General features: G+C 46.2%; 1 protein-coding gene across 1 annotated transcript; it reads left to right on the forward strand.

Annotated features, from left to right (window-relative positions):
* The first annotated feature begins 39,852 nt into the window (after positions 1 to 39,852).
* Positions 39,853 to 60,212, forward strand: LOC134936445 (vascular cell adhesion protein 1-like). The gene is made up of 5 exons (XM_063931477.1): positions 39,853 to 40,003; positions 46,152 to 46,409; positions 56,180 to 56,494; positions 56,692 to 56,958; positions 59,056 to 60,212. Exons 1-5 carry the CDS (start codon positions 39,865 to 39,867, stop codon positions 59,124 to 59,126), a joined length of 1,050 nt encoding a protein of 349 aa, XP_063787547.1. The 5' UTR covers positions 39,853 to 39,864; the 3' UTR covers positions 59,127 to 60,212.
* Positions 60,213 to 60,948: the final 736 nt, after the last annotated feature.

Below are 60,948 nucleotides of genomic sequence, written 5' to 3' on the forward strand. Positions count from 1 at the left end.
CGTTTTTTCACACACTCCCATAAAACGGCCAGTTTCCGCCCAGAAACTAGAGATGTGCACCGGAAATTTTTCGGGTTTTGTGTTTTGGTTTTGGGTTCAGTTCCGTGGCCGTGTTTTGGGTTCGAACGCGTTTTGGCAAAACCTCACCGAATTTTTATTGTCGGATTCGGGTGTGTTTTGGATTCGGGTGTTTTTTTTCAAAAAACCCTAAAAAACAGCTTAAATCATAGAATTTGGGGGTCATTTTGATCCCAAAGTATTATTAACCTCAATAACCATAATTTCCACTCATTTTCAGTCTATTCTGAACACCTCACACCTCACAATATTATTTTTAGTCCTAAAATTTGCACCGAGGTCGCTGGATGACTAAGCTCAGCAACCCAAGTGGCCGACACAAACACCTGGCCCATCTAGGAGTGGCACTGCAGTGTCACGCAGGATGGCCCTTCCAAAAAACACTCCCCAAACAGCACATGACGCAAAGAAAAATGAAAGAAAAAAAGAGGTGCAAGATGGAATTGTCCTTGGGCCCTCCCACCCACCCTTATGTTGTATAAACAGGACATGCACACTTTAACCAACCCATCATTTCAGTGACAGGGTCTGCCACACGACTGTGACTGAAATGACTGGTTGGTTTGGACCCCCACCAAAAAAAGAAGCAATTAATCTCTCCATGCACAAACTGGCTCTACAGAGGCAAGATGTCCACCTCATCATCATCCTCCGATTCATCACCGTGTACATCCCCCTCCTCACAGATTATCAATTCGTCCCCACTGGAATCCACCATCACAGCTCCCTGTGTACTTTGTGGAGGCAATTGCTGCTGGTGAATGTCTCCATGGAGGAATTGATTATAATTCATTTTAATGAACATCATCTTCTCCACATTTTCTGGAAGTAACCTCGTACGCCGATTGCTGACAAGGTGAGCGGCGGCACTAAACACTCTTTCGGAGTACACACTTGTGGGAGGGCAACTTAGGTAGAATAAAGCCAGTTTGTGCAAGGGCCTCCAAATTGCCTCTTTTTCCTGCCAGTATACGTACGGACTGTCTGACGTGCCTACTTGGATGCGGTCACTCATATAATCCTCCACCATTCTTTCAATGGAGAGAGAATCATATGCAGTGCCAGTAGACGACATGTCCGTAATCGTTGGCAGGTCCTTCAGTCCGGACCAGATGTCAGCATCAGCAGTCGCTCCAGACTGCCCTGCATCACCGCCAGCGGGTGGGCTCTGAATTCTGAGCCTTTTCCTCGCACCCCCAGTTGCGGGAGAATGTGAAGGAGGAGATGTTGACAGGTCGCGTTCCGCTTGACTTGACAATTTTCTCACCAGCAGTTATTTGAACCCCTGCAGACTTGTGTCTGCCGGAAAGAGAGATCCAAGGTAGGTTTTAAATCTAGGATCGAGCACGGTGGCCAAAATGTAGTGCTCTGATTTCAACTGATTGACCACCCGTGAATCCTTGTTAAGCGAATTAAGGGCTCCATCCACAAGTCCCACATGACTAGCGGAATCGCTCAGTGTTAGCTCCTCCTTCAATGTCTCCAGCTTCTTCTGCAAAAGCCTGATGAGGGGAATGACCTGACTTTAGTTGTGAATATCCCGGCATGTGTTTTTCCTCCATGAGGAATCTCCAGCAATCTCATTCCTGTCAGCATTCTATTTCCAGAAGCGAAGATAACAGATCATATTAGAGGGACACTGGAGGGTAGATTATGGGAAAACATGTTTCTAAACATCAGATAGTAAGATAATGGAGCAGGGTCCTCTTCCCTCCTGTTCCCACAGTCCTCTTCTCTAGCAACGTCAGATACAGCTCTCTCCTACTCAGCGACTGTCCGTTCCTGCTCCTCCTGTTCGTTACTGTTTATCTCTTCCAGTGACTGCCTGCCCCCAGTAGTACACCGATTACTCCTTTACTTCCTTACATCTCAGCTGTAGTGTGTACTGAGAACTGTGCTGCTAATTGTTACCTGTGCTCTGTTTTAGTTTTTCAGTTACTGTAATGTTAAGTGCAGTCTACCCTGCATTGTTCTAATGTGTGTCGCATGTGTGGCACTGCAAATCATTTCTGGCGCCTTATAAATAAAATGTAATAATAATAGTGTCTTGGAGATTGTAGCCTAAAAACTGATTAAGCCACTATAAACTGAGATATTGGATCAGTAATATACAGTATAAATCAATCAATGTCCTTTCTGTGAGAGAGTGTGATGACTTGTCCCACACTGGCGGCAGCAGCAGCGCTGCAGAAACCACTGAAAAAATGTTGCGGTGGCCATTTTCCCATTGTTTACATGCACAGTAGGAAAATCACAGAAAAAATGTTTGCCGCACCATTTTCCCGGAGACCTGCGCATGTTAACTAGATTCTGGGACAGTGCTAGGGTCTCCTAGTAACCCTAGTACCCAGAGTCAATTGCTCTGCTGGCTGGAGAGGAGGGAATCCAGACAGAGACTGCACACAGGCCTCCTCTTTCCTCTCGAAAAATGTAAAAAAAATTAAGCTTGTTAAAGCACAGGAAAAAACAACTGTGCGTTCAGAGATATCACAAATTCCCAAGGAGAGTCCAAGTGTGTCCGCAGTTGCGATGTCTAGGCCTGTGCTTCCCAAGACTGTATGGGAAGAGGCCTCTGCAAGTGCTGGCCAGTCCAATTGCTGATATTGAGATGGAGGATGTCACTGTAGAAGTACACCAGGATGGGGAGGATATTGGTGTAGCTGGCGCTGCGGAGGAAGTTGACGATGAGGATTCTGATGGTGATGTGGATTTTTTGAATAAGGCACCAGTGGAGACAGTTGTTGTCCATGGGATGAAAAACTGTCATGCCTGGGCAAAATACCAAAAAAGCCACTTTTTCAGTGTGGAATTATTTCTCCACAAATCCGGAAAACAGGTGTCAAGCCATATGTTGCCTTTGTCAATCCATAATAGGGGTAAGGATGTTAACCACCTAGGAACAGACTCCCTTATACGTCACCTGCAGCGCATTCATCATAAGTCATTGTCAAGTTCAGAAACTTTGGGTAATAGCGTAAGCAGTCCACTGACACCTAAATCCCTTTTTCCTGTTGTATCCAAGCTCCTGCAATCCACACCACCAACTCCCTCAACATTAATTTCCTCCTCAGTCAGGAACGGAAGTAATCCCGCAGGTCATGTCACTGGCATGACTGACAAGTCCTCTCATATCAGGGATTCCTCCGGAGTATCCTTGAGTAATACACCTACTGCTGCCGCTGCTGTTGTTGCTGCTGGGATTCGATCGTCATCCCAGAGAGGAAGTCGGAATTCCACTTGTACTGCAAGGAAGATGAAATATGACAGCAGTCACCCTGTTGCAAAGCGGATTACTGAGGCCATAACAATTTAGCTGGTGTTAGACGTGCGTCCAGTATCCACCATTAGTGCAGTGGGATTTAGACAGTTGATGGACGTACTGTGTCCCTGGTACCAAATCCCATCTAGATTCCACTTCACTAGGCAAGAGATTCTCAGACTGTATAGGGACATTAAGAAAAGTGTCCTCAAAAATGTGGTTGTACCCATTGTACACTTAAACCACAGACATGTGGACAAGTGGAGCAGCAGCATCTCACAAATGCCAACTTGTTCCTAGGCAGGCTACGCTGTATATCACCAGTTTTCGTAAGAGGCACACCACTGACAACCTCTTACAGAAACTGAGGAACATCATCGCACAATGGCTTACCCCACATAGACTCTCCTGGGGATTTGTGATATCTGACAATTAATTTGATGGTGCAGATTTTTTTTAAAGCGACAGGGGCATGCAGGAGATGCTGTCGGTGGCCCGAAAAATTGTGGGCCACTTTCGACATTCAGCAACTGCGTGCCAAAGACTGGAGCACCAGCAAACACTCTTGAACGTGCCCTGCCATCACCTGAAGCAAGAGGTAGTAACAAGGTGGAATTCAAGCCTCTATATGCCTCAGAGGATTGAGGATTAGCAAAAAGCCTATACATTCACCTATGATATAGGCAAAGGAGGGGGAATGCACCTGACTCAAGTGCAGTGGAAAATGATTTCCGTCTTGTGCAAAGTTCTCCAACCCTTCGAACTTGCCACACGTGAAGTCAGGTCAGACACTGCCAGCTTGAGTCAGGTCATTTCCCTCATCAGGCTTTTGCAGAAGCAGCTGAAAAAAATTGAAGGTGGAGCTAAGACAGAGTGATTCTGCTAAGTATGTGGGACTTGCGGATGGAGCCCTTCATTCATTTTGCCAGGATTCTAGGGTGGTCAATCTGTTGAAATCAGAGCACACATTTTGGCCACCGTGCTCGATCCTAGGTTTAAAGCCTACGTTTTATCTCTCTTTCCGGCAGACAGAAGTCTGCAGAGGTGCAAAGACCTGCTGGTAAGTAAATTGTCAGCTCAAGTGGAACTTGACCCATCAATAGCTCCTCCTTCATTTTCTCCCGCAACTGGGACTGCGAGGAAAAGAATAAAATTTCCTAGCCAACACGCTGGTGGTGATGAAGGGCAGTCAGGAGAAAGTGTTGACAACTTCCAACAATTACTGACATGTCTACTGTCACTGCATATGATGCTGTCACTATTGAAAGAATGGTGGAGGATTGGATGTTTACTGGCAGGAAAAAGAGGCAATTTGGAGACCCTTGCACAAACTGGCTTTATTTTACCTAAGTTGTCCCCCCTCCAGTGTGTACTCCGAAAGAGTGTTTAGTGCAGCCGGTAACCTTGTCAGCGATCGGCGTAGGAGGTTACTTCCACAAAATGTGGAGAGGACGATGTTCATCAAAATTAATTATAAATTCCTCCAGGAAGACCTTGACCAGCAATTGCCTCCAGAGAGTACACAGGGACCTGTGATGGTGGATTCCAGTGGGGACAAATTAATACTCTGTGAGGATGAAACACTGAAAAGGGTGAGGAATCAGAGTATGAGGACATCTTGCCTCTGTAGAGCCAGTTTGTGCAAGGAGAGAATTATTGCTTCTTTTTTGGTGGGGACCCAAACAAACCAATCATTTCAGCCACAGTCGTGTGGCAGACCGTGTCGCTGAAATGATTGGTTTGTTAAAGTGTGCATGTCCTGTTTATACAACATAAGGGTGGGTGGGAGGGCCCAAGGACAATTCCATCTTGCACCTCTTTTTTTTCTTTACAATATGTGCTCTTTAGGGCCTAGTTTTTAAAACTGCCATCCTGTCTGCCACTGCAGTGCCACTCCTGAATAGGCCACGTGTTTGTGCCGCCCACTTGTGTCACTTAGTTTAGTCATCCTTGGTGCAACCTTTTGGCCTAAAAACAATATTGTGAGGTGTTCAGAATAGACTGAAAATGAGTGGAAATTAATGTTAATGAGGTTAATAATACCGTAGGAACAAAAAAAAAAAATTCTGTGATTTTAGCTGTTTTATGTTTTTCCAAAAAAATCCAGATCCAAAACCCAAAACGGTGATTTTGGCAGAACCAATCCAGTTCCAAAACACAAACAGAGGTCCAGATCCAAAACCAAAGCACAGCAAAACGAAAAGTGTCCGGTGCACATCTCTAACTTAAACATATCCAAGTTATATTATAACATTGGGGGTCATTCCGAGTTGTTCGCTCGCAAGCTGCTTTTAGCAGCTTTGCACACGCTAAGCCGCCGCCTACTGGGAGTGAATCTTAGCTTATCAAAATTGCGAACGAAAGATTAGCAAAATTGCGAATAGACACTTCTTAGCAGTTTCTGAGTAGCTCCAGACTTACTCGGCATATGCGATCAGTTCAGTCAGTTTCGTTCCTGGTTTGACGTCACAAACACACCCAGCGTTCGCCCAGACACTCCTCCGTTTCTCCAGCCACTCCCGCGTTTTTCCCAGAAACGGTAGCGTTTTTTCACACACTCCCATAAAACGGCCAGTTTCCGCCCAGAAACTAGAGATGTGCACCGGAAATTTTTCGGGTTTTGTGTTTTGGTTTTGGGTTCAGTTCCGTGGCCGTGTTTTGGGTTCGAACGCGTTTTGGCAAAACCTCACCGAATTTTTATTGTCGGATTCGGGTGTGTTTTGGATTCGGGTGTTTTTTTTCAAAAAACCCTAAAAAACAGCTTAAATCATAGAATTTGGGGGTCATTTTGATCCCAAAGTATTATTAACCTCAATAACCATAATTTCCACTCATTTTCAGTCTATTCTGAACACCTCACACCTCACAATATTATTTTTAGTCCTAAAATTTGCACCGAGGTCGCTGGATGACTAAGCTCAGCAACCCAAGTGGCCGACACAAACACCTGGCCCATCTAGGAGTGGCACTGCAGTGTCACGCAGGATGGCCCTTCCAAAAAACACTCCCCAAACAGCACATGACGCAAAGAAAAATGAAAGAAAAAAGAGGTGCAAGATGGAATTGTCCTTGGGCCCTCCCACCCACCCTTATGTTGTATAAACAGGACATGCACACTTTAACCAACCCATCATTTCAGTGACAGGGTCTGCCACACGACTGTGACTGAAATGACTGGTTGGTTTGGACCCCCACCAAAAAAAGAAGCAATTAATCTCTCCATGCACAAACTGGCTCTACAGAGGCAAGATGTCCACCTCATCATCATCCTCCGATTCATCACCGTGTACATCCCCCTCCTCACAGATTATCAATTCGTCCCCACTGGAATCCACCATCACAGCTCCCTGTGTACTTTGTGGAGGCAATTGCTGCTGGTGAATGTCTCCATGGAGGAATTGATTATAATTCATTTTAATGAACATCATCTTCTCCACATTTTCTGGAAGTAACCTCGTACGCCGATTGCTGACAAGGTGAGCGGCGGCACTAAACACTCTTTCGGAGTACACACTTGTGGGAGGGCAACTTAGGTAGAATAAAGCCAGTTTGTGCAAGGGCCTCCAAATTGCCTCTTTTTCCTGCCAGTATACGTACGGACTGTCTGACGTGCCTACTTGGATGCGGTCACTCATATAATCCTCCACCATTCTTTCAATGGAGAGAGAATCATATGCAGTGTCAGTAGACGACATGTCCGTAATCGTTGGCAGGTCCTTCAGTCCGGACCAGATGTCAGCATCAGCAGTCGCTCCAGACTGCCCTGCATCACCGCCAGCGGGTGGGCTCTGAATTCTGAGCCTTTTCCTCGCACCCCCAGTTGCGGGAGAATGTGAAGGAGGAGATGTTGACAGGTCGCGTTCCGCTTGACTTGACAATTTTCTCACCAGCAGTTATTTGAACCCCTGCAGACTTGTGTCTGCCGGAAAGAGAGATCCAAGGTAGGTTTTAAATCTAGGATCGAGCACGGTGGCCAAAATGTAGTGCTCTGATTTCAACTGATTGACCACCCGTGAATCCTTGTTAAGCGAATTAAGGGCTCCATCCACAAGTCCCACATGACTAGCGGAATCGCTCAGTGTTAGCTCCTCCTTCAATGTCTCCAGCTTCTTCTGCAAAAGCCTGATGAGGGGAATGACCTGACTCAGGCTGGCAGTGTCTGAACTGACTTCACGTGTGGCAAGTTCAAAAGGTTGCAGAACCTTGCACAACGTTGAAATCATTCTCCACTGCGCTTGAGACAGGTGCATTCCACCTCCTATATCGTGGTCAGTTGTATAGGCTTGAATGGCCTTTTGCTGCTCCTCCAACCTCTGAAGCATATAGAGGGTTGAATTCCACCTCGTTACCACTTCTTGCTTCAGATGATGGCAGGGCAGGTTCAGGCATTTTTGGTGTTGCTCCAGTCTTCTGTACGTGGTGCCTGTACGCCGAAAGTGTCCCGCAATTCTTCTGGCCACCGACAGCATCTCTTGCACGCCCCTGTCGTTTTTTAAATAATTCTGCACCACCAAATTCAAGGTATGTGCAAAACATGGGACGTGCTGGAATTTGCCCAGATTTAATGCACACACAATATTGCTGGCGTTGTCCGATGCCACAAATCCACAGGAGAGTCCAATTGGGGTAAGCCATTCTGCGATGATCTTCCTCAGTTGCCGTAAGAGGTTTTCAGCTGTGTGCGTATTCTGGAAAGCGGTGATACAAAGCGTAGCCTGCCTAGGAAAGAGTTGGCGTTTGCGAGATGCTGCTACTGGTGCCGCCGCTGCTGTTCTTGCGGCAGGAGTCAATACATCTACCCAGTGGGCTGTCACAGTCATATAGTCCTGAGTCTGCCCTGCTCCACTTGTCCACATGTCCGTGGTTAAGTGGACATTGGGTACAACTGCATTTTTTAGGACACTGGTGAGTCTTTTTCTGAGGTCTGTGTACATTTTCGGTATCGCCTGCCTAGAGAAATGGAACCTAGATGGTATTTGGTACCGGGGACACAGTACCTCAAACAAGTCTATAGTTGGCTCTGCAGTAATGATGGATACCGGAACCACGTTTCTCACCGCCCAGGATGCCAAGGCCTCAGTTATTCGCTTTGCAGCAGGATGACTGCTGTGATATTTCATCTTCCTCGCAAAGGACTGTTGGACAGTCAATTGCTTGGTGGAAGTAGTAAAAGTCGTCTTACAACTTCCCCTCTGGGATGACCATCGACTCCCAGCAGCAACAACAGCAGCGCCAGCAGCAGTAGGCGTTACACGCAAGGATGCATCGGAGGAATCCCAGGCAGGAGAGGACTCGTCAGAATTGCCAGTGACATGGCCTGCAGGACTATTGGCATTCCTGGGGAAGGAGGAAATTGACACTGAGGGAGTTGGTGGGGTGGTTTGCAGGAGCTTGGTTACAAGAGGAAGGGATTTACTGGTCAGTGGACTGCTTCCGCTGTCGCCCAAAGTTTTTGAACTTGTCACTGACTTATGATGAATGCGCTGCAGATGACGTATAAGGGAGGATGTTCCGAGGTGGTTAACGTCCTTACCCCTACTTATTACTGCTTGACAAAGGCAACACACGGCTTGACACCTGTTGTCCGCATTTCTGTTGAAATACTTCCACACCGAAGAGCTGATTTTTTTGGTATTTTCACCAGGCATGTCAATGGCCATATTCCTCCCACGGACAACAGGTGTCTCCCCGGGTGCCTGACTTAAACAAACCACCTCACCATCAGAATCCTCCTTGTCAATTTCCTCCCCAGCGCCAGCAACACCCATATCCTCCTCATCCTGGTGTACTTCAACACTGACATCTTCAATCTGACTATCAGGAACTGGACTGCGGGTGCTCCTTCCAGCACTTGCAGGGGGCGTGCAAATGGTGGAAGGCGCATGCTCTTCACGTCCAGTGTTGGGAAGGTCAGGCATCGCAACCGACACAATTGGACTCTCCTTGTGGATTTGTGATTTCGAAGAACGCACAGGTCTTTGCTGTGCTTTTGCCAGCTTAAGTCTTTTCATTTTTCTAGCGAGAGGCTGAGTGCTTCCATCCTCATGTGAAGCTGAACCACTAGCCATGAACATAGGCCAGGGCCTCAGCCGTTCCTTGCCACTCCGTGTGGTAAATGGCATATTGGCAAGTTTACGCTTCTCCTCCGACGATTTTATTTTAGATTTTTGAGTCCTTTTTTTACTGATATTTTGTGTTTTGGATTTTACATGCTCTGTACTATGACATTGGGCATCGGCCTTGGCAGACGACTTTGATGGAATTTCATCGTCTCGGCCATGACTAGTGGCAGCAGCTTCAGCACGAGGTGGAAGTGGATCTTGATCTTTCCCTATTTTTGGAACCTCAACATTTTTGTTCTCCATTTTTAATAGGCACAACTAAAAGGCACCTCAGGTAAACAATGGAGATGGATGGATACTAGTATACTTATGGATGACGAGTGACTGACGACACAGAGGTAGCTACAGCCATGGACTACCGTACTGCGTCTGCTAGTATAGAGATGATCATTATATAAAATATATATATATATCACTACTGCAAGTATATATAATATAATGACGGACCTGCTGGACACTGTCAGCAGACTCCTAAACTACTAGTATGAAGAAGATAGAAAAAAAAAACCCACCACAGGTAGGTATACAATTATGGATGAGCACTGATGACACAGAGGTAGCTACAGCCGTGGACTACCGTACTGCGTCTGCTAGTATAGAGATGATAATGATATAAAATATATATATATATCACTACTGCAGGTATATATAATATAATGACGGACCTGCTGGACACTGTCAGCAGACTCCTAAACTACTAGTATGAAGAAGATAGAAAAAAAAAACCCACCACAGGTAGGTATACAATTATGGACGAGCACTGACGACACAGAGGTAGCTACAGCCGTGGACTACCGTACTGCGTCTGCTAATATAGAGATGATAAAGATGATAGAGATGAACAAAAAAAATATAACACTACTGCAGGTAAATATTTATATAATATAATGAATGACGGACCTGCTGGACACTGTCAGCAGAATGCGTTTATAGAATAAAAAAAAAAAACACCACAGGAGTGTTTAACTTTTTCAGGCAGACAATATACTGGTGGTCACTGGTCAGTCACACTGGCAGCAAAAGTGTGCACTGTACTCCTGCTATAACTGCACCCCAGTCTCCCCCACAATTCAGCTGTGTGAGCAGTGAGCACTCAGCACAGTCAGATATACATAGATAATATTATCATGCAGCACACTGAGGCTGAGCACAGATATGGTATGTGACTGTGTATCGTTTTTTTTCAGGCAGAGAACGGATTATATTAAATAATAAATAAAACTGGTGGTGGTTGAAGAAGATAGAAAAAAAAAACCCACCACAGGTAGGTATACAATTATGGACGAGCACTGACGACACAGAGGTAGCTACAGCCGTGGACTACCGTACTGCGTCTGCTAGTATAGAGATGATAATGATATAAAAAAAATATATATATCACTACTGCAGGTATATATAATATAATGACGGACCTGCTGGACACTGTCAGCAGACTCCTAAACTACTAGTATGAAGAAGATAGAAAAATAAACCCCACCACAGGTAGGTATACAATTATGGACGAGCACTGACGACACAGAGGTAGCCACAGCCGTGGACTACCGTACTGCGTCTGCTAATATAGAGATGATAAAGATGATAGAGATGAACAAAAAAAATATAACACTACTGCAGGTAAATATTTATATAATATAATGAATGACGGACCTGCTGGACACTGTCAGCAGAATGCGTTTATAGAATAAAATAAAAAAACACCACAGGAGTGTTTAACTTTTTCAGGCAGACAATATACTGGTGGTCACTGGTCAGTCACACTGGCAGCAAAAGTGTGCACTGTACTCCTGCTATAACTGCACCCCAGTCTCCCCCACAATTCAGCTGTGTGAGCAGTGAGCACTCAGCACGGTCAGATATACATAGATGATATTATCATGCAGCACACTGAGGCTGAGCACAGATATGGTATGTGACTGTGTATCGTTTTTTTTCAGGCAGAGAACGGATTATATTAAATAATAAATAAAACTGGTGGTGGTCACTAGTAACTATCAGCAAAACTCTGCACTCTGAGTACTCCTAATGCTCCCCAAAATTACTAAGTTAGTAGTAAATCAACTCAAGTGTCTCTATCTATTCTAACGGAGAGGACGCCAGCCACGTCCTCTCCCTATCAATCTCAATGCACGTGTGAAAATGGCGGCGACGCGCGGCTCCTTATATAGAATCCGAGTCTCGCGATAGAATACGAGCCTCGCGAGAATCCGACAGCGGGATGATGACGTTCGGGCGCGCTCGGGTTAACCGAGCAAGGCGGGAAGATCCGAGTCTGCCTCGGACCCGTGTAAAAAGGCTGAAGTTCGGGGGGGTTCGGATTCCGAGGAACCGAACCCGCTCATCTCTACCAGAAACACCCACTTCCTGTCAATCACATTACGATCACCAGAACGAAGAAAAAACCTCGTAATGCCGTGAGTAAAAAACCTGACTGCATAGCAAATTTACTTGGCGCAGTCGCACTGCGGACATTGCACATGCGCATTAGCAACTAATCGCTCCGTTGCGAGAAAAAAATAACGAGCGAACAACTCGGAATGACCCCCATTGTTCCAGGAAAAGGGCTTTGTCCGACACTGTGACAGTGACTTATCAGACAAGCTTGTCACCATCTTTTCATATACAGAACCAAATTAATTCTACCTGAAAGGCAGTCTATTCAAGACTTATGTATCAGGTATATGAAAGTGGAAGAAAATAATTGTAAAATAAATAATATAAATACATCAATATATATTGCCGTTACTTTACACTAGCTGTATTAATGTTTTTTTGCTGAGTAAAACTGATCGTATAACCATGTTTATAACTTTATATGGCAATTTTCACAGACAATCCGTCTTGCGTGTACTAAGGCTGACACAGTTGCACAACACAAATCAAGACACTTTTGCATGAAATCCTCATTTACACAATCCCCGGTGTGAAGACATCACTACCGCCCACAAGATTAGCACACTCACTCACTCACTGCTGTATGGGGTTGATGCAGTTCATCATTCCTCACATGTAAGGGTGGAGAGTTGCCGTTGCAAAGGCGTCGACAATCCCAGCAACTGCAGTGGAACTTGCCCTCCATGCAGGCCTATTGTGGGGTCTATGTACTAAGCCTTGGAGAGTGGTACAGTGGTGAGAGGTAAAGTACCAGCCAATCAGCTTCTAACTGTAAAGTTGCAGGCTGTGTTTGAAAAATGATACTTAGGAGCTGATTGGTTGGTACTTTATCTCCGTCCACTTTATCTCTTGCTAAGGCTTAGTACATAGACCCCCTTATCCCAGATCTGTGGATTTTTATACTCATCCCTGTGGGGCTGCGAAAAATAATCTGGTAATCCTGCAGTACCGTAATTGCAGCATATAGTTGTACTTACTCATCGCCGCATGCACATGGCCGCTGGGCAGACATTGCTGAGGTGCTGGAGGAATTCGCTTGCATCCTCGTTCCTCCTTCCCATTACAAGGAGCGCAGCTCTGGGAATCAATGTCATCTGAAGATGGCTTTGGTACCTGCAAGCAGACACCGAATACTTTTCGTCGTTTGCTGAATACTAGGCAGCCCCATTGGGTCCCTTATAATGAATACTAAAAACATGTGGAAACTACCAATTCTACAGTGCAACAAGCCCATTAGTGATTCTGAATAGGCAAATAGTAACTAAAGAATGAAAATACTAACAAGTATTTATTGATAAGTATTTATTACCATTATCAGGAACATTGATTATGCAAATTACAGATGTACAAAGATGCAAAAGTTAATTAGTTGCAGAAGTTGTTTACCCCTAAATTCCCCACCAACAGCAAATTATTCAGAGGTTGTTAATGATTAGTTGTATGATTACTGTAGCGGATGTACGGATCCACATCTGATAGAGGGAAGGGGTGGGGGGGGGGGGGGGGGGGGGCAGGGGAAACAACAACTCTTCATCTGCAGTTTAAAGGTATATGGGGATGAAGTGAGGGGGTTAATAATGCAATGCTGGTTTTTTTTTTCTTTATAGAATTTAAATTGAAGATAAAACAGAGAGGAGTCACGCTGGTATCACGCTTATAGAAGCAGATTTGGTGAAAATTAAAAATATATGTAAAAAAATAAAAATATAATGTTTATAAACAGAAAATATATCTTCTATAGAAGTGAAAGCAGGACAGGAATTGCTGATAGTCGGAATCCCAGCTAAAGCCCCATATTCCCACTTAGTTGGTGGTCCACACCACCACCCGAGGGAGACTATAACAGAGTTGCTCGCCATCAGGCCCGAAGCATGGCGAGCGCAGCGAGCACACGAGGGGACTTGCTGCGCTCGCTGACGGGATTCCGGCTGACGGGATTCCGGCGTTGGCCTCCTGACCGCCGTTATTGCATACCGAATCCTAAAGATTTTCTCTGTACTCTGCATGCTATCATCATAACATTGGAGGTAGGATGGTGGTGCAGGGATTGCCTCTGTCTATCTTACATATGTGCCACCACCAGCAATACCCGGAGGAGCCATCATGTTCGGTGGGCATTGATAAATATTAAGAATTCCTAAATGTGGCAAAAATGGCAGGATTTAGGGATCATCTTCCTTTACATACTACCTTCTGCAGACACTGTGCTAGTTGAAGAGAAATGCATCACCGTCCGGATTTGTGTTTTAGAGATTGGCACTGACATTATCCACTCTACCTGCTAATTCAGCTCTTCTCAAATCCAGTCCTCGAGACACACTAACTGCATGTTTTCCAATTCTAAATTGGGCACACACGCTGCAGCTTGCACAGCCTCCCGGTGCCTACTGAGTCCTGTGGACACTCCGGCCAGTGCCAGACTTCCCATATTGGGATGGACTTACTGAATATGTAAGACTTAAGCTAGGTACAGACTTGTACAATCATACTTCAGATGCAATTTTACATTTGATTACACTTACATTTGGAAGTCCAGACCAAAGTGCTGATTCATGCGTATACACCTCTACAATCTAACTTGCAATCCTGGTCCCTCATCTGTCTAAAATATCTGCTGAAAAGAAGACACAAAGGTGTTGCTGCTGCTGGAGGGAGGCTCCCAACCACCCGGAAAAGTAGGCAAGCCTCCATTATTTTGCTCACCCCCGTCCACAGCCCCCTCTCATCGCCACATCCTCCTCTCACCCCCACTCATGGGGGAAAAAGTAAGCAGGGTGATGATGCGATTCATGCTAAATCACATCATCGTAGCCCAGCCCCCTGCATTACACTGTGCCGGTAATTTGGGAACTGTACAGCAGGGAGCGGACCTACGATTGCATCTCCCCCCATGGATGGCTTCCTGCTCTGGGACCACGCCCCCTGGTGAGCCAGAGCCTGGCTGCTCCATGGAGGGAGCGTGAAATTATATATATATATATATATATATATATATATTTAAAAAACCATGTAATGGGCGGCACTCCAATGGATTTTAAGAAATCATACAGCTCACCAAGCCAGCTTAGTTCAACGTTTCAGGTGCCTTTATTCACACCTTTCGTCAGGATACAGATTAACAAAACAAACATACCTTATATAACACCCAGCGTGTATGACACGCCACGCGCCTCTGGCCTCCGGCACCCGGCGCCGACGTCACAAACGCCGTCCCCTACTGTGACGTAGGGCGTAGGCGGGATGGTTGTCATAGCACCATGTAGAGCTTCAGACGCATAGCTCTACATGCAGGTACCTTGAAGTAGGTCCAGTAGTGCTACATCCGCACTCAGGAAAGAAAATTCCTATCAAGCATGTCTTAACTTGCACGTCTAAATTCGTGATCTACATTATCAAATGTCCCTGCGGTCTTGCCTATATTGGTAAGACCACCTGTACCTTCAGAGAACGAGCAGCGCAACACAGGTCGGCCATAAGGCAGGCTTTGGAAGGGAAGGAGATTGAACAGCCCATTGCTAGACATTTTAGGGAAGCACGACATACGATGGCAGCGCTTCGATATAAACTCATCGATCATGTTCCCCCTATGTCTAGAGGAGGTGATCGCAATAGGAAACTATTGCAGCTGGAGGAACGTTGGATCTTCGAGTTCAATACTGTCGCCCCATTGGGATTGAATGAAAATCTCTCCCTCCTTTGCTTTCTATGAATATTGTGTTCACATTGATCTGCATCTTTGTTCCTTTTCTTTTGCTCCAGTGTGTCTATAGGCCTCTAACGGTTGCCATAAGGATTAGTCATCTAAATTACTTAAATTCCTTACATTGTTGTTTTTAAGTTTAGGCTTCCAGTCCTAGATACCATGCCCATGTGGCTTGGTCTATACAAGTAGTAGATGATAATATAATTATCTTGGTTCTATGTATATGGAATTGATCCTATACCCATTTTTGTAGATTCCATATTTATATCCGAATGGCAACCACCCATTTATGCCATGCCTTGTATGTTGTGGTTAGGCTTGAATATAGTTTGCACAGCTGCATTGAACTTCCATTCTAATCTAATTGTTTCTATTTCTTGTCCCCTCTGGTGCTGGTGTTTGGTATGGGTTTGAGTTTCTCACGTTGTTATTCCCATTGGAGCGACCTGGACTGAGTGTGATGTCACTCAGTTCCATTAGTTCTATATGGGGATTGATTCGCCGCATATAGCGGCGTTTTTCACACTGGGTATGCCACGGGCCCCTTGCTCTGATAGCCCGGCGTGTAGGCGGTTTGTCGAGCGGGTCGCTATGACAACCGCCCCGCCCATGAGGCGTGGTTAGAGCGGCTTGCTGGAGCAGGACGCTATGCGTCTGAAGCTCTACATGGTGCTATGACAACCATCCCGCCTACGCCCTACGTCACAGTAAAGGACGGCGTTTGTGACGTCGGCGCCGGAGGCCAGAGGCGCGTGGCGTGTCATACACGCTGGGTGTTATATAAGGTATGTTTGTTTTGTTAATCTGTATCCTGACGAAAGGTGTGAATAAAGGCACCTGAAACGTTGAACTAAGCTGGCTTGGTGAGCTGTATGATTTCTTAAAATCCATTGGAGTGCCGCCCATTACATGGTTTTTTGTTTGCTGGGCCTTGTGGTTCCACGGAAAGGCACCCGGGTATCCATCTTTTGCTGTAGGAGTGCCGGTCACAGCTGTTGTTATATATATATATATATATATATATATATATATATACAAGGCTGGGTCCAGCACTCCCCTGGATTCGGCTGTACTGTAAAACTCTCTGGTGCCCTCCTGTCAGACTATGCAGTCTGTCTATGCAGCATGCAGTCAGAAAAGGCAGCAAGGTGGTGTAAAAACGGTGCAATGTAATCCAAATAGTTAACGTTTCGGGGCTCTATCACCCCATCATCAGGACAACAACAAAGTGCAGTGCAAAATACAAAATATGGAACAGGTATAAATATTTTGCACTGCACTTAGTTGTCCTGATGACGGGGTGTTAGACCCCCGAAACGTTGACTCCCCCCCGCACAAGTAAAAAAAACATTGCACAGCGGCCATGCTTTTGTACCTATCGAGTAGCTCCCTGCCTGGGCAGCTCCTGCGCTCTGGCAGGGAGCTACCTGCCGCATCCCGGGTCGCAACGGCCACATGTAATGTCACGCAGCCACCACGGCCCGCCCCCACAATGGTCCGGACATGTCTCCATTGTACAGATCGCGCCCCGCCAATGGCGTCCTAACACCGTTGGCATACCCCCTCCTGCCCCGTGACCGCCTCTGCCTGTCAATCAGGCAGAGGCGATCGCACCAGTGAGATGCTGACAGCATCTCACTGGCTGCACATACACAGTGCGCCTGCCGCGCGTGCGCACTGCGCATAGTAATTCAGACTGCGATTGCTGCCGCTGCAGCGATCCAGTCTGAATTACCCCCTGTGATGGGATGCCACCTTTGCAATAAGATGGTTCGTGAAATTTCATCCCTGCTGGATATTCCATGGTCAACTGGAAGTGATATTAGAAAGTGGAAGCGTTTAGGAACAACAGCAACTCAGCCACAAATTGGAAGACCTCGCAAAATCACAGAACGGGGTCAACGACTGCTAAGGCGCATGGTGTATAAAAGTCACCAACACTCTGCTGATTCTATAGCTGAAGAGTTCCAAACTTCACTGGCATTAATGTAAGCACAAAAACTGTTAGACCGGAGCTTAGTGGAATGGGTTTCCATGGCTGAGCAGCATCACCAAGTCCAATGTCAAGCGTCGTATGGGGTGGTTTAAACTAAAGCACGCCAACACTGGACTGTGGACCATATATATATATATATATATATATATATATATATATACACATCGTATAACAGACGAGGCGGCACTACCAGATTCATAAAGTGCAGAAATCTTTATCAATGTTTCGGGGGGTCTCACCCCGTCATCAGGATAATAAGTGTGTATACAAGAACAAACATTTATACTCACGGACCTTCAGCTCTCCCGCCCTCCGCCAGCCGCAGCCCCGGGACACGCTCAAACACCTCCGGCTTCCGGTCCATGACGTCACCAGAAGTGACGGCTCCACGGAACCTGCGTCGGAAGGGGATGAGCAGAGCGTGGAGCACATGAGTTACCATAGCAACAAAACTGTGAAACAGCATCATGTTTAGTGCGGTGCACAATACAATTAAGATGTGGGAAAAAATCCCCACAATAACAATACACACCTTTAGGGGTGGACACCCGGGCCTACAAGGCCGGATCAAGCAGAAATACACAAGAAGGGGGCAACAGGCGCAGAGGCGCAAACAAACTGCCGAAGGGTCCAAGGACCTAATTTTCAATTTGTCTAGTTCTTCTCTCACAGAGAATGAAACTCAGGTCCTAGCCAAAGGCTTGAGTTTTGTTCCTACCCAGTTCCATCATGAGTTCCAGTGGAAAATAGACAACTTTAAATTCCACAGAAAGCTTAAATTAAGAGAATTCTTTGACAAGAATAGATGTAAGAACAAAGATAATATACAGGTTACAACTTCAGTGGATGAAGCAGGGACTACTGACAATAGTGCTCGCAAGAAATTCAGACCTGCTTCCACCTTTGACCCCCAGTCTTTTAATCCATCGGTCAGGACATTCTCCAGACTTTTGGATCTCAGCAGTAAGGACTCCGTACACATAGTTCCTCCTATACACCACAATCTCACTAAGGAAGAACAGTCAGCACTCACTAGTTTGAGTAAACGTCAAGATATCATCATAAGGGGTGCTGACAAGGGAGGAGCAATAGTGGTTATGGACTTAAGTATGTACAAACAGAAATGTGAGAGACTGTTGGATGATATGGATACTTATGTCAAGCTTATGGGAGATCCAACAGAAAGGTTTAAAAAAGAGCTTCATTTGTTGGTGCAAGATGGTGTTGACAAGGGGTATACTGATTCTGATACCAAGGCCTATTGGTGTTGTTCTTTTCCGGTTGTACCTATCTTTTACATCATTCCTAAATTGCACAAGGACCCACAGCGACCTCCTGGCAGACCTATAATCTCTGCCAGGGGTTCGCTGTGTGAGTCGGTAGCCAGTTTTCTTGATTTTTTTTCTACAGCCAGTCATTCAGAGTACAAAGACACATCTTAAAGATACATCTTCGGTGCTTAGATGTTTAGGTGAGATCTCACAATTACCAGACAATTTAGTACTGGCTAGTATAGACATAACTAGTCTGTACACTTGTATACCGCACGATCTGGGACTGGCAGCAGTACACCAGTTAATAGTAGACAACCCTCTGTATACAGGACCTGATGTGTGTTTTTTCATTCAACTTCTTGAGTTCACGCTTAAACATATTTATTTTCTGTATGACGGTAGCTTCTTTCTACAGCAGGCGGGGTGTGCTATGGGGAGCCGAGTAGCCCCCGCTTATGCTAATACATTCATGCATGCTGTGGAAAATTTGCTATTCTTTTCTGATATAGGCATTGGACAGTATGTGTTCAAATACTATCGCTATATAGATGATATTTTACTGTTGTGGACCGGAGAAATCTCTAAGATGGAAGAGATTATTGCACACCATAATGCTTCGTCCTGTCCAACCAAACTAACAGCTAATATTAGTCAGGATACGGTGTGTTTCCTTGATGTTGATATTAGAATAGTTAATCAACAATTACAGACTAGCCTTTTTGTTAAGCCTACGGATCGTAATACGATTCTTAGATATAACAGTTTCCATCCGCAAGCGACGATTGACAGCTTGCCTTTTTCACAATTTCTGAGGGCTTGTCATATATCAAGTGACCCCAAAGACAGAGAAATTCAAGTGGACAAGATTGCAAGTAAATTTTTGGTTACACTCCCAGGCTACACGTAAAGCATTGTCATTTGATCGTCAGGATCTTATTCAGGAGAAAGTGAACAAGCCATCAGCCCAACAGATGATTCCCTGGGTTAATAGATATACCCATAAAAGTAAAATTACGAGTAAAAAAGCTAAGCAACTATGGCCGATTATAAAAACAGAGCCAGAGCTACCTTCATTACGCAATTCATGTCTGCTATTTAGTTACACCATGGGTCCTAATATTAAGGATTTAGTGGTCCGTACAGATATCACAGGGATGGGGCAGTCGACTCCCCATCATTTTCTAACAAAAAATAAGAATTTACTTACCGATAATTCTATTTCTCGTAGTCCGTAGTGGATGCTGGGGACTCCGTAAGGACCATGGGGAATAGCGGCTCCGCAGGAGACTGGGCACAAAAGTAAAGCTTTAGAACTACCTGGTGTGCACTGGCTCCTCCCCCTATGACCCTCCTCCAAGCCTCAGTTAGGATACTGTGCCCGGACGAGCGTACACAATAAGGAAGGATTTTGAATCCCGGGTAAGACTCATACCAGCCACACCAATCACACCATATAACTTGTGATCTAAACCCAGTTAACAGCATGATAACAGAGGAGCCTCTAGAAAAGATGGCTCACTACAGCAATAACCCGATTTTTTTGGTAACAATAACTATGTACCAGTATTGCAGACAATCCGCACTTGGGATGGGCGCCCAGCATCCACTACGGACTACGAGAAATAGAATTATCGGTAAGTAAATTCTTATTTTCTCTGACGTCCTAGTGGATGCTGGGGACTCCGTAAGGACCATGGGGATTATACCAAAGCTCCCAAACGGGCGGGAGAGTGCGGATGACTCTGCAGCACCAAATGAGAGAATTCCAGGTCCTCCTCAGCCAGGGTATCAAATTTGTAGAATTTTACAAACGTATTTGCTCCTGATCAAGTAGCTGCTCGGCAAAGTTGTAAAACCGAGACCCCTCGGGCAGCCGCCCAAGATGAGCCCACCTTCCTTGTGGAATGGGCTTTTACAGATTTTGTCTGTGGCAGGCCTGCCACAGAATGTGCAAGCTGAATTGTACTACAAATCCAACGAGCAATAGTCTGCTTAGAAGCAGGAGCACCCAGCTTGTTGGGTGCATACAGAATAAACAACGAGTCAGATTTTCTGACTCCAGCCGTCCTGGAAACCTATATTTCCAGGTGTCACGATCCGGGTATCTGGACGCCATTACTTACCCTTCAGATGCCTCCTGAGGCTGGCTCAGCGTTCCAGGACCGGATCCCATCCGTTACACTGATGTCCACATTCCTGCCTCCTCTCCTGTCACTCTGAGACGCGGTCACCGCGGCGCCATGTAACATCTGGAATGGCGTTCCCCGCGGCCTCCACCGCTGTCCCTGAGTTCCTGCATGCAGAGTGTCAGAGTGGCGATTACGTCAGCCGCGGCCTCCGCTGTGCCCGCGTGGTTTAGATGTGCAATCATCAGTCTGGCGTCTCCTGTCTCCTGTGGTCGGCGCCGCCATTGCTGTTTCAATTCTCACATGGATTACAAACCAAACTTCCCTCCAAGTGTCTGCATGGGCGCAGCCATCTTGGATTTTGTCATCTGATCATTTCCACCAATCTGCTGTCTGTATTGTTAATCTGCATAATTGCCTAGCCAACCCCTTCCTTGCTGCAGGTATAAATATGCTGTGCCTGAGCAAGGAAGGCGTCAGTGCTTTGGTTGTCTAACCTAGTTCCAGTTTGTCTCTCTCCTGTGGTTGTCTTCCAGGTTCCAGCTCCTGTCTCCAGACTTCTGCTATAGAGACCCGCACCAGCATTCCATCTGCGGTGTAGCCTGACTCTCCGATCCATTCTGGACTCACCTGTTTCCAGCTACAACAATCACCTGCTTCCAGCCCAGCTTCCAGCAGTGTACAGCTTCTCTTAAAGGGCCGGTGTCCTTTCTGCAGTTTACCACTCTCCACCGGTATTATTATTTCACCGCTCTCAAACAATCACCTGCTTCCAGCCTAGCTTCCAGCAGTGTACAGCTTCCTCTTAAAGGGCCGGTGTCCTTTTCTGCAGTTTACCACTCTCCACCGGTATTATTATTCCACCGCTCTCAAACTCCAAACTTCATTATTATTTCATCGCTCTCAAGTTCGTTTATTATTTAACTGGTTCCAGCCAGTATCCACTCCGTACCAACAACAGTCTGGTTCCAGCCAGTATCCACAGCAGCCGTTTTACCTTCAGCAGCCCAGCCTTTCCTGGAACATCAGCTGGTACGATCCTGGGTTCTCTCCATTGCTACAGTCAGGCCTGGTAAGGACTTTCCAACTAGAAGATTATAAGAACTGTCTCACACTACCAGTGCCTGTGGCCCTTGCCACCCTGTAGTACCCAGGAATTGTATTTATCCTCTGTTGACTTTTATGTTTCCTTTTACTGCTGCTGTGTTACGGAGTTTGTCATAATAAACATCATTGACTTTTATCCTGGTTGTCGTGGTCACGCCTTCGGGCAGTTATTCTATATGTTACTTACATGTCTAGGGGTCTGATACAACCTCCCAGGTTCCGTTACATCTCAGCCCCTACAACTGAGGCTGCCTCCCGTCAGCTCAGGCCCTCAGTTGTGACAGTAAGCACTGACCTAATGAATCCAGCCGGAGACCAGGATCAAGCAGCCAGGCCGATGCAAGAACTGGCAGCCCGACTTGAACATCAGGAGGCTGCACAGGGCCACATCATCCGCTGTCTCCAGGATCTCTCTACACGGCTGGATGGGATTCAAACGACCCTCCGTGGACCTGGCACGTCCGGTGCGTCCACTACAGTGACACCAGCTGTAACCCCACCCACCTTACCCATTTCCAGTCCACATCTTCATCTTCCAACGCCAGCAAAATTTGATGGATCTCCAAGGTTCTGCAGGGGATTTCTCAATCAATGTGAAATCCACTTTGAGCTTCTACCTGGCAATTTCTTCAGTGACCGTACCAAAATTGCCTATATCATCTCCCTTCTCAGTGGCTCAGCCCTTGACTGGGCATCACCTTTATGGGAGAAGTCTGATCCCCTGCTATCCTCCTATACTGACTTTGTAGCTACATTCAGGCGCATCTTCGACGAGCCAGGCCGGATAACATCTGCTTCATCTGAGATTCTCCGTTTACGCCAGGGAACACGTACTGTGGGACAGTATCTTATACAGTTTAAAATCCTGGCATCCGAACTGGCATGGAACGACGAGGCCCTGTATGCTGCATTCTGGCATGGCTTATCAGAACGCATCAAGGATGAGTTAGCTACCAGAGACTTGCCCTCTAAGTTGGATGAGCTAATTTCTCTTTGCACGAAGTTTGATCTACGTTTCAGAGAGAGAGCAACCGAGCGAGGAAGATCAATTACTCCTAAATCTTCTGCTCCTCCTCCTCGTCAACCATCTCCATCCAAGGATGAGCCTATGCAAATTAGTCGTTCCCGTCTATCTCCCGCTGAGCGCCGAAGACGTCTCTCTGAGTCTCTCTGTCTCTACTGTGCAGCTCCGTCGCACACTATCAATGCCTGTCCCAAACGTCCGGGAAACTCCAGATCCTAGCTCGCCAAGGAGAGGGCCGGCTAGGAGTAATGATCTCCTCTCCATCTCCTCATGACTGTAACCTCCCAGTGTCGCTCCAAATTGCTCAACGTTACAGGAACGTCATTGCCCTCCTTGATTCCGGAGCAGCTGGGAATTTCGTAACCGAAGCTTATGTTAAACGGTGGTCCCTACCCACCGAGAGACTGTCCTCGTCCATCTCTTTGACTGCCGTGGATGGCAGCAAGATTTTTGACGCAGTCATTTCCTTAAGGACTCTTCCAGTTCGTCTGAGAGTGGGAGTTCTTCATTCTGAGTATATTTCTTTTTTAGTGATTCCAAGAGCCACACATCCAGTGGTTTTAGGCCTTCCATGGCTCCGTCTCCACAACCCATCAATTGACTGGACGACTACGCAAATACTGGCATGGGGTCCCTCCTGTGCTGAGACTTGTTTAGCCAAAGTTCTTCCTGTTTGTTCTTCCTTCCCCAGGTCATCTGATGTTCCGCCTCCTCCATATCAAGACTTCACGGACGTGTTCAGTAAAGCCTCTGCTGATATCCTTCCTCCTCATAGAGAATGGGACTGCCCAATCGACCTCATTCCAGGGAAGGTTCCACCGCGAGGCCGAACTTATCCGTTGTCTCTGCCTGAGACACACTCCATGGAAGAGTACATCAAAGAGAACCTGGCGAAGGGTTTCATCCGACCATCTTCTTCTCCAGCCGGCGCAGGCTTCTTCTTCGTTAAGAAGAAAGACGGTGGTCTGCGTCCGTGCATCGACTACAGAGGTCTGAACGACATTACCGTCAAGAACCGATACCCTTTACCCCTGATTACCGAGCTCTTTGATAGAGTTAGTGGTGCAACTATTTTCACAAAGCTGGACTTGAGGGGTGCCTACAATCTCATCCGAATCCGTGAGGGTGACGAGTGGAAGACCGCCTTTAACACCCGTGACGGACATTATGAGTACCTCGTCATGCCCTTCGGATTGAGCAACGCTCCAGCAGTCTTCCAGCACTTCGTGAATGAGATTTTCAGGGACATCTTGTACCGTCATGTCGTGGTTTATCTAGACGACATCCTCATCTTTGCTAATAATCTCGAAGATCATCGTTTCTGGGTAAAAGAGGTTCTTTCCCGTCTCCGTGTCAATCACCTCTATTGTAAATTGGAGAAGTGTGTGTTTGAAGTTAAAACCATTCCGTTTCTAGGTTACATTGTGTCCGGTTCCGGACTAGAGATGGATCCTGAGAAACTCCAAGCAATCCAGAATTGGCCTATACCCTTAAGCCTCAAAGGGGTCCAGAGGTTCTTAGGGTTCGCCAATTATTATAGAAAATTTATACGAGACTTTTCCACCATTGTGGCGCCTATCACTGCATTAACCAAGAAAGGTGCTAATCCGTCCAAGTGGTCCGAGGAAGCTACACAGGCCTTTCACCTTCTGAAGCAACGGTTCATCTCTGCACCAGTTCTGAAACAGCCCGACACCGACTCTCCTTTTATCTTAGAGGTAGATGCCTCCTCCGTTGGAGTAGGAGCAGTGTTATCCCAGAGGGCCAAAGATGGACATCTACATCCTTGCAGTTTCTTCTCCCGGAAGTTCTCCCCAGCTGAGCGCAACTATGCCATTGGCGATCAGGAGTTGCTAGCCATCAAGCTGGAGGAGTGGAGATACCTGTTGGAGGGAGCTTCCCACTCAATCACCATACTTACCGACCACAAAAATCTTTTATATCTCAAAGGCGCACAATGTCTGAATCCTCGTCAGGCCAGATGGGCACTTTTCTTCTCTAGGTTTGACTTTAAACTCCAGTTCTGTCCGGGTTCTCAGAATCGTAAGGCCGATGCCCTTTCCCGCTCATGGGAGCAAGAAAATGAGTCCGAGTCTGCAGACAAGCATCCTATTATTAATCCGTTGGCATTCTCCATGGTAGGGATGGACTCTACGCCTCCACCAGGGAAAAGTTTTGTTAAGCCAGTTCTAAGGAAGAAGCTCATGCATTGGGCCCATGCTTCCCGTTTTTCTGGACATACAGGCATTCAGAAAACCCTTGAATTTATTTCTAGGTCCTACTGGTGGCCAACTCTGAAGAAGGACGTTATGGAATTTATTGCCTCCTGCCCAAAGTGTGCCCAACACAAAGTCTCCCGCCAGTCGCCTGCGGGGCAACTGGTTCCATTATCTGTTCCCCGTCGACCTTGGACCCATTTGTCGATGGACTTTGTTTCCGATCTACCTATCTGCAACAAGTTTAATACCATCTGGGTGGTAGTTGACCGGTTCACCAAGATGGCACATTTCATCCCTCTCACCGGTCTTCCGTCAGCTTCCAAGTTGGCTCAAGTGTTTATACAAGAGATCTTCCGACTTCACGGTCTTCCTGAAGAGATCATCTCGGATCGTGGAGTACAATTTGTAGCCAAATTTTGGCGAAGTTTGTGTCAAGCCCTCCAAGTCAAGTTAAAGTTTTCCACGGCTTACCATCCTCAGACCAATGGTCAAACCGAGAGGGTGAATCAGGACTTGGAGGCCTTCCTCCGTATATATGTGTCTTCCTCTCAAGATGACTGGGTTCAACTCCTTCCTTGGGCCGAGTTCAGCCACAACAATCAATACCATTCCTCATCTTCTTCTACACCATTCTTCATTAATTATGGATTCCACCCTAAAGTCCCAGAATTCCAACCGCTTCCCGCAACTTCTGTTCCAGCAGTGGATGTCACCTTGCGTCAGTTTTCAAATAACTGGAGGAACGTCCGCGCAGCCCTGCTTAAAGCCTCATTCAGGTATAAGAAGTTTGCCGATAGGAAACGTAGAGCGGTTCCTGCTCTCAAGGTGGGTGATCGTGTGTGGCTGTCCACGAAGAATTTGAGGTTGAGAGTTCCCAGCATGAAATTTGCACCTCGCTACATCGGACCCTTCAAGATTGAACAAGTCATCAATCCTGTTGCCTACAGGTTACAGTTACCATCCTTCTTGAAAATACCCAGGACATTTCATGTTTCTTTGTTGAAACCGCTGATCCTGAATCGGTTTCATTCCGCACTTCCTCCAGCTCCCAAAGTTCAGACTCAACGGGGAGTCGAGTACGAGGTGGCCAAGATTTTGGACTCACGTTTCCGTTACGGTCAGTTACAATACCTCATTGACTGGAAGGGCTATGGTCCTGAAGAACGCTCTTGGACCAATGCCTCAGACGTCCATGCTCCTGCCTTGGTCCGAAATTTTCACGCAAAGTTTCCTTTAAAGCCTAAGAAGTGTCCTGGGGCCACTCCTAAAGGGGGGGGTGCTGTCACGATCCGGGTATCTGGACGCCATTACTTACCCTTCAGATGCCTCCTGAGGCTGGCTCAGCGTTCCAGGACCGGATCCCATCCGTTACACTGATGTCCACATTCCTGCCTCCTCTCCTGTCACTCTGAGACGCGGTCACCGCGGCGCCATGTAACATCTGGAATGGCGTTCCCCGCGGCCTCCACCGCTGTCCCTGAGTTCCTGCATGCAGAGTGTCAGAGTGGCGATTACGTCAGCCGCGGCCTCCGCTGTGCCCGCGTGGTTTAGATGTGCAATCATCAGTCTGGCGTCTCCTGTCTCCTGTGGCCGGCGCCGCCATTGCTGTTTCAATTCTCACATGGATTACAAACCAAACTTCCCTCCAAGTGTCTGCATGGGCGCAGCCATCTTGGATTTTGTCATCTGATCATTTCCACCAATCTGCTGTCTGTATTGTTAATCTGCATAATTGCCTAGCCAACCCCTTCCTTGCTGCAGGTATAAATATGCTGTGCCTGAGCAAGGAAGGCGTCAGTGCTTTGGTTGTCTAACCTAGTTCCAGTTTGTCTCTCTCCTGTGGTTGTCTTCCAGGTTCCAGCTCCTGTCTCCAGACTTCTGCTATAGAGACCCGCACCAGCATTCCATCTGCGGTGTAGCCTGACTCTCCGATCCATTCTGGACTCACCTGTTTCCAGCTACAACAATCACCTGCTTCCAGCCCAGCTTCCAGCAGTGTACAGCTTCTCTTAAAGGGCCGGTGTCCTTTCTGTAGTTTACCACTCTCCACCGGTATTATTATTTCACCGCTCTCAAACAATCACCTGCTTCCAGCCTAGCTTCCAGCAGTGTACAGCTTCCTCTTAAAGGGCCGGTGTCCTTTTCTGCAGTTTACCACTCTCCACCGGTATTATTATTCCACCGCTCTCAAACTCCAAACTTCATTATTATTTCATCGCTCTCAAGTTCGTTTATTATTTAACTGGTTCCAGCCAGTATCCACTCCGTACCAACAACAGTCTGGTTCCAGCCAGTATCCACAGCAGCCGTTTTACCTTCAGCAGCCCAGCCTTTCCTGGAACATCAGCTGGTACGATCCTGGGTTCTCTCCATTGCTACAGTCAGGCCTGGTAAGGACTTTCCAACTAGAAGATTATAAGAACTGTCTCACACTACCAGTGCCTGTGGCCCTTGCCACCCTGTAGTACCCAGGAATTGTATTTATCCTCTGTTGACTTTTATGTTTCCTTTTACTGCTGCTGTGTTACGGAGTTTGTCATAATAAACATCATTGACTTTTATCCTGGTTGTCGTGGTCACGCCTTCGGGCAGTTATTCTACATGTTACTTACCGTATATACTCGAGTATAAGCCGAGTTTTTCAGCACATTTTTTGTGCTGAAAAAGCTCCCCCTCGGCTTATACTCGAGTGATGCTCCCGGGAGTCATGTGCAGGAGCAGAGCGCAGGGAGAAGCCATTTGAGGAGGAGGAGGAGGAGGGAGGGAGGGGGACTCGGGAGCCGCAGCAGCGCACTGTAATTGGTGCATCCACCAGTGACGCTGCTGCAGCCATCCTTCTCCCTCTCCATGCTCGCTAAAGCACCGCCGCGCTGACCGCCTCCTCAGCCGCCCGCCTCCTCAGCCGCTGCGTTCCGTCCCAAGGCCGGCCACCGCTGCCCGCACAGCCTGCCGCTGCCTGTACTCCCGTGCCCCGTCATCATTGATGGTGAGTAGAGACGGGCTACGGGCTGGAGCGCGGGTGTGTCAGTGGGGGGGGGTTGTCGTGAGGTAGTTGGGGGCTGGGCATATCTGGCACTATGAGGGCATACGGTATCTGGCACTGTGGGGGCATATGTAGCACTGTGGGGGCATATCTGGCAGTATGAGGGCATATGTGGCACTGTGGGGGATTATCTGGCAGTATGAGGGCATATGTGGCACTGTGGGGGATTATCTGGCAGTATGAGGGCATATGTGGCACTGTGGGGGATTATCTGACAGTATGAGGGCATATGCGGCACTGTGGGGGCATATCTGGCACTATGAAGGCATATCTGGCACTGTGGGGGATTATCTGGCAGTATGAGGGCATATCTGGCACTGTGGGGGCATATCTGACACTGTGGGGGATTATCTGGCAGTATGAGGGCATATGTGGCACTGTGGGGGAATATGTGTATCTGGCAATGTGGGGGCATATCTGGCACTATGAGGGCAAATATCTAGCACCATGGGGGCATATTTAGCACTGTGGGGGTATATCTGGCACTGGGGGGCATATCTGGCCGTATGAGGGCTGTGTACGGCTAGAGCTGCATTTCCCACCCTAGGCTTATACTCGAGTCAATAAGTTTTCCCAGTCGGCAAATATTCCGCTGTGCATCACGCATATATAGAAATGCATCTTTTAAATGCTCTATAGGCAATAATATACTGTCCCTATCTAGGGTATCAATATTTTCAGTCAGGGAATCCGACCACGCCAACCCAGCACTGCACATCCAGGCTGAGGCGATTGCTGGTCGCAGTATAACACCAGTATGTGTGTAAATACATTTTAGGATACCCTCCTGCTTTCTATCAGCAGGATCCTTAAGGGCGGCCATCTCTGGAGAGGGTAGAGCCCTTGTTCTTACAAGCGTGTGAGCGCTTTATCCACCCTAGGGGGTGTTTCCCAACGCACCCTAACCTCTGGCGGGAAAGGATATAATGCCAATAACATTTTAGAAATTATCAGTTGTTATCGGGGGAAACCCACGCATCATCACACACCTCATTTAATTTCTCAGATTCAGGAAAACTACAGGTAGTTTTTCCTCACCGAACATAATACCCCTTTTTGGTGGTACTCGTATTATCAGAAATGTGTAAAACATTTTTCATTGCCTCAATCATGTAACGTGTGGCCCTACTGGAAGTCACATTTGTCTCTTCACCGTCGACACTAGAGTCAGTATCCGTGTCGGCGTCTATATCTGCCATCTGAGGTAACGGGCGCTTTAGAGCCCCTGACGGCCTATGAGACGTCTGGACAGGCACAAGCTGAGTAGCCGGCTGTCTCATGTCAACCACTGTCTTTTATACAGAGCTGACACTGTCACGTAATTCCTTCCAACAGTTCATCCACTCAGGTGTCGACCCCCTAGGGGGTGACATCACTATTACAGGCAATCTGCTCCGTCTCCACATCATTTTTCTCCTCATACATGTCGACACAAACGTACCGACACACAGCACACACACAGGGAATGCTCTGATAGAGGACAGGACCCCACTAGCCCTTTGGGGAGACAGAGGGAGAGTTTGCCAGCACACACCAGAGCGCTATATATATACAGGGATAACCTTATATAAGTGTTTTTCCCCTTATAGCTGCTGTATTTTTAATACTGCGCGTAATTAGTGCCCCCCTCTCTTTTTTAACCCTTTCTGTAGTGTAGTGACTGCAGGGGAGAGCCAGGGAGCTTCCCTCCAACGGAGCTGTGAGGGAAAATGGCGCCAGTGTGCTGAGGAGATAGGCTCCGCCCCCTTCTCGGCGGCCTTATCTCCCGTTTTTCTGTGTATTCTGGCAGGGGTTAAATTCATCCATATAGCCCAGGAGCTATATGTGATGCATTTTTTGCCATCCAAGGTGTTTTTATTGCGTCTCAGGGCGCCCCCCCCCCAGCGCCCTGCACCCTCAGTGACCGGAGTGTGAAGTGTGCTGAGAGCAATGGCGCACAGCTGCAGTGCTGTGCGCTACCTTGTTGAAGACAGGACGTCTTCTGCCGCCGATTTTCCGGACCTCTTCTGTCTTCTGGCTCTGTAAGGGGGCCGGCGGCGCGGCTCTGGGACCTATCCATGGCTGGGCCTGTGATCGGTCCCTCTGGAGCTAATGTCCAGTAGCCTAAGAAGCCCAATCCACTCTGCACGCAGGTGAGTTCGCTTCTTCTCCCCTTAGTCCCTCGATGCAGTGAGCCTGTTGCCAGCAGGTCTCACTGAACATAAAAAACCTAAAACTAAACTTTTCACTAAGCAGCTCAGGAGAGCCACCTAGTGTGCACCCTTCTCGTTCGGGCACAAAAATCTAACTGAGGCTTGGAGGAGGGTCATAGGGGGAGGAGCCAGTGCACACCAGGTAGTTCTAAAGCTTTACTTTTGTGCCCAGTCTCCTGCGGAGCCGCTATTCCCCATGGTCCTTACGGAGTCCCCAGCATCCACTAGGACATCAGAGAAAAGGGGGGTTGTACGGGATGCACTACATGTAGTGCCCTGATTACGGGCAATAAGTTTAGGCATCCTTATACAGGTAAAGAGTTTACCATTAAACCATCCCTGACCTGTACATCAAAATTTGTGGTATATCTCCTGTCTTGCCCATGTGATCTACACTACGTGGGCAAGACAGAGAGACAATTCAAAGAAAGGATAGCACAGCACAGGACAGCTATTAGAGCGGCGCTCATAGCTGGAACCAGTGATCAGGCAGTTGCCAGACACTTTGCACTGGCCCAGAACAGTATGTCAACACTGCGCTATAGAATGATTGCACAGGTCCCAAAATCTCTGAGGGGCGGTGACCGTGCAAAAAACTTCTCCAACTTGAGGCCAGGTGGATATTCACCTTGGATACGGTTAATCCCAAGGGGTTGAATGAATCCTTGAGTTTATCATCCTTTATCTAGTTTAATTATAGGATTAAACACTGGTTGGTACATTAAAGATTGAACAGAATATTGATCAACCTGTAATTTATATGAGATTGCTGAGTAGGATGTGTGTTGGTGCTCTGGCTTGTTTGACAGTGCTATTAGGGTCTTCCAATCAAGGTTTGATCTTGACTGTAGTACACGCACTGAAGGTCTAAATATTGTAGTTTTTGCGGTTTTTGCACATATTAATAAGCATAAATATATTTAGTTGGTTTAGAAATTCATCAAGTTCTAGGTGTGTGCTACGACAGTGTGCTATGTTTTTTAATGTCCTTTCAGATTTTATATATTATTGTATGTTTTTTACTTGCAAGCATTATGTACACATGTGTGTATTGTTATTGTGGGGCTTTTTCCCACATCTTAATTGTAGTGCGCACCGCACTAAACATGATGCTGTTTCACAGTTTTGTTGCTATGGTAACTCATGTGCTCCACGCGCCCCTCATCCCCTTCCGACACAGGTCCCGTGGAGCTGTCACTTCCGGTGACATCATGGACCGGAAGCCGGAGGTGTTCGAGCATGTCCCGGGGCTGCGGCTGGCGGCGGGTGGGAGAGCAGAAGGTCCGTGAGTATAAATGTTTGTTCTTGTATACACACTTATTATCCTGATGACGTGGTGAGACCCCCCCGCCCCCCGAAACGTTGATAAAGATTTCTGCACTTTATGAATCTGGTAGTGCCGCCTCGTCTGTTATACGATATCTATGGGATCTGCAAATCCGTAGGAGGGCACACCAGTAAGATTACTTTGTGGGGTAGCGCTGCCCTGGGTGAGTGCCGGGTTCTGGACTTTGTTATATATATATATATATATATATACATATACATAAAACAGAATAAAACAAGAGCGCCTTGTAGTGCAAATAACGTAGTATAGTCACCACAAGTGTGAAGTGAAGGTATAAGTGAACCCGTAACCTGGGATCAATCAAAAACAGCTTATCTCATACTCTTGAGATCCTCACAGTGCTGCTGACACCAAAAGGAATTTTTTCAGATATTTAATGAAGATCCAAACTACATAAAAACAGCGCACATAGTGTAGAACAGTTACAACAGTCTAGGAGCACTTCAAGACAGCTAATAATTGCTCGTATATCAGTTAAAAAAGGTTTTCGCTTATCTGAGTGTTAGTATCCAGCCACAAATAACTAACGCGTTTCGTCCAAGTGGAGCAAGTGTCTTCACCTCCAGACTTCCTCAGGGGTAATCTGAAAGATTGCCTTTGTTTATATATTCTATTCTATATGTCTATATGTTTCAGTTGTATATGTGAAATTGGGAACATATTGTTAGGGTCTCCTGCCCTGTGCTGCCACGTCGTCATGGCAACCGGGAGACAAGTGCTAGTGGAGTAACCTGAGCGCAGCTGATACTCCGGTTCGGGTCTTTTGCTGTGCAGTGGTTATAGGCTCTGTGCACGGCAGGGGATCCGGTGCTGGTTTTTGTGCTCACAGTCTGTGAGGTCTGAGTGGGGCGTGGACAGCACCTGCTTTATAAGGCCTCTTTTCAGGGTAAGCAGATGCTGCTGAATCTCTGTTGGTTAGTCAGTTCATGAAAGTTAGCCAGTACTGTGTAGCTTTGTATTTGTTTGTTGCTTACTGCAAATAGGCCTGGGGATTTGGTATTACACTCTGCCAATCCAGACCTAGCAGTAAGACTGGAGTCAGTCGTTTAGCTTGCTGGGGTTCTGTTATTACTCTGTGAACTTAGCAAGTTTGCGGCTGTATTCTAACACTTGCCTGTCTAATCCTGTCTCACTGTGCTAGGTGTCAGGGGTCAGTTTAGTGGCAGTAAGCTTAAACCTGTGCACTGCAAGTGAGAATCAGGATTGTGGAGGCTCTCCTTGTGTCTATCATTCCATCTCTGACCAAGGAGTTTACTGCCACACCCGTTGGTAACCCTTTAGGGTTTTGCTGTTGCCCTTAGCAACAGCATTTCGGGTTCTCTACGTATTAAAACACAACATCTGGCTTTTTAACATATTCAGCAGCCTAATACTCCTGTTGAAATTTTGTGGGAATATGGAGCATACCCCTCAAAATACGTTGCAACAGGTGGTCGATCAGGTGCAGGTCCTGACTCGGCAATTTAATGATTTGTCCATTAAAATGCACACCTCCCAGGCTGCTGGCGGAGCTCCCGCAGCAGCAGCACCTGCAGGGGTTAAGGAGCCGAAAGTAAATCTCCCGGATCGTTTTTCTGGAGATCGCTCGCAGTTCTTTTGTTTCAAGGAGAGCTGCAAGCTATACTTCCGGCTTAGGCCTCAGTCTTCTGGGTCGGAGATTCAGCGGGTGGGCATAGTGATTTCCTTGCTACAAGGAGACCCACAGGTCTGGGCATATGGGTTGCAGCCTGACTGTCCGTCGCTTAAAAGTGTTGATGCTTTTTTTACGGCACTGGGCATGTTGTATGATGACCCTGACAAGACGGCCTCAGCCGAGGCTCAGATTTCGATTCTTAAGCAAGGGCGAAGGCCAGTTGAGGTTTACTGTACGGAGTTTCGGAGGTTGGCCCATGATACCCAGTGGAATGACCCAGCCCTGAGACACCAGTACCGAAGAGGTCTTTCTAACCAGATAAAGGACCAACTGGTACAATATCCCTTGCCTGATAGCTTGGATCAGCTCATGCAGTTATCCATCCGGGTGGATAGACGGCTGAGAGAGCGTAGGCTTGAAAGGGAGACTGAGATTTCCTTCCTTCCCAAGGGAACCTCAGACTCTGAGGAATTTTCTGAGGAGCCTATGCAGATTGCGGCTACCCGCCTCTCCTCGCGTGAGAAGACGCGGAGGAGACAGCAGGGGTTGTGTTTGTACTGTGGGAATAAAGGTCATGTGGTAGTATCATGCCCAGAAAAGCCGGAAAACTTCAGGGCCTGAGGGTGATGGGAAATATCCTGTCAGGCCAGAAGTCAGAATTTCCCAAGAAGACTTTTATCATTCCGGTGACCTTGAAGATCCTCGGTCAAACTGTCAAGACTGAGGCCTTTGTGGACAGTGGGGCCGACGGGGTTTTTATGGACCGCCAATTCGCCCTAAAACACTCTGTTCCCTTAGTACCCTTGGCATCGGAAATTGAGATTTGTGGGTTAAACGGGGAACCATTATCCCAAGGTAAAATTACCTCTTGCACTAGCCAGATTTCTTTGTTTATTGGAGCCACACACTCTGAAAAATTGTCCTTTTATGTGACTGTCTGTACTTTTGCCCCATTGGTGTTGGGGTTACCCTGGTTAAGGGCCCACAATCCTCAATTTGACTGGGTCTCTGGGGAGATTCTTAGTTGGGGTACTGATTGTTTCAGGAGTTGCTTGAGCCTTCCAGTCAGGCTCTCGCAGCTAAATTTGCCAGGATTGCCAGGGTGTTATGCAGATTTTGCGGACGTGTTCTCCAAAAAAGTTGCAGAGGTACTACCTCCCCATCGCCCCTATGACTGTGCCATTGATTTGTTGCCAAATGCTAAGCTTCCCAAGAGCAGGTTGTACTCCCTGTCACGTCCTGAGACTCAGGCTATGGCAGAGTACATTCAGGAGAACTTGGCTAAGGGATTTATCAGACCTTCACAGTCTCCAGTTGGGTCGGGGTTCTTCTTCGTGGGTAAAAAGGACGGTTCGTTGCGACCCTGCATCGACTTCAGGGAATTGAACCGTATCACGATTAAAAACTCATACCCACTGCCTCTCATTTCGGTCTTGTTTGACCAGCTTCGTACTGCCACCATTTTTTCTAAGATTGACCTACGCGGTGCGTACAATCTAATCCGAATAAGAGAGGGGGATGAATGGAAGACTGCCTTTAATACCCACTCAGGGCATTATGAATATTTGGTGATGCCTTTTGGGCTCTGTAATGCCCCGGCAGTCTTCCAGGATTTCATGAATGATGTGCTCAGGGAATATTTGGATAGATTCTTAGTTGTATACTTAGATGACATCCTAATCTTCTCCCATTCCCTGGAGGAACATCGGAAGCATGTACGCTTAGTCCTCCAGAAACTCAGAGACCACCGGCTTGGGGCGAAGCTGGAGAAGTGCGAATTTGAAGTTCAGCAAATCGCATTTCTAGGATATATTATCTCCCCAGAAGGTTTCCAAATGGAGGGTTCCAAGGTACAGGCAGTCCTGGATTGGGTGCAGCCCACTAGTTTGAAGGCGCTTCAGCGTTTCCTGGGCTTTGCGAATTTTTATAGACGATTTATCGCTGGATTTTCGTCTATAGTGGCGCCCTTGGTGGCACTCACTAAGAAAGGGGCGGATGTTGCTCACTGGTCTTGTGAGGCTAAAGCGGCTTTTGCCCGTCTCAAAAGGGCATTTGTTTCGGCCAAGGTGCTGCGACACCCAGATCCAGAGCGTCCTTTTGTGGTGGAGGTGGATGCCTCTGAGATGGGTATTGGGGCAGTGCTTTCTCAGATGGGAGTGTCTGATAATCGCCTTCATCCCTGTGCTTACTTTTCCCGTAAATTTTCGCCTGCCGAGATGAATTATGACGTGGGTAACCGGGAATTGTTGGCTATTAAGGATGCACTCGAGGAGTGGAGACACTGGCTTGAGGGGGCTAAGTTTGTGGTCTCAATTCTCACTGACCATAAGAATCTGGCATATTTAGAGTCAGCGAAGCGTCTCAATGCCAGGCAGGCACGATGGGCTTTGTTTTTTGCTCGCTTTAATTTTTTGATAACATATCGCCCTGGGTCAAAAAACATCAAGGCTGATGCGCTCTCGCGGAGTTTTGCTCCAATCCAGGAGACCACCGAGGAGCCGTTGCCCATTGTTTCCCCATCATGTATTAAAGTGGGCATTACCCAGGACCTCTTATCATTAGTCCTTAGAGCACAGGAGCAGGCTCCTCCAGACCTTCCGGTAGGTCTTTTGTTTGTGCCTCCTAGGTTAAGACAGCGAGTGTTCCTGGAATTCCATGCCAAGAAGTCGGCAGGTCACCCGGGTATTGCCAGAACTCGGGAGTTGCTATCTAGGGCGGTGTGGTGGCCCTCGGTGGCTAAGGATGTGGATCAGTGGGTTCGGGCATGTGACATCTGTGCCCGAAATAAGACTCCTAGAGGGGTTCCTGTTGGCCCATTACATCCACTCTCTATCCCATCTAAGCCATGGACCCACATTTCAATGGATTTTGTGGTGGACTTGCCCAAATCCTCGGGGATGACAGCCATCTGGGTTGTCGTTGACAGGTTTTCGAAGATGGCGCACTTCGTTCCACTGGTTGGGCTGCCATCAGCCAGACGCCTGTCTGAATTATTTATGCTGCATGTTGTGCGTCTCCACGGGTTGCCACTTGATGTGGTCTCTGACCGCGGATCCCAGTTTGTGGCCAAATTCTGGAGGGCATTTTGTTCCGATCTCCAGATTTCTGTCAGCTTGTCGTCAGGCTACCATCCGCAGTCTAATGGGCAGACTGAAAGGGTGAACCAGTCCTTGGAGCAGTTCCTCAGGTGTTATGTCTCCAAGTGTCAGACTGACTGGGTTGCTCATCTGTCCATGGCGGAGTTTGCCTATAACAACGCGGCTCACTCTGCTACAGGGATCTCTCCCTTCCTTTGTGTGTATGGGCATCATCCTAAGGCCAATTCTTTTGACCCCCTGGACTCCACGCCTGGTGGTTCCTCTGTGGTTTCGGTCCTTAGAGGTATTTGGCGGAAAGTGAAGAAAGCCCTTGTGTCTGTGTCATTAGTGACCAAAAGGGTTTTTGATAAGCGGAAAAGACCCTGCAGCTTCAAATTAGGAGACTTCGTCTGGTTGTCTACCAAGAATTTGAAGTTGAGACAGCCATCTCATAAGTTAGGGCCCCGGTTCATCGGCCCTTATAAGATCACCAGGGTTATCAATCCGGTGGCATTTCAGTTAGATCTGCCCCGTTCTTTGGGTATCAATAAAACATTTCATTGTTCCCTTTTAAAACGGGCGATTAGTAATCCTTCTTCCAGTGGAAGACCTTCCCCTCTTCTGATACGTGGCCAGAGGGAGTTTGTTGTTGAAAGGATTCTTGACTCCAAGGTGGTTCGGGGTCGGCTGTCATTTTTGGTGCACTGGAAGGGGTATGGCCCGGAGGAGCGGTCGTGGGTGCGCAGTTGTGATCTTCATGCCCCCAGACTGATACGCTCTTTCTTCTCGCAGTTCCCCGATAAACCCGGTGGTAGGGGTTCTTTGACCCCTCGTCAGAGGGGGGGTACTGTTAGGGTCTCCTGCCCTGTGCTGCCACGTCGTCATGGCAACCGGGAGACAAGTGCTAGTGGAGTAACCTGAGCGCAGCTGATACTCCGGTTCGGGTCTTTTGCTGTGCAGTGGTTATAGGCTCTGTGCACGGCAGGGGATCCGGTGCTGGTTTTTGTGCTCACAGTCTGTGAGGTCTGAGTGGGGCGTGGACAGCACCTGCTTTATAAGGCCTCTTTTCAGGGTAAGCAGATGCTGCTGAATCTCTGTTGGTTAGTCAGTTCATGAAAGTTAGCCAGTACTGTGTAGCTTTGTATTTGTTTGTTGCTTACTGCAAATAGGCCTGGGGATTTGGTATTACACTCTGCCAATCCAGACCTAGCAGTAAGACTGGAGTCAGTCGTTTAGCTTGCTGGGGTTCTGTTATTATTCTGTGAACTTAGCAAGTTTGCGGCTGTATTCTAACACTTGCCTGTCTAATCCTGTCTCACTGTGCTAGGTGTCAGGGGTCAGTTTAGTGGCAGTAAGCTTAAACCTGTGCACTGCAAGTGAGAATCAGGATTGTGGAGGCTCTCCTTGTGTCTATCATTCCATCTCTGACCAAGGAGTTTACTGCCACACCCGTTGGTAACCCTTTAGGGTTTTGCTGTTGCCCTTAGCAACAGCATTTCGGGTTCTCTACGTATTAAAACACAACATCTTGCTTTTTACATCTGAGCAGTTCTAATACAAGGGAGATACCCAGTTCCTTAGCCTCTGGGCTTCTCTGTTCACTGTGTGTGTATTTTGTTACCCTATCACCTTCTGTGTACGTTATGTCATATTCCCCAGTTTGTCTGTGAGTCCATTTGTTTTGCATAACAGTTCAAACACCAGTACATTCCTGCAGACACTGGAGTGCATAACAGTTCTGACACTAGTACTTTCCTGCAGGCACTGGTGTGCATAACACATATTAGTTCAGAAAAGTATGCACTGATCACTAGCGCCCAATAGTTGATTTTTTTTTAGATAAATATATATATATATATATATATAGCAAGTCCTCATAGACACATTCAGCCAGGCTGAGTGAATAGAAGGGATCAGCACAACCAACAAAGAAATATTTATTCCACCAAATCTGAAATGTTTCCATAAATGCTCAAATAGACGAGTCAATCATATTACTTAAGTAGCAGCGTTTACAAGCATGTTACCACTCTTGGAGATATTCCTCCGATACCCCTGTACCCCCAAGTACTTCTGCAATCCTTCATGTAGTAAATAGCGGAGACTTTGCCAGTAAGTCACTTAACCCTGCTGGCTGTAAATCCAGTGATGTATTGGGTATCCCGTCTCTAGGTCGACAAGAGTTAGGTCGACAGTGTCTTGGTCGACCTCTATTGGTCGGCAGTAACTAGGTCAACAGGGTTTCTAGGTCGACAGGGTATCTAGGTAGACACGTTTAAGGTTGACAGGTCAAAAGGTCGACATGAGGTTTTTTTTTTTAATTATCTTTTTTTTTACTTTTTCATACTTTACGATCCATGTAGACTACGATTGGGAATGGTAATATGAGGGAAGCTAGACATGCGAGTGGACGCGGTGCACTAATTGGGGTTCCCGGTCACTGTACAACGAATACTACACCACAAAAGATTTAAAACTTATGTCAACCTTTTGACCTGTTGACCTAGACCATGTCGACCTAGAGACCCTGTCGACGGTTAACTTGACTAGTTTTCTGCGCCTAGGCACAACATGACTTATTAGCATAAACCCTTCATCTATTGTTCTCAGCTGCAATACAATACAGAGAACAATACAGCAGGGGATTAAGTCTGACTGGCCAGTCTCAGTTAATCCAATTAAAGGTCAAGATAAACGTGGACCCATCTGTATAATTCCTGTAAATCTAGTTACTATCGACTAATAGTGGTCTACCTAGACACTGTCGACTTAAGTCTTGGCGACCTTCAATACCACACTCGATGTATTGGACAAATATAAATAGGCAATATACTGTACTGTAGATAAGGCTACTGTCTAAGAAGAATGGGGATGTCTGGTTAGTTTCACTCCCATTCGTCTTGACTTTCTAATGTACTGTACAACATTGGAAGTATGTGAATGGAATGTTGGACTACTCCCCTGGGAGTATCGGGACAATCACTGAAATGAATGAGCCTTCTAGACATTCTGGGATAGGATAAAGATATGTTGTGTATATATATATATATATGTGTGTGTGTGTGTGTGTGTGTGTGTGTGTGTGTGCTTGTATCTATGTGTATCCCGTGTCTCTGTAAATTCATGTCAGTGCAACAGGTTGGTGTTATCTGTCAAGTAGCACAAATCCCTGCGATTACCTCAGCGTGAGCGTGATGCCTGTATAGGGGGCTGTTTTTAAACAGGAAATGTTGAAAGAAAGAGCAGTGAGATACTGAGAAAGCAGAACATAAATGCGGGTGGAGGTAACAATACGTGCTCAGCCCTCCAGATGTTACCGCCCTGTAGAGTCTCACACTGCAGCAGTAACCATGGTGTGGACGATAAAACATCTCTGTCTGCTACTGCAGATGTGGGGGATCTTTCATATAGGTTAGTGTACTGTATTACTTGGCATTGTGCACTCTATGTTATTATGGAGGTTGTTTTTATATGCTGATGTAACTGCTGTGATTAGTGGCTTATTACGTTAGAGCCTGATTGGTTTTACCTTATACTGTTTTATAGTTATGGTGGGTGGGTGTCATTAGGTCCACCACTATTGGCCGACAGTGACTAAGTCGACACGTAAATTGACCTTTTTCTATGTGGACTAGTACATGTCGACCTAGTGGCCATGTCGACCCAGTGACCATGTCGACCTATTGCATGTCGGCCAATAGTGGTCGACCTAATGACCGTATCCAGTTATGGTAATACAGCAACATATCTAATAACTTGATACAAGACACATGTAACGTTGTATGTAAACACAGTGGGGCTGAGTATTGGGAGCAAAGCAACAACAACAACAACAACAACAACAACAACAACATTTGCACTTTTAGCATGTAGGATACATACTGTGCTGGTTGATTTTGCATGTAGCCCACCAAAACTGGTCAGCTTATTTTTTTCACTGCAGTCTAGACAGATTCTTAGGCAAATGCAGGGGAGGCAGATATAACATGTGCAGAGAGAGTTATATTTGGGTTGGGTGTGTTCAAACTGAAATGTAAATTACAGTGTAAAAATAAAGCAGCCAGTATGTACCCTGCACAGAAACAATATAACCCACCAAATCTAACTCTCTCTGCACATGTTCCATCTCCCCCACCTGCAGTGCAATATGGTTTTGCCCATTAGTGTGCTTTTTTGGTTCACTAACAACTCTGAATAACCCCCATAATATGATTACTAGAGCTGCCGTCACAAACGTGCAGTATAAGGGACAGAGTGGAGCTGCTGCACATGCCCAGTGGTAGCAGCTCCTTCTACCAAGTTTGGATCTGATTACTCAATCAGTGCACTGGAACAGAGAGTAGCTGCCTGGAAGAGGAGACAGGTGCTTTACCATGGGGTGGGAGAATGTGTGCTTAGAAAGTGCAGTTCTGTTTCTTACTGGCTCTATTATGTTAGTGTATTTATTTATTTATTTATTTATTTATTTATTATGGGCTGTTTAACTTATGTTATTTGTATTAATTAAATATGTTTGATACTGCCTATACTATAGACCATATTTAGTGTTAATTATTAATACTGTATTCCACACACTATCCAGTGTATAAAAAGACCAATAATGTATATACATATATGTCCAGGGTCGATACTAGTTTCTTCTACAACTCCCCCAGACTCCCCCCTTGCTCCAATGTCCCACAGAGAGGTAGATTGTGGATTGCATTTGGAAACCCCCCTCTAGAAATCCTGTGTTTGCCACAGTACTTGCCAAGTGTCCCGGGATTGGTGGGGTTGTGCAAGTAAGACCTAGGGTGTGGTATAATGAGGGCAAGGGTGTAGCTACCATGGGTGCAAAGGGATGCAGCTGGGCCCACCGTACCCCATGCACCCAGTCATGTGTGCATCAGACAAGTGAGGCTCCTCCTCCTGCTGCCCGGCACCCTGCTCTATCCATCAAATTGTGCTGCTGCACTGCATAGTGGCTGGGGAGAAAGGCTGTTTTTTTCTTTCACTTCCTGCCCGACATACCGGCAGTGGAGAGGTGAAAAGGATTTTTACAATGATTTCTACAATTGGTCAGCAGCACTACAACAGACTGCCATTAGATATCAAAAAAAAAGGAGAGAGAGGGAGAGGGGGAGAGAGAGAGAGAGATGAGTTTTGAAAATGTCTCTTTACATTATCACTGAAAGTTGTTCACCCCACAAAATCTCCCCCCAAGTCATTCAGACCACATAGCACTCAGGGGGTGATTCAGACCTGATCGCACACAGGCGTTTTTTTGCAGTGCTGCGATCAGGTAGTTGCCGCCTACAGGGACAGGGGGCAGTTGATGTGGAGGGGTGCGATCGCTTGTGCAGAGAGCTGCTCAAACAAAAGTTTGTGCAGTCTCTGCACAGCTCAGGACTTACTCAGCCGCTGCGATGATCCAGCCCGGAGCTGATGTCAGGAATCCTCCCTCCAAACGGCTGCGTTTTTCCGGACACTCCCAAGAAATGGTCAGTTGATACCCACAAATGGCCTCTTCCTGTCAATCGTCTTGCAATCGCCGGTGCGATTGCTTTCTTCGTAAAATCTGTCGCTGTCCGGCGATGCCCGTTGCCGGCGGCCGACGCGCCTGCGCATTGCGGTGCATACGCATGACAGTTTAGACCCAATTGCACCGCTGCAAAAAATGCTAGCCTGCGATCGGGTCTGAATGACCCCCTCAGAGCAAACCACACAAACCTCCCCACATACTGTACCACTCAGACTAGAATAATAAGACTCAAAGAAGGAGAGTGAGAGTCTTGTTGAGGGAGACAACGTAATAGCAGATCATCTTAAGAATTATTTTTGCTCCATATTCACTACTGAAAGAGAGGGGAAGGGGTCATAGTTAAGTTTTAACCATATTCAGAAAAATGAGGTAGTATCAAGTACATTCACACAGGAGTAGGTCCTAACATAACTGAAAGTAGATACATCAATGAGGCCAGATGGGTTACATCCAAGGATGCTAAAAGAGCCTAAAGGGGTGTTTTTTAGCACCATTAATAATTATTCAACTAGTCACTAGCTACAGTAGTAATTCCAGAGTACTGTAAAAGAGTGAACGTAGTCCCACTGCACAAAAGTGGAAGCAAACAAAAGACAAGCAATGTCTGACCAGTGAGCCTTACATCAGTAGTAGGGAAATTGGTGGCAACATTTTTAAAAGAAAAAGTTGCAGATTATCTCAAATGAAACAATTTACAGGATCCCAAATAGCATGAATGTACTGGGGCTCGCTGCGCTCGCCATACTTCAGGCACGGTGCCTCGCTGAGCTCGGCACACTTTTATATACCCCCTCCAGGACCACTGGGATGGTAAAGTATGAACAATTTTTTTGGGGGGGGGGGCAAAAATTCCTTAAAAATGCATGCCGTCATTTTGACGTGTCTGCATTTTAAGTGTCTGTATTCTGACTATGTCGGCATTTTGAACATGTCAGCATAATGAATGTCGGTATTTTGACTGTTGGTCAGTGGCTGTCGGGATTCTGACCGTCGGTATTGTGTCCGTCAGTGAATTAACTGCTACATGTTCAGAAGGATATAAATACGTTAGAGAGTGTACAAAGAAGGGCACCTAAAATGGTAACAATATTGTTAAAAAAGAGAGGCAGCTAGATGGGCCAAGTGTTTCTTATCTGTTGTCACATTCTGTGTTCCTATGTTTTTATGTAACTAATCTTTGCAACTGCTCAGCTTACAATATACCTTATTTACAAACTGCTTCAAGTAATGCGTTGGGGGAAATTGTTGGAGTAGATCTTGTAACCGTTTTGCTTATGGTGCTGGCGGATAAGGAGGAGTCTCAATAAAGTTTATTGTTCGTTCATCACGAGATGGTCTTTGAGAACTGCACTGCACCACCATGTACACCTGTGTCCACCTTATATATTGCTGTATACATGCATATGTGGAGACCCTCTCATTATTGGTGCCCACACCCAAGAGCTAGCAGGGGCAAGATAAAAGTGCCAGTAAGATGTCTATGTCCATCTGCGCACCATACTCAGTGACAGGGGGTTACATGTGCCATAATGTATATAAAAAGGTCCATCATTATAGATGGCCATCTATATATAAATAGATTATAGACAATATAATGGTTAGAGTTACTGCCTCACAGCACTGAGGTCTTGGGTTCGATTCCCACCATGGCCCTAACTGTGTGGAGTCTGCATATTCTCCACATTCTTGCGTGGGTTTCCTACATATTCCCACCTAAAACTCATTACTCTAACATGCGGGGAGATGCCCAGCAAAGGGCAATTCCTCCCCGCATGCTGGGTCTGCGGAATATGTGTGCGCTATATAAATAACTGGTAATAAATACATTTATATTGTAAAAAATTTGTTTTTCATAATAGTATGGAAATGTATTTGTTTAGAATAATTTACTATGAGAGATGACCGAGTTACAGTCTAAGGGTATTTGTGTTAGTCTTGAGTGCCAAGCCTCATTCTGCAAAACACTACTCAATCAGGAGTTATATATACTTAAGTCCTTCTACGATCATTATGATTCTTTCAAGCCTTATTATCGGGTAAAACTAACTAGTTAAAAAAGAAGCACAGGATAAGCATCATTATGTGCATTATGTGACCCTTTTCAGGTATACAGCCCTTAAATTTACAGGTAATATTTATGTATGTGTGTCTATATATACAGTATGAGTGCATGTATATACGAATATGTATATATTATATATATATATATATATATAATAGAGAGGAAATCAGCGGCACTCTGCAGTCGGAATTATGCTGTGTAGAAAATTTTATTCCAGTCCTACGGCGTTTCGGGGAACAAGCCCCGTCTTCAGGGACAAACAATGCATTGTTTGTCCCTGAAGACGGGGCTTGTTCCCCGAAACGCCGTAGGACTGGAATAAAATTTTCTACATAGCATAATTCCGACTGCAGAGTGCCGCTGATTTCCTCTCTATTACATTGGATCTGCCAAAGGTTCACAGAGGGCACCGCAGCAAGTATTCCTACAGTCCCCATTCTGAGTGCCGATCCCAAAACCGCTATCTATATATATATATATATATATATATATATATATATCTATCTCATACAAATACTAGAGTCCCTAGGTCCTCAGGACACAGCCCTTACTTGGTTCTCATCCTACCTATCTAATCGATCTTTCAGTGTTCAGTTCTCTGATTCTACCTCCTCTTCTCTACCTCTATCAGTTGGAGTACCGCAAGGCTCAGTCTTAGGTCCTCTGCTTTTCTCAATCTATACCTCCTCTCTTGGTAAACTAATCAGCTCCTTCGGATTTCAGTATCATTTGTACGCTGATGATACTCAAATCTACCTATCCTCCCCAGATTTATCACCATCTGTATTGGCTCGTGTCACTGGATGCCTGTCTGCCGTTTCATCTTGGATGTCATCTCGTCACCTCAAACTCAACATTTCCAAAACAGAATTAATTATTTTCCCACCAGCTAAGGGTAGTTACCAACATGATATTGCCATAACTGTTGACAATGCAACTATCGACCCCACCCCACAAGCTCGCTGCCTAGGTGTCATCCTTGACTCTGAACTGTTGTTTGTTCCACACATTCAATCTGTCTCTAAATCATGTTACATGCACCTTAAAAACATATCCAAAATAAGCCCTTATCTTACACAAGACACTGCAAAAACTCTGATCCATACACTCATCATCTCCCACATTGATTATTGTAATAGTCTCCTTACTGGTCTTCCCAACATAGGCTCTCACCACTTCAATCCATTTTAAATGCAGCTGCGAGGCTAATCTTCCTCGCCAGACGTTCTTCGTCTGCTGATCCACTCTGTCAGTCCCTCCATTGGTTACCGGTATTCTACCGATATAAAATACTTTTACTTACATACAAGGCTATTAACCAAACTGCACCATCATACATCTCCTCACTCATCTCAAAATATCTCCCTACCAGACCCCTCCGCTCTGCACAAGAGCTGCGTCTCTCATCCAGATGTATTACCTGTTCCCACTCAAAATTACAGGACTTTACCCGGGCTTCACCCACTCTGTGGAATGCGCTCCCACGCACAATAAGACTCTCCACTAGTCTCCAAACCTTTAAACGTTCCCTGAAAACTCATCTCTTCAGACAAGCATACCAAATTCCTGACCCACACACATAACCTTCAATGCTTCCCTATCCAGTTACATTCCCTCTGCACAGTCCCCATAACCTCACATTTTGTCTTCCAACATTGCTGGGTGATCATATCATACAACCCACTAAGAGAACCTAGCAATCTGGGGAAACATTATGTAACAGGTTGCATCTATCCGTTGTGTATCAATGCCTATTTCCCTATAGATTGTAAGCTTGCGAGCAGGGCCTTCTTACCGCTATGTCTGTCTTTGCCCAGTTTTGTTCTATAACTGTTGCTCTAATTGTAAAGCGCAACGGAATATGCTGCACTATATAAGAAACTGCTAATAAATAATAAATAAATAAATATGTATATTGTATCACTGCCAATTTAATTATTTCTTAAATTCATTATTATCTCGTTCTTCAATTTCAGGAAAGTCTGAGTGTGAGGTGCAATCTCTAAGTGATATGGTGTTTGTACCATTCGGAGAAGTGGCTCTGTTGAACTGCTCGTATACCTGTGGCCCAGTGACCTGGAAAAGCAGATTAAGAAAGATCAATACCTACACTGGGCCCAACTGGCTGTCTACTGAAGTCCTAGTTGATGATTGGGAGACATCAGAAGCAGTTTGTATCGATTTATCAAATAGTGAAAATTTTACGCAGTCCAAAGTCTTGGTCAAGGCTTATGGTATGTTATATATTAGTAAACAGATCAAATATATTACTGACACAGCATGCCGCAGCCAGATTAGGGTCATGCTTGCAAAGTGCACAATGCTAATCTGGAGTGTTGGAAGGGGATTCTGGGCAACGGGAAACCCATCCTAAGTGCATGATGACCGTGCCTGTAATGCTTCTACCAAAACAGTATATGCTTGCAGTTGTGCAGAGAGCGGAAGATGGGGTGGGTACTAATTACTCAGGCCCAGGTCTGATGGAGGGGCCCAGTGGGGGCCGGGTCCCCACTCCCACTTACCTACTGTAGCAGCAGAAGTTGCAGAGCTTCTTCTCTGCCTAGCACAGGCTGCTGTGTGCTGGGTTGCAGTATGGCTATAGAGGTGCTTAAAATACTATTTCTCTGACGTCCTAGTGGATGCTGGGACTCCGTCAGGACCATGGGGAATAGCGGCTCCGCAGGAGACAGGGCACAAAATTTAAAAGTTTGACCACTAGGTGGTGTGTACTGGCTCCTCCCCCTATGACCCTCCTCCAAGCCTCAGTTAGGTTTTTGTGCCCGTCCGAGCAGGGTGCAATCTAGGTGGCTCTCCTAAAGAGCTGCTTAGAAAAAGTTTGTTAGGTTTTTTATTTTCAGTGAGGCCTGCTGGCAACAGGCTCACTGCAACGAGGGACTTAGGGGAGAAGAAGTGAACTCACCTGCGTGCAGGATGGATTTGCTTCTTAGGCTACTGGACACTAGCTCCAGAGGGACGATCACAGGTACAGCCTGGATGGGTCACCGGAGCCGCGCCGCCGACCCCCTTGCAGATGCCGAATAGAGAAGAGGTCCAGAAACCGGCGGCAGAAGACGTCTCAGTCTTCATGAGGTAGCGCACAGCACTGCAGCTGTGCGCCATTGCTCTCCGCACACTTCACACCAGCGGTCACTGAGGGTGCAGGGCGCTGGGGGGGGCGCCCTGGGCAGCAATGTAATATACCTATTCTGGCTAAAATATATCACATATAGCCCCTGAGGCTATATGGATGTATTTAACCCCTGCCAGGTTCCAAAAAAACCGGGAGAAGAAGCCCGCCGAAAAGGGGGCGGGGCCTATTCTCCTCAGCACACAGCGCCATTTTCCTGCCCAGCTCCGCTGCGAGGAAGGCTCCCAGGACTCTCCCCTGCACTGCACTACAGAAACAGGGTAAAAACAGAGAGGGGGGGCACTTATTGGCGATATTTATAATATTTGAGCTGCTATAAAGGGAACACACTTATTAAGGTTGTCCCTATATATATTTATAGCGCTTGGGTGTGTGCTGGCAAACTCTCCCTCTGTCTCCCCAAAGGGCTAGTGGGGTCCTGTCTTCTATCAGAGCATTCCCTGTGTGTCTGCTGTGTGTCGGTGCGTGTGTGTCGACATGTATGAGGACGATGTTGGCGTGGAGGCGGAGCAATTGCCTGTAATGGTGATGTCACCCCCTAGGGAGTCGACACCAGAATGGATGGCTTTGTTTATGGAATTACGGGAGAAACAAACGTATTTTCCAGTAGGGCCACACGTTATATGATCACGGCAATGAAGGAGGCTTTGCATATCTCTGATACTGCAAGTACCACAAAAAGGGGTATTATGTGGGGTGTGAAAAAACTACCGATAGTTTTTCCTGAATCAGAGGAACTGAATGAAGTGTGTGATGAAGCGTGGGTTACCCCAGATAGAAAACTGCTAATTTCAAAGAAGTTATTGGCATTATACCCTTTCCCGCCAGAGGTTAGGGCGCGCTGGGAAACACCTCCTAGGGTGGATAAGGCGCTCACACGCTTATCAAAGCAAGTGGCGTTACCGTCTCCTGATACGGCCGCCCTCAAGGATCCAGCTGATAGGAGGCTGGAGAATACATTAAAAAGTATATACACACATACGGGTGTTATACTGAGACCAGCAATCGCCTCAGCCTGGATGTGCAGTGCTGGCGTGGCTTGGTCGGAGTCACTGTCTGAAAATATTGATACCCTGGATAGGGACAGTATTTTACTGACTATAGAGCAGTTAAAGGATGCATTTCTTTATATGCGAGATGCACAGAGAGATATTTGCACTCTGGCATCAAGAGTAAGTGCGATGTCCATATCTGCCAGAAGAAGTTTATGGACGCGCCAGTGGTCAGGTGATGCGGATTCCAAACGACATATGGAAGTATTGCCGTATAAGGGGGAGGAATTATTTGGGGTCGGTCTATCGGATCTGGTGGCCACGGCAACGGCCGGAAAATCAACCTTTTTACCCCAGGTCACCTCCCAGCAGAAAAAGCCGCAGGCTTTTCAGCCGCAGTCCTTTCGTTCCTATAAGAACAAACGAGCAAAAGGACATTCCTATTTGCCCCGAGGCAAAGGAAAGGGTAAGAGACTGCAACAAGCAGCTCCTTCCCAGGAGCAGAAGCCCTCCCCGGCTTCTACAAAGGCGTCAGCATGACGCTGGGACCTTACAAGCAGACTCAGGGGCGGTGGGGGGTCGCCTCAAACATTTCAGCGCACAGTGGGCTCACTCGCAGGTGGACCCCTGGATCCTGCAGGTAGTATCTCAGGGTTACAGGTTGGAATTCGAGAAGTCCCCTCCTCGCCGTTTCCTAAAGTCTGCTTTGCCAACGTCTCCCTCCGACAGGGCGACGGTATTGGAGGCCATTCACAAGCTGTATTCTCAGCAGGTGATAGTCAAGGTACCCCTCCTACAACAGGGACAGGGGTATTACTCCACGCTATTTGTGGTACCGAAGCCGGACGGCTCGGTAAGACCGATTCTAAATCTAAAATCTCTGAACCTGTACATACAAAAATTCAAGTTCAAGATGGAGTCACTCAGAGCAGTGATAGCGAATCTGGAAGAAGGGGATTTTATGGTGTCCTTGGACATCAAGGATGCTTACCTTCATGTTCCAATTTGTCCTTCACACCAAGGGTACCTCAGGTTCGTGGTCCAAAACTGTCATTATCAGTTTCAGACGCTGCCGTTTGGATTGTCCACGGCACCCCGGGTCTTTACCAAGGTAATGGCCGAAATGATGATCCTTCTTTGAAGAGAAGGCGTCTTAATTATCCCTTACTTGGACGATCTCCTGATAAGGGCAAGATCCAGAGAACAGCTGGAGGTCGGAGTAGCACTAACCCAAGTAGTGCTCCAACAACACGGGTGGATTCTGAATTTTCCAAAATCCCAACTGATCCCGACGACACGTCTGTTGTTCCTAGGGATGATTCTGGACACTGTTCAGAAAAAGGTATTTCTTCCGGAGGAGAAAGCCAGGGAGTTATCCGATCTAGTCAGGAACCTCCTAAAACCAGGAAAAGTATCTGTGCATCAATGCACAAGAGTCCTGGGAAAAATGGTAGCTTCTTACGAAGCGATTCCATTCGGCAGATTCCATGCACAAACTTTTCAGTGGGATCTGCTGGACAAATGGTCCGGATCGCATCTGCAGATGCATCAGCGGATAAAATTGTCCACAAGGACAAGAGTGTCTCTGCTATGGTGGTTGCAAAGTGCTCATCTGTTAGAGGGCCGCAGATTCGGCATACAGAACTGGGTCCTAGTGACCACGGATGCCAGCCTGAGAGGCTGGGGAGCGGTCACACAGGGAAGAAACTTCCAGGGCGTGTGGTCAAGCCTGGAGACGTCTCTTCACATAAATATACTGGAGCTAAGAGCAATCTACAATGCTCTAAGCCTGGCAAAACCTCTGCTTCAGGGTCAGCCGGTGTTGATTCAGTCGGACAACATCACGGCAGTCGCCCACGTAAACAGACAGGGCGGCACAAGAAGCAGGAGGGCAATGGCAGAAGCTGCAAGGATTTTCCGCTGGGCAGAAAATCATGTGTTAGCACTGTCAGCTGTGTTCATCCCGGGAGTGGACAACTGGGAAGCAGACTTCCTCAGCAGACACGATCTGCACCCGGGAGAGTGGGGACTTCATCCAGAAGTCTTCCACATGATTGTGGTCCATTGGGAAAGACCAATGGTGGACATGATGGCGTCCCGCCTCAACAAAAAACTGGACAGGTATTGGGCCAGGTCAAGAGACCCTCAGGCAATAGCTGTAGACGCTCTGGTAACACCATGGGTGTACCAGTCAGTGTATGTGTTTCCTCCTCTGCCTCTCATACCAAAAGTACTGAGAATTATACGGCAAAGGGGAGTAAGAACGATACTCGTGGCTCCGGATTGGCCAAGAAGAACTTGGTACCCGGAACTTCAGGAGATGCTCACGGAAGATCCGTGGCCTCTACCTCTAAGACTGGACCTGCTTCAGCAGGGACCGTGTCTATTCCAAGACTTACCGCGGCTGCGTTTGACGGCATGGCGGTTGAACACCGAATTCTAAGGGAAAAAGGCATTCCGGAAGAGGTCATCCCTACCCTGGTAAAAGCCAGGAAGGAGGTGACTGCACAACATTATCACCGCATTTGGAGAAAATATGTTGCGTGGTGTGAGGCCAGGAAGGCCCCGACGGAGGAATTTCAACTGGGTCGATTCCTACATTTCCTGCAAACAGGATTGTCTATGGGCCTCAAATTAGGGTCCATTAAGGTTCAAATTTCGGCCCTGTCGATTTTCTTCCAGAAAGAATTGGCTTCAGTTCCTGAAGTCCAGACTTTTGTAAAAGGAGTACTACATATACAGCCCCCGGTTGGGCCCCCAGTGGCACCGTGGGATCTTAATGTAGTTTTGGATTTTCTCAAATCCCATTGGTTTGAGCCACTCAAATCGGTGGATTTGAAATATCTTACATGGAAAGTAACCATGCTACTGGCCCTGGCTTCAGCCAGGAGAGTGTCAGAATTGGCGGCTTTATCGTATAAAAGCCCATATCTGATTTTCCATTCGGACAGGGCAGAACTGCGGACGCGTCCTCACTTTCTGCCTAAGGTGGTTTCAGCGTTTCACCTGAACCAGCCTATTGTGGTGCCTGCGGCTACTAGCGATTTGGAGGATTCCAAGTTGCTGGACGTTGTCAGAGCATTGAAAATATATATTTCAAGGACGGCTGGAGTCAGAAAATCTGACTCGCTGTTTATACTGTATGCACCCAACAAGCTGGGTGCTCCTGCTTCTAAGCAGACGATTGCTCGTTGGATTTGTAGCACAATTCAACTGGCACATTCTGTGGCAGGCCTGCCACAGCCTAAATCTGTCAATGCCCACTCCACAAGGAAGGTGGGCTCATCTTGGGCGGCTGCCCGAGGGGTCTCGGCATTACAACTCTGCCGAGCAGCTACGTGGTCAGGGGAGAACACGTTTGTAAAATTCTACAAATTTGATACCCTGGCTAAGGAGGACCTGGAGTTCTCTCATTCGGTGCTGCAGAGTCATCCGCACTCTCCCGCCCGTTTGGGAGCTTTGGTATAATCCCCATGGTCCTGACGGAGTCCCAGCATCCACTAGGACGTCAGAGAAAATAAGATTTTACTTACCGATAAATCTATTTCTCGTAGTCCGTAGTGGATGCTGGGCGCCCATCCCAAGTGCGGATTGTCTGCAATACTTGTACATAGTTATTGTTACAAAAAAATCGGGTTGTTATTGTTGTGAGCCGTCTGTTCAGAGGCTCCTACGTTTGTCATACTGTTAACTGGGTTCAGATCACAAGTTGTACGGTGTGATTGGTGTGGCTGGTATGAGTCTTACCCGGGATTCAAGATCCTTCCTTATTATGTACGCTCGTCCGGGCACAGTATCCTAACTGAGGCTTGGAGGAGGGTCATAGGGGGACGAGCCAGTACACACCACCTAGTGGTCAAACTTTTAAATTTTGTGCCCTGTCTCCTGCGGAGCCGCTATTCCCCATGGTCCTGACGGAGTCCCAGCATCCACTACGGACTACGAGAAATAGATTTATCGGTAAGTAAAATCTTATTTTTTTCTGTATTTTTTTATAATGGTGCATGGCCACGCCTCCTGTGATTAGGCCTTGCCACCTGAACAGTACCTGGGCCCAAGCAGACTCACTACTGCCCTGTATGCTTGTGAACAAGTTACAATGTTTGTATAAACTCACTGAGATCTGGTAGAATTATCTATATCTTTTAAAACATTAAGCTTCAGGATTCTAGTGTCATCTGTGTATACAATGTCCATATTGTTATAATTCTCTGGATTTTTTTGCCCATTTTCAGGTTGAATTTACATTCGACCTATTCAATGCTTGTGCCGTCTTTTTGCGACTGGTTGAAAAATCCGGCACTGGTGAAATCACGTGTTTTGTCGAATTCGCAGGCGTTTTCGCACATTTTTGGTGCAATTTTCATTGGGGGGGGCTGATACAACATTTGCAGGGAGAGCTAGATTTGGGTGGGGTGTGTTCAAACTGAAATCTGAATTGCGTTGTAAAAATAAAGCAGCCAGTATTTACCCTGCACAGAAACCAAATAACCCACAAATCTAACTCTCTCTGCAAATATTATATCTGCCCCCTCCCACCCTTTCCCCCTGCAGTGCAACATGGTTTTGCCCAATTGCCAACTTTTCTGGTTTGCTAACAACCCTGAATAACCCCCATTGTGTGCATAAGAATAGTTTTGTTAATAACTTCTCCACTGGCTCTAATATAATCAGGAATGTCTACATATGGGCAGATTTCAATGAGAGATCATGTCTATGACAGGTGGAGACTGGGGGTTATTGGGATCAGTGGTCAAATGAGAGAACTGTGGGGCTCATTTATCAATGAGTGGTAAAACTCATTGTGCATGATTAATGGTGCTCCAGCCAACCAGCTCCCAACTGTCATGTATTCAGCTCCTGTCATGTGTTTGAAAAATGACAGTTGAGAAGTGATTGGCTGGAGCACCATTTATCATATCCAACAAGTTTTATCATTCACAACAAGTTTTATCACTTGTTGATAAATGGGCCCCAGTATACCAGTGAATTTCAACCTTTTTCAAGTCTCTGCACACAAAGCAAGATGTTAAAATTGCAAAGGCACATCATCAGTCCCAGACGGGGAAAAAACACACATTGTATCCCACTGGAAACAAAAACACACACACACACACACACACACACACACACACACACATATTGGTCCCCTTGGGAAAAAAACACAAACAGTGGCCCCTACAGTACAAAAAAATAAAACACACATTAGCTGCCCCACCCCCCACAAGAGACTGACCTGACCTGTTGGCAGAAGGAAGAGGAGCTGCCAGTTACTCCCAGCACTCACAGGAAGCCGCAACCTCAGTCAGCCAGCAGACGCAACCTCACAATTAGTCACTCACAATGAGTCTGCGCTACTGCTGATCTCAACAGATCAGAGGAGCACGTGATGGGCTTATCCAATTAGAGCTCAGCACATACTCCCCTGACCTCTTTGCAGAGTCTCATGAGATTTAGTACCCAGTAGTTCAATGCCCCAGTTGCTGTCTGGCCTCCATCTTCAGCCACCACTGGGTCAGTCAAAACAGACTTGATGACTGTCCCTGCAAGCAGCTCCACTACACCCTGCAATCTGCTTTAGTGAACAGCGCCATTGCATTAGGTCCTGTCCTCCTGCGATAGAGGGAGTGGTTGCTAATCAGTGGGTTCACCATGAATTTCCCCAACAGTCCAGTCCAAGCCTGACCAGAAAGGATGAAACTTGAGCAATTGGCTGGTTCAAAGCGATATTTCTGGTTTATCTACAACTCCTTCCCTACACTGCTATAGATGCACAGGGTGCAGTACGTGCCGATATATTGAATTGGTGCCAACACAGTACATCCCCATTTGGGGAAAATGATCCCTATTACATTTATTCTAACATGCACATGGTGGTATGTCATAGAGTATATGCCATCCCATCAAATACCATGTGGGTTAATGCATATTGAGAAAACAACATGCCAGTTTTGTCAGCTAGAAGCTCAACATCGATCAACGATTAGGCTGGGCTATTAATGGAAAGGAGAGAGATCAACCCATCGCACGTCATTTCGGGGACCATAGACAATCACTTGCTACATAGATTATACATCATATTCCTTAACCAAACATGGTGGGAATAGAGACAGTATGCTGCTGCAGGAAGACACTAGATGGATACATAAAATGACTACAGTATCCTCTGCAGGCATAAATGAAAACCTTTTACTTTTGTGATTTCTATAGCTCTTTGCTGTTCTGATCTATTTTGTTTCCTCGTAGTACTAAATTCTATTTTTTGAATATTGCACCTTGTTTGTGTTCAATATCCATTATCCCAGTTTTATATTTATCCATTGTTTTTATTTCTCTGTCCAGAATTTTGCATTACGTTTTTTCTTCCTACCAGATTAGATTCTGGCCATTCTCCATCACGGAGTATAATTACTACAGAGGTATTTTTTTAATATTAATTCTTAGGATAGTCATATATTTGTATTTACCCTCGATATTTACATTGTTTGGCCAGTGAGATGACAGTGTCATTACAATTGGAGTTTTGGGTGCTCATTTAGTTGCTATGGGAATCATGCTTTTTTTTTCTTGGTGCTGTGTGAGACACAAAAACAATAACACACATTGGTGACATCACATCTGCGGCAGAGCCCGGCAAGCAAAACTGGTTTCTTGTGAGTTTGCACATGTGGTATTAACTGGTTTGTATAAGGGCTCTCATTCTGAGTTGATCGCTCGCTAGCCACTTTTAGCAGCCGTGCAAACGCATAGTCGCCGCCCATGGGGGAGTGTATTTTTGTTTTGCAGGAGTGCGAACGCCTGTGGAGCCGAGCGGCTGCAAACACATTTTGTGCAGAACAAGACCAGCCCTGTAGTTACTTATTCTGTGCGATGATTGCTGCGACGAGTGACACGGTAATGACGTCAGATACCTGCCCGGCCACGCCTGCGTTTTTCCAAACACTCCCAGAAAATGGTCAGTTGACACCCAGAAACTCCCACTTCCTGTCAATATCCTTGCGATCGGCTGTGCGACTGAAAGTGTTGCTAGAACCTGTGCAAAACCACGATGCTCTTTGTACCCGTACGCCGCGCGTGCGCATTGCAATGCATACGCAAGCGCAGTTTTGCCATTTTTTTAACTGATCGCTACGCAGCGACCAACGGCAGCTAGCGATCAACCCGGAATGAGGGGCAAGGTATGTGTATTTGTTGCTCCATTGTCCCCGAGGAAAGTTTTTTTTTATAAAAATACTGAAATGTCTGGTGTTTTGGATATTTGGACATAGACCTGGTATTGCGTCTTTAATGATACATAAGGTCCGTGACTGCCACCTTCATTGTGTACAGACAGACAGACAGATAGACAGACAGACAGACAGACAGACAGACAGACAGACAGACAGATAGATAGATAGATAGATAGATAGATAGATAGATAGATAGATAGATAGATAGATAGATAGATTCCAAGTGGGAACAGCACTCTAGAATAGCATGCAACTTGCCGGGATGCACTTTAAAAATCAATACACAATTATCCACAAAAAAAAGACACTGGGACATAAGAAAAAATTATCCTGCTTTTCCAAAGTTTGGATTCTTTAATCCGTCATCAAGGGTATACAGGTTGTAGTGTACCCCGATGAGGGATTAATCAATCCGAAATGTTGGAAAAACAGGATTGATTGTTAACCTTTTTTTCTTTAGTCTGACAAGTGTTTGGTTTTTATTGTGTGTGTTATCTAATTATAAATTATTGATATATATATATATATGTTGCGATTTACTATTAAATTCCACATTGATCACTAACAATAAAGGAGATGACTAAGACACACATGCACACATGACTGGCTTACAATGTTTTTCTTTTTTACTTCAGTACCTCCAAGTAACGTCACCATAGACCTCAACGAGGAGTTGGAGGAAGGGAAGTTTCACCTTCTACAGTGCAGAGTGTATGATGTGGCTCCTGTGGAACATCTCTTGGTCTCTGTGGTTAGAGGGGGCAAGGAAATTCAGCGTTCAACATTTAAAGAAGATCTACGTCAGGGCAAGCATACGGTGATGGTGAGGTATGACGTTATGGTTAGCCGCAGGGACAACCTTCAGGACTTCTACTGCTTGGCCACTTTACAGCTGGGCACAGGACTGGAACAAGTAGTGCAGTCCCCTAGTGTCACCATAAGGACATATGGTAAGTTACTGTACACCACAACAAATGCATCAGTCTACTCAAATTGCTCATTCCTGCTTAATCCGTGGGAGGTCCTGTTGGTGGCAAGAACCTCCACAGACATTTTTGTTGTGAGCAGCTGTGACCTTATACAAGTCTTGTTATCATTATTATTATTATTATTAATTTCTTACATTGGCTTATAATATGATCTTTAGGTCCACCAAGTGTTCCATCAATCACCGTTGCACCCTCCTCAACTATAAAGTCTGGGGACTCCTTCACCCTAACCTGCCAGGCTGACGGATCACCTGACCCCATTTACCACTGGAACGTGCCCCCTGGTGCTGTGATGACTTACTCACAGAAGAACAGCACAGTTAAGTGTAGCAGAGCTGATTCTGGACACAACGGTACCTACCAGTGTGAGGCCAGGAACACACATGGACGAACTCGAAGTCACCAGGTCATGCGTATAACCAACGGTGAGCAATAACTTTAACCATCACTCCTTTGATCTTGAATGAGAAGCAGGGAGGTTGTATAAATTGGTCAGTGACTATTTAGTTGAGCCTGACACCCCAGCACAGTTCTTTATTCTTCTTTCATAATTACTCTTTAGAGCAGAGTTTCCCAACTGCAGCTCTAAGGGAACACTAATAGTGCACGGTCTCCATCTCCTCTCTTCCCAGAAAGCATTATTCAGATTAGAGTCGGGGCGTAACGCCGCCCAGGTTCTGCGGCCGTGCGGGATGCCAGCCAAACTCAGACTTAAAGTGGCAATCACTTATAAGGCAAAACCATGCTTGTAACTGATTGCCCCTTTATAAAAAGTCAGCGTTCGTCCGGTATTCCGCACGGCTGCCGAACTCGAGCAGCATTTCATACCGCCCTAGATCCTGCGTCCAGATGCTGGAATGGCCATGGAGTCGTAGGCAGTGGTCATGCAATTACAGGCAGTGGGTGGGAAGGCGTGCGATTGCAGTGAATATACAGTCACAGTAAGGGCGTGGTGTGAATTTGAAAGTCTCAAAGTTCTGGAGGGGGTCTAAGATAACGTGCCCTAACCCTGATGTCATTGTCAAATTGATAGTGATGACTGTGCGCGATTGGTTGCAAATTGCTGAAAATACACCCATTTATGCTAAACCCCCTAAGACTGATGCAGTACTGTCTTAAAAGTGTTTTTACACTGCACTGTAAATTCAAAATACTGTAAAGAAAGTTTCAGACTCAGGGGTATATTTACTAAAGGGCAGATTTGTAAAAGTGGAGATGTAGCCTGCAGCTACCAATCAGATTCTACTTATCATTCCTAGCACCTTCTAGAAGATAATGGGGGTCATTCCGAGTTGATCGCTAGCTGCATTCATTTGCAGCGCAGCAATCAGGCTAAAAAATGGCAGTTCTGCGCATGCGTATGCAGCGCAATGCGCACACGCGAAGTACGGGCACAACGAACGATGTAGTTTTGCACAGGTTCTAGCGATGCAATTCAGTCGCACTGCTTGCCGCAGAGTGATTGACATGAAGTGGGCGCTTCTGGGTGGCAACTGACCGTTTTCAGGGAGTATGTGGAAAAACACAGGCGTGCCAGGAAAAACGCAGGCGTGGCTGGGCGGGTTTGTGACGTCAAATCCAAAACTGAATAGTCTGAAGTGATCGCAAGCGCTGAGTAGGTTTTGAGCTACTCTAAAACTACACAAAAAATTTTGTAGCCGCTCTGCGATACAACCGTTCGCACTTCTGCTAAGCTAAAATACACTCCCAGTGGGTGGCGGCAAAGCGAGTTTGCACGGCTGCTAAAAACTGCTAGCCAGCGATCAACTCGGAATGACCCCCCAATAGGTAGAATCTGACTGGTTGCTATGGGCAACATATCTGCTTCTATAAATCTGCACTTAATTAGTGAATATACCCCTCAGTTGGGGAAGGGAAAATCTACCTAAATATAAAAAACAAAAGAAAACAAAACAAAACATGAAAACACATCTACAGCTGCTTCGCTATACATTGCAGATGCGCCAAGCACCTCCTGTTTTTTTCTGGTCATTTAATTTAAAAGTAAAATTTCACCTAGAATAATTAAAACCAATAAACAGGTCTATTGAATGGAGAACTGTAATGATGCTTATATTGAAGAAGTTTGAGCAATAACCAAGTGTCCACACTGCCCCCTACAGGCTTAGGAGATACTGTAAATAAATCTTTCTCACAAGTAACTATAAAAATGTTGTGTTTGCATTGTTCTTGATGATGGTGAAAGTTACACACAAGACAATCGTCAAACAATTTGCCAGTCATCAACAACATGATCACACGTCACGTGTAAACAAAAGGCATCAGAAGAAAATGTAGCCACTTATTGACCTTACTCATGGGGCTACTGGATATGTGATAGACATTATGCTTTAGGACTTTTGCCATGTAACAGTAGTAGAGAGTTATATGTCATCAATATCTGTGGTCATGGGTTTCTTTCTATTATATTGTACAATGTCGTTCGCAGGTAGTGGATTCTGTAGATGTTGATATTACACTATAATTTCCCACATTCTAATAAGAGGCTATTTTCTTTGCAGGTGAGACCTGTACAAGTCTGGCAGCCATCTTGTTCTTTACAGCCATTTTGGTCCCCACGCTCTGTATCTGATGACATGAGACAATTGGCTCAGGCTGAAAACTTCAGCACAAACAAATGCTCTTTCTACTCAGAGAAATTGAAAATAAGAGTTCATATTTTCATATTTAAAAGGGACTGTCACATACAAAACTGTATTTTCGTAAAAAATAAATAAAAAAATAGGACATTAAAGGGGAGATTCAAGTGTTTGAAAAGTCAGTTGGGAGTCTGTTTTTTTCCTGTCTATTAGATAGGAAAAAACAGACACCCAACCGACTTTTCTGACATTTGAATCTCCCCCTAAGAATCAAACTACCTCCATATTAGGATATATAAAACGATTCCAATCTGCGCCTTCTGTGTCTAAAAAAATGCTGAAGCTAATTTCCACTGTAAAAAGGCACACCCTAAGCCTGGATCACAATATAACATAAAACAACAGGGTAATACGCGCTTTACTTGTTCTATTAAATGAAGACAAAGTTTCTCGCTTTCTGCCTTCTGTGTTCTGAGATCTCCCCAAGGACAAACACTTACATTAGTATTCGCCCCCGCCTTCACAAAAAGGTTTCTTTCTATGCTTCCACCAGATTAAAACGGTTTGATAGAAAATCACATGTAATGATACTTACATATGAATTCAGACTCGTGTTCCCATAGCAGGTTCTTTAAGGCCCAGCAAAGAAATCCTCAGATGTCTCTCACTTTCAAGATGACAAGGATTTATTATTAAAAAATGTATAAAACACAATAAAACAGTCGCATACACGGTAATATTTCAGAAAAGGACATGTGGAGGATGGCATCGGAGTAGTAATGTTGATAGTCGGGTCCCCGCAATCCTGCAGTGATGCCGGGACTCTCTCTGTCTGCGCTGTTAATGTGAGTGGATAATAGCTCCATGTAGTCAGTGCCTCCGTCCTAAAACTTTGACGCGTTTCTGGGAGTTCAACTCCCCTTTGTCAAGAAGTGCCCTGTGTTGTTTTATGTTCTATTTTGTTTTATGTTATACCTCCATATTAGGATCACTCTCCTCCATATCTGATTTTTTTTTTTTCCCTAAGAGACTGTTCAATTTAGATTCATGTGTGCATTAAATGAATCATGAGCATGCAAGGATATCACAATCTTTTTTCATGTGGCACTTTTATGTGTTTGTATTACACTGGTCGAAGAGCTCATAGAAAAACTCTGCCATCTGGAAATGTTCGCATTTCAGCCTACTACAGCCTTAGGGACACGACCCGGTCTCCGAGTCCTCAGAGGTGACAAATCGAAGGCCTTTGTGGGAGAGGGGAAGGCTGTGTGCCATATCACAGAGCATAGAGGCATTCTGGAAATGTGCCTGCCATGCCGCATAAAGTTTTATTTCTCCACTTTCTTCAACCCAAACTTAGCAAGGACCAGCCCTCCCAAATTCTCTCACCAGGGCAAACCTCAGCATAAACCTGGCCAATCTCAGCCTGCTAACCCAGCCACCCCCTAGTAGAACTGGTACAATTCTGTTTTGTTACAAAGCAGTAATTATGCTGCCAATGTGCACTTTCATAAACAGGTTTCATGACAGAAAGTGTCTGACTGGATGCAATGGTTAAGTGTGAAAATTCCAGAGTCTAATGATGAAATGCATTTTCACAATCAAATACAGGACTATGCCAGGTTCAACCAATAAACATTAGTATTGTTATTATTATACCTTGCTGATCAAATGCAGGAAAATTGAATGATGGTCCCGGTGCTCATCTCTTGAATTGAATAGATGTATCATCCCATGTCTGACCACCTTACTCACACTTATAGGCCCTACACACTGGCCGATGTATGCGGCCGATATGAACAAATATCGTTCAGT

This window comes from Pseudophryne corroboree, chromosome 6 (assembly GCF_028390025.1).
Source record: "Pseudophryne corroboree isolate aPseCor3 chromosome 6, aPseCor3.hap2, whole genome shotgun sequence".
NCBI classification, from domain to species: Eukaryota; Metazoa; Chordata; class Amphibia; order Anura; family Myobatrachidae; genus Pseudophryne; species Pseudophryne corroboree.

Bases quoted from the DNA above. Each gene is read 5' to 3' on its own strand.
- LOC134936445 (XM_063931477.1), top strand. From the start codon at position 39,865: ATGCGGGTGGAGGTAACAATACGTGCTCAGCCCTCCAGATGTTACCGC. The intron at 40,004-46,151 runs GTTAGTGTACTG...CTTCAATTTCAG, and splicing joins GTGGGGGATCTTTCATATAG to GAAAGTCTGAGTGTGAGGTG. The intron at 56,959-59,055 runs GTGAGCAATAAC...TTTTCTTTGCAG, and splicing joins GGTCATGCGTATAACCAACG to GTGAGACCTGTACAAGTCTG.